Source organism: Gigantopelta aegis, chromosome 14 (genome assembly GCF_016097555.1).
Source record: "Gigantopelta aegis isolate Gae_Host chromosome 14, Gae_host_genome, whole genome shotgun sequence".
Lineage (NCBI taxonomy): Eukaryota > Metazoa > Mollusca > Gastropoda > Neomphalida > Peltospiridae > Gigantopelta > Gigantopelta aegis.
The window spans coordinates 11,285,685-11,357,773 of NC_054712.1; the positions used below are offsets into that span (position 1 = coordinate 11,285,685).

At 38.0% G+C, this 72,089-nt stretch overlaps 3 protein-coding genes across 4 annotated transcripts in view; 1 reads left to right on the forward strand and 2 right to left on the reverse strand.

Moving 5' to 3' along the window:
• Window positions 1–9,983: 9,983 nt before the first annotated feature.
• On the reverse strand, window positions 9,984–11,433 carry LOC121389068 (galectin-8-like). The gene has a single exon (XM_041520684.1). It carries the CDS (start codon window positions 11,367–11,369, stop codon window positions 9,984–9,986), a length of 1,386 nt encoding a protein of 461 aa, XP_041376618.1. The 5' UTR covers window positions 11,370–11,433.
• Window positions 11,434–16,019: 4,586 nt separating this feature from the next.
• On the forward strand, window positions 16,020–42,313 carry LOC121388497. 2 transcript variants are annotated; one of them, XM_041519852.1, is made up of 5 exons: window positions 16,020–16,234; window positions 22,295–26,700; window positions 30,487–30,627; window positions 37,340–37,512; window positions 39,523–42,313. In XM_041519852.1, exons 1-5 carry the CDS (start codon window positions 16,100–16,102, stop codon window positions 40,563–40,565), a joined length of 5,898 nt encoding a protein of 1,965 aa, XP_041375786.1. In that variant the 5' UTR covers window positions 16,020–16,099; the 3' UTR covers window positions 40,566–42,313. The 2 variants fall into 2 exon arrangements, with proteins under 2 accessions (XP_041375786.1, XP_041375788.1); XM_041519854.1 differs by having other exon boundaries at window positions 39,662–39,818.
• Window positions 42,314–44,988: 2,675 nt separating this feature from the next.
• Window positions 44,989–72,089, reverse strand: part of LOC121388622 — a 74,009-nt gene continuing 46,908 nt past the window's right edge. Inside the window, exons 16-22 of the mRNA XM_041520040.1 lie at window positions 66,698–66,851; window positions 61,975–62,110; window positions 58,727–59,201; window positions 57,187–57,316; window positions 53,692–53,816; window positions 50,696–50,880; window positions 44,989–45,981 (exon numbers count right to left, since the gene is read on the reverse strand). Of these exons, the coding sequence (XP_041375974.1) occupies window positions 45,695–45,981; window positions 50,696–50,880; window positions 53,692–53,816; window positions 57,187–57,316; window positions 58,727–59,201; window positions 61,975–62,110; window positions 66,698–66,851 (1,492 nt within the window). The 3' untranslated portion in view covers window positions 44,989–45,694. The remainder of the gene's footprint in view (window positions 45,982–50,695; window positions 50,881–53,691; window positions 53,817–57,186; window positions 57,317–58,726; window positions 59,202–61,974; window positions 62,111–66,697; window positions 66,852–72,089) is intronic.

A 72,089-nucleotide genomic window follows, 5' to 3' on the forward strand; every position in this document is an offset into this window, starting at 1 on the left:
CATATCAAAATATATTAATTTATTAAGTTTTAAAACCCAGGCCATCTCAAATGACTTTAGTTTTGGGGAAAACAGTTTAGGGTAAATTAGAAAAACCCAACTCTTTACAAATTATCCTCAAACTGCATAGGTTAAATCTTCTTTCTGATACAGGTTTATAAATATGGAGTTTCGGGTGGTGCAAAAACAAAATAGAAAAAGGTCCACTTGGTTCATATTCGAACCGCGCCCCCCCCCCCCCCCCCCCCCCCCCCCCCCCCCACCCCCAGGTCCAGATCACGCTACTCCCCTGAATATCCAAGGTAATAAGAAAGACAAAACCGTAATATTTAATCAGAGCCATATCTCTTCACAATGCAGTGTCGAATTGGCATTTGGCAAAATAGTAGGACAGCCACTCTCGAAGAAATTATTCACTGGAGATTTCACCCCTCTTGCATCACCACAAAGAGGACTGCCACTAGCAGACTAAAGCACGCATATTTCTACCTTTAGTCTCTTTGTACTGTATTATATTTTATTTCATAAACAATGCAAGTAAAGTTGCATACCTTGGCCGATCTAGCATTTTGTCCCTCAACCTGTATTAAAAAGGATATTTAATCTGTATAATTTAATGGTAATGTGTAAAGAAATATACTCAAAGGCAAAAGTTATTGTGACATGGATTGTTTGGAGTAATAAATTTGTGAATGGATTTATGGATGTAAACAAGAAACAAATGCAACCAAGCAGCTGTTGCAGCGATTGCATGCTTTGTGCAACAAGCATGGAATATTCGGAAGAAATGCTGTCCAGTGTTCACCATAAAAGGCCAGACATTCAGTCCGAAAATCATTCCCACTCTATGCAGCCTTCAGAAGTCCATAAATCAGAAAAACACCATTAGTGAACTGTTTGATGCAATTTCGTCATGCCACACCTCAGAGAAAATGATAGGTAGCGAGTCATGGGGATGCTTGAATCTGGGACCTCGCAGCGTGACGTCGCACGTCAATTCAACGTCCACAGAAACACTGTATGGCACTTATGGCAACGATATCAACAAAACAACCAGGTCAGGGACCGTCCCCGTAGCGGCCGACCACGCGTGACAACCCCTCGCCAAGACACATGGATCCGAACCAGGCATATGCGAAACAGGTTCCAGCCAGCAACCCTCACAGCCCGTACCATCCCTTTCTCCATCATTTAGTGGCCTCAGTGAGACGACGGTGCCATGCCTGTATCAATGCTCAAGGTGGGCACACTCGCTACTGACTGTGTGAACTTCGCTCTGGACCCCCTTTAGTGATGTGGCTCATTTGCATATGGCAGGTGCGCCCTTTTTATGGGATATTGCTTGTTTCCATATATATTTATACTGGATTTCTGTTTTTTAAATGTTAATTGAGTTGGTATGGGTTTAAAACTTGATAACATGTTTTTATATGTATTTTAACTTTATTCATTACGAAGTTACATGCCAATTTATCGATTTTCTGTTGAAGCAAACGGATTATATACGGTAAGCACATTGTTATTATTCAACAAAGAACATTCTAGTTTTTATTTTTGCTGTGCAGTTAAATTTCAATATAATACTTTGAAGGCGTAATAGTCCATGAGCCCGATCTCAACATTTGAGTTTGAGTGTCAAATTGGTGAACAGATCCAACATTTTTAGTTAGTCTGGTGGACATTCGGGATAGTTAGCTAAAAGCTATTTTGGCAGCCATTTTTAAAAATGAATGACGCATTTTGGTCAAGATCTCACAAGTCGGCAACATTGTCATAACTCACTACAAAAACGAACAAGCAATCTGACTTATGTTCTTCGGCTTGCATTTCTGAATTAGCTGATATGTAGCTTTTGATATGTGTTGCTGTTGTCTTTACCACAATCATGGAAATGTATAGGAAAAAGTAAAACAAATAAAAATCCTCTACTTTTTCATGATGCATCTTCAAAAAGTTATTTACTATTTTAAAGTGTAGCATGTTCAGACCACGTTTATTTCTAGGTCATCTAGCGTAATTTATAATCCATCCATAGAACAAAAAGTTTAATCAAGTGCTTGAACATTTTGCAACTTCTTAGACGCGTTTTATTTACAGATGTCTATGTTTCAGCGTTCGCCTTTCATTTGGAAATATGCAATTAAATCCAGTGTAAACAGAATGCAAAACTGCATCTGTTTGTATTTTGTTTCACATTTATATGATTATAGTCTTTCTCGAACTAAATCAAACACAAACAGAACTAAATTTATACAGTTTCTTATTAAAGGTAGGATCAATTAAGTCATTTGGCATATTCGTCGATATATAATGCACATTATTGCTTAATATTATCAAGTATAATCGTATAGTTAATTAATAAAACGGTTAAATGTGACGGCTATTATATGTAACGGGCGCAGCCATTTTGTACCATTCCAGTGAATATGCCCTCTATGGTTATGTAATACTTGACATGTCACGTCAGGAATTAGTCTTAGAACTGAAGAAACACAACATACCTGATTTTTGAGGATGCATCGCAATGTTCTGTAATAATATTCATCCCATTAAGCCAGGAATATGTATATACTATTTTTCAATACAAATAAACCACAAGTGTCGAAATAGTCCAGTCAAATTAGCTGAAAAAAGTGGTCAACCCACAATTAATTGCAACAGAATAAATTTTAATGGTTTTTCAATCTGAAATACCTTGTCTACAACATATTAAAAATATCACGGTGTACAAGTTAAAGTTTGTTTTGTTTAACAACACTACTAGAGCACATTAATTTATTAATCATCGGCTATTGGATGTCAAACATTTGGTACTTTTTACATATAGTCTTAGAGAGGAAACCAGCTACATTTTTCCATTAGTAGCAAGGGATCTTTTATATGCACCATCCCACAGACAAGATAGCACATACCACGGCTTTTGATATACCAGTCGAGGTGCACTGGCTGGATCGAGAAATTGCCCAATGGGCCCACCGACGGGGATCGATCCCAAACCGACCGCGCTACCACTGGGCTACGTACACACGCTCAACCTTGTAGGTCACAGCATTCACTTATACAATTTTTACATGAATCTACAAATAAAATTATTTTCAAACTTTTATTGTCATGAAATGAAACTATTTTATTACTGCCTTACAAAATTATGATTAAAATCGTTACAGGACATAATATAATGTTTAGCGCACGCCTGTCATGGACGCAGGTGTCGGCTCTTGCTGGTTTCTTCGGGGGTGGGGACCGTTGACATTTTTGTATTTGTAAACAGCTGTTCGTATTTGTGCAGATTTATTCCACATCATAGAACAACGATGGCATTGTAGGCGAAGTTGACGATCGAGGGGAGATTATTTTTAAAAACTGCTGTGCAGAAAGTAATACAGAGTTATCCACCATGGTCACCCTTTTTAAAATTTAAAAATTACTTTGAGACGGAATGTACAGATGAAGATCTGCGGCAGAGTGCTCAACTGGTGTACAGACGGTTGTGGGATCGACCGCTCTTATTAGACTCTGTTTTATCTTATAGTAATAGCGCTCAGGCCGTGGAATGTACTGCCCTGTCGATGGGAAAGTGCATATAAAATACCCGTTTTTGTTTCCTTTATGTTAATTGTAAGTAATTGATTTATTTATATTAGAAATATCCTGTGCACTAAGTCTAGGTTCCCTCCCCCCCCCCCCCCCCCCCCCCCCCCCGATCTCTCGATCTCTCGCTCTCTCTCTCTCTATTGTTGTGCCGTAACGTTTATCGTTTATTTAGTATTTCCTTTAGTATTTTTTTAAATATTATTATTACAGGCCATGTGTTTCAAAGGTTTTTCTCTCCTTTTTTTTCCTTTAAAAAAATATTTGTTTAATTATCATTGCAGGTCATTAGTTATTTTAGGGTTTTATTTATTTATTTATTTATTATTCATTTTGCTCTTCTTTTTTGTTTTAATTTTTTTTTCAGTTATAATTATATATATTATTTTTTATTTTTTTTATTAACCTGCACAACCCACAACCTAAAAAATCTTTGTTTACAATAGTTTTATTAATCTTTCATAATATTTCTATTAATCTTTTATAGCAAGTTCTGGGGAAAGGTGAATAGACACACAAGAGATGGGGAAACATAGACAATTTGAAAGTTAAACTGGCCATTGAAAATATTTTATACATGTAAATCTAAAATGTTATCATGATTGTCAGCTCCATCTAATTTATTCCTTGAAACATATTCATATAACTACTTTCAAAATTTGTACTATAATTCATATGTAGTTACATTACAAATCTGCACAGCAATGTACATAAATAAAGTACTGAAAAAGTATGTTCAACTACATAATTATGAAGCATTAATTCTCAAATGTTAACCATAACATTTAGAAATTAACACAAGTGTATGAACATGTTACGTGTAAACTTACCTAAAGTAATCCTGGTACCAACAAAAGAACAGAAATGATACACATCCATCTCACTACTTGTATGTTAAGTGCACACCAATCCTCAACAACACAGTTAATGTTCAAACGGTTAAGTAGTAATCAAAGTACACATCGGTTTAGCCAAGGTGCAGACAGGTACAAGGCAGTTATCACAATCAGCAGTTGTACCTGTCTGCACATTGGCTAAACTGATTCGTACTTAACCAATTTAACATTAAGTATGTTGTTGAAAGTAATCAATTCATAGCTGTGACTTGGTGACAACTGCTGCTTGAGACAACTGCCTCGTACCAATGTGCACATTGGCTACTAGGTGTTAAACACAGTTAAGCACACTAAATTACGATTAATACACATTAATAAAAATTTTAAAATCTCTTGTCACCCAGTTCCATCCATCTATGTCTGCCTTGCCCCAGCCTCCCCTCCCCCCCACCTGGGGCGGATCTAGAGGGGGGTCCAAGGTGTCGGGACCCCCCCCCTCCCCTCAAATTTAAGAAGTGCCCCTTTTATTTAGGATTTTTAGGTTTTTTATAAATTTATTTATTCTGTCAATGTATAGAACACTGTAGAATACGTCTGCCAGCGTCCCTGTTGTAGCACTATTATATTATGGTCCATGTGAACCGTGTGTAATTTTTCAATAGTGCCTTTTCATGTTATGGTGCCCTTTTTGTCTTTGACCCCCCTCCCCCCCCCCCCCCCCCCCCCCCATCAGAAAAGCTGGATTTTGTTCGTAACTGAAAACTGGATTAATGCAGGATTACTATTTAGAGAAACTGTCTATTTATAGGTAAAACGCAACTCGAAAGGTTTTCTTTATATAGTAAGTGTTTATATTTGTTAGTACATCTCATATTTCGCTATGAAATAATTAGTTCCATGATTTTATCGGTTCCGCCTGAAATCTGAGCGGAATCTGCACGCTTGTTTTGGCCATTAGACTTGTAAACATCGGAGGTCCAATAAATGTCAAAATTATAAAAAAACCCGGACCGTAGATGTTTACCTTTTATATAAAGGCACAACTGTCTGGCATTATTGTTATGCATCACATATTTTGAAAGGGTTAATTTGTCTCGTAGATTATTATGAAAGAGAAAAACATGTACATTTCATTTATTAATAAGGTTTTTTATGATTTTGTGTTATTTCAACTATTTTAAGAATGACATTTCATTAATGAACTACACATGGATGATGGAAATATAACTATAATATATCACATTTTCAAACTGAAATTACCTTCTACTATATAATAATGATATGCATATTTAGTTCATATGCAGTTTATGCATGCTATACTATAACACAGCGTTATGTGTAGTTATCAAACTGAAATTACCTTCGAGTAATAATGATATGCATCTTTAGTCAATATGCAGTTGCATGCATTGCATGCTATAGCCTCTATTATAAATTAGCGAGAAAAATTAGGCAGAGTTACGTCCCCTAACCGCTTTCTAGTTCCGGCGCGTTCCGGTAACAGCAAGCATGGCCGATTACCAGTTATTTGTGAATCTTTAGCTGAGATTTATGGATGCCAGCCCCTGGCATCATAAATGTCCCCACCTATGCTTTAAAAATAAAGAATGATACAGGTAAAAAATTAAGTAGCTGAAATTGCGTTTTGTTATATACTCTTCAAAAAAAGTAGGGGAATCTGAAATATTAATGTTAATATCAACTATTAGACCGAACATACGTTTTGACCACAGGCATCCTAGTACAGAACGTTCAGTTCTGTTTATCAACTCACCGAAACACATGCCATAGTTTGGACATGCATCACGCACTTGCCCCGCACACGTGCGTGGGGTGTCATTCTCGATTTTTGACAATTTCCAGGAAGGCCCATTAATCACTGTGAAACATTATTTCTGTCAATCTTTTTCATCTGTTGATCATACAGTTGTTATTGTTTTGTTTTTAGTCATTTTTATTGTTTGAATTTGCGATTTACTGATAAAAAAACCCCGTCAACTTTCAAATTTCACTTCTGACCCCAATCGTCTTTCAAGATCTTTGGTGGTCATAAAACCTACTGTAATACTGAACTACCGGTTGTAATGTTTGCCCAATTAATTTAATATTATCATATAACCATTCCCTACAGCTAATAATTATACCTTACAATTTTGGCAATTGTAAATTCTTATTAGAGTTCCCCTACTTTTTTTGAAGAGTATAATTGACCATGTTTTAAATATAGGAGATGAATCTAGCGAGCTGTCACCCACCCTAATTGTTTTGGTTTTCTTGCATGGCAATTTTGGATTTTGTTTAAAGCTGCAATCTCGCCTCACATTAATTATCATAATTTCATGTAAACATACAAACACACCTGCAGTTTTAATGAATTGTGTGTGACAGTAAGACAGTTGTAATAGTTAGATAATAGAAACATAATATGTTTATAGTGCTTCCTATGGGGAAAGCATTTTTTTTATATACTATGGAATTTACTCCGAGTTATTTATTTCTGAGTCGATTGTTTTCTAAATTACACCAAAACTATTATATTTTTCTTATTTCCAAAACACATTTATTGTTATTTTTTACGCCAAACCAAACTGAAATTATTTACCAAAAAAAAAATAAGAAGAAACATTTTTGTATGATGGGACGGACTATATGTAATATTCCGATCAGAACAGTCCCCTTCCCCACGTGCTATATTATAGTTATTGTATTTTTAAAATTTATTTCCGGGGACGCATGACCCGACCCCTCCCCTAAAAACACAACTAGCCAGTCTTAGACTTCCTCTACACAATTTCCTGCACACGCGCCTATTTGACTTAATATTTCCTTTGCTGCAAATTAATTAAGAAACCCTTTTCTTGAAGACCCATCTCTAAGAAACATAGAAACAGGAGTAGTGGCAACGAAAAATTTGAATTTTGACAAAGCACAGCATGTCGGGTCAAACGTCATAAATTTATGACTGGAAAGAAGATCTTAGAATACACTTTCAAAAAGTCAAACCAAGTAGTCATCGTGAGCTCAAGGACCAGTGTCAAAGTTGATGGAGACACGATTCAAATTGATCCCCAACTTCTTTTCCAGTGCCTAACTATAGCAGCACACAGCGAGACTGATGCCATGTCAGAAGTATTCAAATATGAATTATGCAGCTTTCCATCATCCATTTTTGATGCATGTGGTTTTCTTAGAGAGGCGAGCAAGCCACCAATCGCAGAAACCATTTGGGGTATGGGTGATTGTGAAGGTGTTGAAATGAAGGATTCAAATCACAAATACATTTTAGATGGAGGTTCCCTCATACAACGTATCCCTTGCACTAAAGGTGAATCTTTTCTGAAAATCTGTGAATCATAATATGTTGATTACGTCAAATGCAAATATGGAGATGCGGTTGTTGTTTTTGATAGCTATGCTAAGGACCGTCAACAAAGAATGTAACACACATACGGCGATCAAACGGATTAGTCCCTGCGCGAGTCAACTTTACAGAAGACATGCCATGTAAAACCAACAAGGAACTCTTTCTAGCAAACACTGATAAGAAACAGAATTTCGTAAATCTGCTGAGCTGAAAGCTTCGTTACAACCAATGTTCAACAATCCAAGCTACAGGCGATGCAGATAAGCTGATTGTGAAAACAGCTGTTGCTTGTGCATCGACGAGGGATGTTGTACTTATTGATGAAGACACAGACCTTCTTGTTCCCTTGTGCTACTATGCTAATATCAAATCAAACAAACTATACTTTCAATCTAACAATACCTTGCGACAAACAAAAGTATGGGATATCCAAAAAAACAAAGATAGTGCTTGGGCAGGAAATGCGTCACTTACTACCTGTATACTACACCTTTTGAAACAACAATCCTGGTATGACAATAGAAACTGAATATAGTTGTCAGCATTCAAACCACTGCTGGCCCACACACCTCTACTCTAATTGAGATACGGGTTGTTTGTGTGTTTGGTTTTGTTTGTTTGTGTGATCTAACAGCAGCCCGTTGGAGCTCATGTCCAGTTGACCTTTCATTCGACCAATCAAAACCTTACTTGCAAAATCATGCCAGTGATTTGAAAAGAATTTGAAAACATTCGGGATTATACCAAGGGTATACGAAATCAATCTAATTAAAATTAGCTCCACTATTACATGTGGATCTAAAGACAGCCAGTTGGAGCTCATGTCCACCAATCAAAACCTTACTTGCAGAATCCTGCCAGTGATTTAAAAATAACAACACTGCGTAGTCCCAATGTTCAGGTAACATTTCGTCTGTAAATAATAATTTAAATATTGACCAATCACACTTCGCCTTTTATAACGTTATTTGGGAGCATACAAATTCTAAAAATATCGGGCGAGTCTATTTTAGTGGCCGCAGTACAGCGAACCATACCAATACGTACAGGGTGGGTTATCAGTCTTCAATTTTACATTAAAAATTATTTATTTTATAAAATAAAACATGTTTTAAGGCATGTCGTATACCCTCAGGATAATTCGGAATGTTTTCAAATTATTTTTAAATCACCGTTAGGATTCTGCAAGTAAGGTTTTGATTGGTGGACATGAGCTCCAACTGGCTGTCTTTAGATCCACATGTAATAGTGGAGCTAATTTTAATTAGATTGATACGAAATGATTCGGGTGAATTACGAAGTATGCCAGAAAATAATTGCAATATAAAAATTCATATAAAATTCGTTTTAAGACCAAAAAAAACCGTGATGGTATAGCCATAAAATCTGTTTATACTAGTATACAATCCATAGTTTATTACTGCACTTTTCCCCGTTTTTTTCAATGTTATAATAGACCAACAAGTTCGCCTATTGCATAAATAGTCTCGCCCGATATTTTTTTAATTTGTATGCTCCCGAATAACGCTATAAAAGGCGAAGTGTAATTGGTCGATATTTAAATTGTTATTTATAGATGAAATGTCACCTGGACATGGGAGTCCACACAATGCTGTTAGATCTACTGGTGAGACTGCTATTTTATGTCATCTTGTAAGTGACGTTTATGTTTCTATACCAAAATATTTTAAATAACTTTGGTTGGACAACATATTTCAAATGTTAAATATATTTTCAGTAGTTTTTCACTTCTTCATACAAGAAGGGAAATAACTCTGTATATCGTATTCCGTTGTACTCTGTTACATATGTACTTGATTAATTTAGCAAGTGAGCAATGCACGATTAACTCGATTAATCGTAACATTTAATATCACTAATTTAACACAATTTCAAGTGTCAAACTTAATAATTGGTTTTACCTACAGGCATTGATAGCACATGGCTGTGGTTTCTAATAACAAAATTCCCTTTGATTCTACCCTGGGCAGAGATGCGATATTAACTGCAATAATTGCTTTGTCCTTCGGATATACTGTATGTTGAATTTATTTTACCTTGAGGTACGTCGTTCTATAGACAAGGCATTAGGTAGAGAATCAACCACTATTTTGCCAAATGACCATTCGACTCTGCATTGTGCAGAGATACAGTCCTACCTAGTATTATGGGTTTTGTCGTTGAGCTTTCTCCTACCCAGTGACGTAAGAAATTTCAACATAATTAAATTTAACATCACGCCAAACGTCAATTTTGGTAACTGTTTGAGGGCGGCTGCGGTGTTTGAATGTCGTAAAAGGTTTCTCGTCAACGAGCACAACATACTGCTTCTTCTGCACGACGATTGTCAAGTTGAACTTCTTCCACAGTTTGAAAGGAAACGTGTCGGCGTACTCCTCTAACCCCCATCTGCCAGTGTTGACGCGATTGTTGAAAACAACAGGGTTCCCGTCTTTAAGATTGAAACGAGCCATCATATGGAAAACAGTGTTTTTTAACACGTCGTACAAACTGACAACAAACCCAGATTCACCATTTGGGAATCCGCTAATTTCAATTATGGATCCAGTGTTTAAAGGACATGGTAAATTTACAGGAATTGTAGAGAATTTGTTTTGAGAACAGCCAGTTTTTGGTGGTTCCCAAGATACATTCCCCAAAAACGTCTCCTCTTTTTGAATGGATATAGGAAACGAAAATATAACATAATTAACTTGAACACCACGTTCAACGTTAATTTTAGAAACTGTTTCAGGGGCTCTGCGGTGATTGAATTTCATGAAAGGTTTCTCGTCTACAAGCAAAGCATACTGTTCCTTTTCCACGATGATTGTTAAGTTGAACTGCTTCCACAGTTTGAAAGGAAACGTGTCGGCATACTCCTCAAACCCTGATTTCCCCATCTTGTCATGATTGTTGAAAACAACACTGTTCTTTCCAATAACATTGAAACGCACCATCATATAAAAAACTATATTTTCCGACACGTCATAGAATCTGACAAAAAACGTAGAGTTATCATTTGGGAATCCGTTGATTTCAATGATGGATCCATTGGTTAAAGGACATGGTAGATCTACAGGGACTGCAAAGAATTTGTTTTGAGAACATCCAGTGTTTAGTTGTTCCCACGATCCATTCCCCAAACACGTCACCTCTTTCTGAATGTATCCGCAGAACGAAAAGCCATCGTTACAGATGTACTTTGCAGTTGACCCCGGAACATGAGTGTCATACTCAACACCAGCATTAGGCAACGAGGGAGGACTGTCACATGATGCTGTTGTCGTCGTCATGAACTCCATTTCTGTTGCATCTACCAGTTTATACGTAGAACTTCTCTTGTTTCTCTCAAAATGCATGTCAGTGTACAACCTTTTGTAGATGGACAGGCTATCATTATTCTGAACCTCTTTTTTGCGTATATGGTTGTAGTCCATGGTGTCATGAGTAGAGCATTGGTGGGAGTTCCCATCGAGCATAATCCAGCCGCATGTCGAGGATTTCAAACAGTCCAGAGCACATGGCAGCAGCACATCTACATGCTGTTCCATCTGGGTTGACGGATAATCATTCATAGTGCTCTGGTTTGTTGGAAGGAAACAAACACAGAACAAACAGAGAGTAAGGAAAACTATTTCATGTCGGGCCATCTTGACAACGATTATGAAATATATATATATATATATATATATATATATATATATATATATATATTAGTCATTAAGAAAAACAAATATATAATTCATATGTTAATTAGAGACAGGAATGTAAATTATATATCTGTGACATACTGACATATAATGGTCAAATGTATCGTTACCGGTGTTCAGTTAGGATGCGGCAACTGAAATCAATGCTTTCTAAAAATAATCGCTCGCATCGTTCGCGTCCGGTTAGGATACAGCTTTACCGATCATGTTTAAGTATCATGACAATTTGACCATTTCTGGCACAGTTATGGTCATTGAACTTAGGAGATATGTTACCCAACACAACATCACAGTCTTTATGACTTTTTGTTGCAAACCTTCAAATCATTCACTTACAAATGTGTGTACAGCTTTGTCTCATAGATCTACATACCATGCACTTGTGTTTCATGGGGTTTGGCTTTTTTTCTTCTTTTTTTTTCCTTTTTTTTTTGATAGTATGACTGGTTGTGCACTATAACTTGATGGCGATGTAATCCGTATACTCAGTATATATATATATATATATATATATATATGTATGTATGTATGTATGTATGTATGTGTGTGTGTGTGTGTGTGTGTGTGTGCGCGCGCGCGCGCAATATATATATATATATATATATATATATATATATATATATATATATATATATATATATATATATATAATCTGTCCCTGACCTGACTTCTGTTCCACTGAGAGGGTGTCCCAAGGCTATAGCCGCTTCTTTGAAAGAAAGAAATGTTTTATTTAACGACGCACTCAACACATTTTATTTACGGTTATATGGCGTCAGACATATGGTTAAGGTCCATACAGATTTTGAGAGGAAACCCGCTGTCGCCACTACATGGGCTACTCTTCCGATTAGCAGCAAGGGATCTTTTATTTTCACTTCCCACAGGCAGGATGGCACAAACCATGGCTTTTGTTGAACCAGTTATGGATCACTGGTCGGTGCAAGTGGTTTACACCTACCCATTGAGCCTTGCGGAGCACTCACTCAGGGTTTGGAGTCGGTATCTGGATTAAAAATCCCATGCCTCGACTGGGATCCGAACCCAGTACCTACCAGCCTGTAGACCGATGGCCTACCACGACGCCACCGAGGCCGGTCCCGCTTCTTTGAGTCATACAGGCACGAGTACCGTAGCTAATCCTGTGTTTTACATAACCATGCTATTCATTGTACTTCTGGTAAGGTACATGAACATCCAAAGGAGAGATGGGTCGAGGCGTAGCCCAGTGGTACAACGCTCGCTTGATGCGCGGTCGGTTTGGGATCGATCCCCGTCAGTAAGCCCATTGCGCTATTTCTCGCTCCAGCCAGTGCACTACGACCGGTACGTCAAATGCCGTGGTATGTGCTATCCCGTATGGGATGGTGCATATAAAAGACACCTTGCTGCTAATCGAAAAGAGTAACCCATGAAGTGGCGACAGCGGGTTTCCTCTCTCAATATCTGTGTGGTCATTAACCAATTGTCTGACGCTATACAACCGTAAATAAAATGTGTTGAGTGCGTCGTTAAATAAAACATTTCCTTCCTTCCTTCCAAAGGAGAAATAACCTACCCCAATGTCAAAGCTTTGGCGGCACACTGGCTTTCAGTGTGACAACTGGAATGACTATATCCAGTCATTGGTGGGACGTCCCATGTTTCAGATATTCTAGAAAATGCAATATCATTTTTATGGCAAGTTTGGGGTCACCAGATGTAAATATGGATAAGATGATTGATTTTATTCTGCATGTAGTCTACAATTGGCTCACATGGGTAAAAACACCCAGTTAGAGTCAGGTCAGGTCATGTCAGGTCATAGGGCTTAATGTGCACATTTAGAGCAAGTTGTTGTAGCGCACGCTTGTCATGGGCGCAGATGTCGACTTAAGACGGCTCCCCCGTCCAGGACAGGAAAGGAATTGGGGTAGGTTGGAGGGGGCATTTGTAGTGCTATTGAATTTTGAATGTCCAGTAGGAGTAAGTCCTAAATATAAAAAAAATGCGCATTTTTCATGAGGTAATTTGGTGTATAATTTGGAGCGTTTCATCGAAAAGGAATGGATATATTTGAGTAATTTTGACTTAAGTTTGTTGAGTTCATAGAGTCAATATGTAATGCTAATTCTTTGAAAAGGGAAACAGGGGCAAGATCGAACCACCTCGATGGATCCATTCAACTGGTTGGGGTTTTGTTTTCGTTCCAACCAGTACACCACTACTGGACAAAGGCCATGGTATGTACTTTCCTGTCTGTGGGAAAGTGCATACAAAAGATCCCTTGCTGCATATGGGGAAATGTAGTGGGTTTCCTCTGATGACTACGTGTCAGAATTACCAAATATTTGACATCCAACAGCCGATGATTAATTAACCAATGTGCTCCAGTGTCACACCTGATATGGTTAGCTGTTTAAACCCAATACACGCCTAGTTAGATCCCCGAACCCAGGAATGAAAACTGAAGACCGTGTCCATTTGGTATGATAGTACAGCGCTTCCTGAAAAAAAAATGAAGGTTTTTAGAATACCAAGTTGTTACGTGATTTGCAAGACACCATCATCACTGGCCATGATATGTCGTATTAGCTAAGAGATATAATAGAAATGTTTTATTTAACGACGCACTCAACACATTTTAATTACGGTTATATGGCGTCAGACATATGGTTATGGACCACACAGATATTGAGAGGAAACCCGCTGTCGCCACTTCATGGGCTACTCTTTCCGATTAGCAGCAAGGGATCTTTTATATGCACCATCCCACAGACAGGATAGCACATACCACGGCCTTTGATATACCAGTCGTGGTGCACTGGCTTAGCTAAGAGAATTCTTGTTTGACAATTTAGGTACGTTTTTTTTACCAAAACACCATACCGAAACTATCTTCACATTCATAAGCGTACGAGACGGGGGGGGGGGGGGGGGGGGGGGGGGGGCAGGGGCGGCAACTGCCCGCTAGCGCTGGAGCAAAACCTCAAATTCGAGTAAAATTATACTGATATTCGGGCAAAATGTGCTAACCTGAGACCTTTTCCCCCATGTATTTCCATCATTTTACCCTCACAATTAGTTGTAATACATGTAAAAATGTATAGTGAATCATTTGCAACCCTATATATAGCTGTTTGGTAATAATAGTATGCTAATATGAATAAATGTTGTTATCCAGATTCGGGCATTTTTGTTTAATTCGGGCAAAAGCCAGGATACTCTTTCCCTCCCCCCCCCCCCCCCCCCATCTTTACAAAAATAGGAGCCATACGCCTATGTTCCCCTTGTCACCTTTTGTAGAAAGATTTGAAGCTTATTTTTGGTTACCCTCGTCTCGTTTTTGTAACGCTGTAACGAATTCTTACCCATTTATGAAAAGTGAACCTTAAGTAGGCCTAACATATTTCTAAAAAAGACAACCTCCCCCCCCCCCCCCCCCCCCCAAAGATATGAAAAATGTAAAAACCTAATTATTCATACTTTATGATCAAAATTATCTTAAATTACCCCAAAAATTATCTTTGATGGTCAATTTCGCGTGGATATCTACCTTTGCCATAAACCGTAGGCCTACCTACCCTCGCCATAACCCATACACTGTATAGACCTTAATAAGCATGGTTACCCATTTCCAACAAACCAAACTACACAAACTGTTTTTTTTTTTTTTAAACTAATTTCAGTTTGGTCTGACTTAAGAAGAAAAGTTAAAATGTTTTGGAAATAACAAAACAAAAACAACAACTCTTTTTTGTGTGTGTGCAATTTAAGAAACAATCGGCTCAGAAATAAAATTCCATAGTATGAAAAACGACGTTCCCTCTGGTAAGGACTATAAAATTATTATCTTCTTTGGTTAAATTCTGAATCTGTCCCTGAAATTTTAATCATGAAACACCCTTACTAGAATTGTAATGGACATATCTATAAACCAGAGTAATAATGATTCTGACCAATATTGATAAGTATCGATTGAAAGAATTAAAAGAACAAATGATCTGTGTAATTTACAGTATATTATATTATATTCAGAAACAATGACCTTATTTGACCTTGAAAATGTAGGCCTGTCAAAATAATAAAATAATAATAATATATCCAGTTAACGTATAGGTTTAGGAAAGTAAGAGTTGCAAATCTTAAATCTACACATATTTTTACATAAGAATTAATGTTAAAACTTCCTGACTCTTCGATATAGAGAAATTGACCTGGCTCCTGTACTATAGTCCGTCCCATCTTTCTGCAAAAAATATTTTTGGTAAATAATTTCAGTTTGGTTTGACGTAAGAAGAACATTAAAAATGTTTTGGAAATAACAAAACAAACCAACTATTTTTGTGTCCAGTTTAGAAAGCAATCGGCTCAGATATAAATAACTTTTAATAAATTCCATAGTTGTATGAAAAAAGGCATTCCATGTGGGAGGGAGTATAGTACTATTCAGTAGCTCCAATGATGTCATTCACACCTGCTTGTGACGTCATCGACACCTGCCCATGACGTCATTTGAAATATCGTTAGTTTCAATGTTATGGTTGATTTAGAATTAGTGGCAGTCTTTTCGTGGAAAAAAAGACTAATACACTATACTTAGCCTTCATTAAATTATGGAAACTCGTCAAAAACAAATCGGACCCATTGATGATGTTAGTCTGACACCAACACGGAGGACTACGAGATCCAACAGGGCTGACCAAGATGGTGGTGATATGAATGCTTGTGCAAAACACACAATAAAACAGGTCTGTACATTTTAACCATTAAAATCAATAGGCACAGACTATTATCTGATATGCTTTATCCTTAAAACGTATTTTTTGTCTAGTAGATTTATAGCACGTAAAGCTTTTTAATATCATTAACACTAACATCACTGGAAATTCAAGATGGCCACCAATATTGTCACAAATGTATGTTTCTGGGCTCAAAATAGCGGCCTGCTAAACGCGAAAAGCAGTCCATTTTTAGACCTAGCTGGTGAAATAAAAATTTACTTGCTAAAACCATAATAATAATAATAATAATCGTAGATAATTTTTCAAGAGACAGATTTACATACGATAATGACATCTGCTATTTAGCTCAGGGTTCTGTTCTATTTTAATATGCTCTAAAATACATCTCGGATGTCCTAATTTTTCACGCACTGTTCCAAAACACATGCTGTCTTATTTCCAGCAGGCCATATTTTTCTTAGCACACGTAGGCTGCTATAGTTCTGCTAGCCTGCTATCAGAAATTTCAAGATGGCCACCAATATTCCCCTAATTTATGTTTTGAATTTACATAACATGCTTCACAGCTGATAACACGTTTTGTGTTTAAGGTTATGTAATCTGTTTAAACAATCTGCTAAAGTTCGAAACACATCGTTAACAACGACAATAAATTATTATCCTACCTTTAATTAATTTTAGATTCCCCCCCCCCACATTTTGTCGAAACAGAAATCGTAAAATAAAATAATAATAATAAAATATAAAAAAACCCACCCACACACACACACACCATTACAATGACACTGATTCCACATACCGATAGTATAGTTCTTCCCACAGGGAATGCCTTTATTCTTACAATGGAATTTACAATAAATTACTTATTTCAGAGCCGATTGTTTTCTAAATTGCACACGAAAATAGGGGGGGGGGGGGGGGGGGGGGAGGGGGATTGTGGTGGGTTTTATTTTTATTTATTTCCAAAACACTTTTGCTTTTTTTTCTTACACGCAACTAAACTGAATTATTTACAGACATAAAAAAACAAAAACAAACAAAAAACAAACAGTTGCCATTTTGCTTTTTTTTAATGGAATATTCTCCAAGAGGGGTGGAAGGATGTAACGTAATCTAACAATGACATGCGTTATCATGGTATAAAGGTGGGTTTATACTTTTTACGCCGTCACACGGCGTTAAACGCTAGCACACGCCTGTAAACGCTACGCCGTTTGACGGCGTGAGCTGGCGAGTGACGGCAGACGTTAAGCGCCATTGTCCAAGTATAAACACACGGACGTACACGCTCGCAGATGCCGACCTTGTTTCAAGACTCCGCGGTAAAATTGAACTTTGAACAAATGTTAAGATGGTGGACATAAGCGACGAGGTGGCACTTCACCTCGTACAGTTGCAAACAGCAGCCGTCTTGTGTTATTTAGAGAGCCATGGGGACACTGCTCGACTTTTGTATTAAGATCCTTGAAGCCAATCAAAACCAAGGCGATTTAATGTTATACTTTGAACAGGGTCCGGGGGTCTTAATATACATGCCATTTCCAAATCATGAAGTGCTGCAATTGGCATTTAAAATAAGTTGACAAACAGGTAATATAGTGAACTTGCAGGTTTTGGAGCAAACTTGGGGAGTCAGACATATGGAGGAAAACTGATCAACTAGGGGTAGAACTGGCTGGAAGCGAACTGGTTGGGAACAAAACTCCCAATACGTCCACAAAGAAACACACAAACATACAAACACACACACACACACATACACACACACACACATCATATATATATATATATATATATATATATATATATATATATATATATTCAGTAAAAACAAGCCAAATGACAATAGACCGGTTTTATGGGATAGCCTGGTTTTTACAAGAATTATTAATCATAGAACGCATAAACATCCATGCTTACAATCTCGGCCTAACGATTCGCCAATGGCTCGCCAGGCATTGTCCTTCTTAGTCTGGTCCTTGAAATCTGACCAAGTCGGTACATATAAACACTTATATCCCTGTATTTCGTTTATTAAAAGTTCGTCAGTGTTCTCCATTCTGCAGTACAGTGACCCAGTGCTGTGTTGTGAAATGACGTAACTACTTCTGATTGGCTAAATAGCTGACGTCTTCCAGCGCTTACCTTGAAAGTTCAACACGGTTGAACTTTGAAAAATGCACGCCGTTAAGCGCCGTTACACGCCGACTCTCGCCGGCGTGAAAGTATAAACCGATGCGCTGGCTTTCGCCGGTAGTCGCCGTTTACCGGCCTGTGCTAGCGTTTAACGGCGTGTGACGGCGTAAAAAGTATAAACCCACCTTAATGCTATCGTTATGACGTCATATTAATTCCAGCCCTTATAGAGTATTCTATTAAAAAAAAAGTAAAATGGCAGATGGTGAGAAACTAGTCTGAACTACGATACATTACTCTCCTGTACCATGTATTACCGTTAGATTTCTCCCACATTTTGTCCAGACAGAAATCGTGAAAACATATTGCAATGATACATAATTATAAATACTAACGTCGACGACAGTCACTTTTCGCACCCCTGTTTTGGCTTTGTACACGGTAATTAATATACCTCACCGTAATTTCACTTGAAATCCATATTTCGTGAAAGGTACAACTTTTTAATCACAAGATTTTCTTCAAACACATTCTGGTGCATTAAAGTCCGAACCAAATTGTTAACAACTACAATAAATTACTCTCCTACCTTTAATTACCGTTACATTCCCCCTAAATGTTGTCCAGACACAATTTGTGAAAAAACAATTACAGTGACACAGAGTCCACATATGAGACTGTAACGATGTCGCCAGTATCGACTTCACTGAGATAGCATAGGGCAAAATACATGCAGTTTTTTGCCGTCTGTCATTTTTGTTTTTTATGGAATACTCTTCAAGAGGGGTGAACATGTGACATAATTAATATAAAATTGATGATCTCTAGTGGTATCATTAAAAATAATAATAATAAATTAATATGACGTCATCACGTTTGCTTTTATATCATAACATGTTATGACGTTATTGGATTAAGTCATATCCTTTCACCCCTCTTGGAGAATATTCCATAAAAAGTCAAAATGGCAGCAGGCACAAAATTACATGCTTTTTGCCCTATGCGATCTCAGCGAAGTCGATATAGGTCACATGGTCATCATCTAGTATGTGGAATCTGTGTCATTGTAATGGGTTTTTCAAGATTTCTGTCTGAACAAAATGTGGGTAAAATCTAACGAAAAATAAAGGTAGGAGAGCAATATTTCGTAGTTGTTAACATTTTGGTTCGGACTTTAATAATGTTCAAAGAAAAAAAAATTAATAGCAATTTTGCATTAGAATGTTTTTCCACCATTCTTAAAACGGAAACGTCATGTACCCAGTTTATGGTCATTGTAAGGTCTCACTACACAGATCACTTCCGGGTGAGAGTTGATTGATCACGTCCACTATAGTTCCTAATTGTGACACATGTTATGGTTCACATATTCACTTCTAGGAAATGGTGAAGAATTGAAACAGTATGTATGTTTAATGGTAAGCCTTCTGGCTGTATTTTACCCATGTTATTTTGTAATATTGTGCATCGACTTTTTGGGACATGGGTGCACAGCGCAAGAGACAGCCGGAGTGAATCGGTTAATGAACCACCTGTTCGGACCGGTACTACAGTCAGATGCGGTCATATGGCAAAACACTGAGACGGAAATATTCTCAATTTTGGAGTGAAAATAAATGCTTATATAATGTATGTTCGCAATGGTGTATGTTTTTAGTGCCAACGAGTACCCGTTCTATTGGCAATCTTCATTTAAAATTGGGCAATTTAACATGGGTTTCAATGGCAGATGACATCTGTGTAGTGAGACCTAAGATAACATATCTGACGTCTGCTATAAACTAGTGAAAACTAAGAAAACTATTACATGTATGATGTCTGCTATAAACTAGTGAACTAAGATAACTATTACATGTGCGATGTCTGCTATAAACTACCGTATTGAAAACTAAGTGAACTATTACATGACATCTGTGTAGTGAGACCTAAGGAGATGCAAAGTGACGTCATTGGGATACTGACGTCATTCAAATTCAAAATTAGCTATATTATTACAATGCTTCGCCACATTAAAATAAAAACTGGTCTACTAACCTTGCCCCCTGTAAACATTTCTATAACAAGCAGAAAACGCTGTTTGCAGAGCGGTATTTTATATATATATATTAATATTAATTTTAAGTTTTAAAAGATGAAAGAAATAAAAAGTATATTTTGTCAAATATATCATATAAAAAAATTACCATTGAAATGTTTTATTTATTATGTACAAAGACAAAACAAGGGTCCAAAAATTTACTGTCGTAGACCTTAGATGGTAACCTTGTCACCTATATTAGACTTCGCTGAAATTTCTTGGGACAAAAGCATGTAGGCTGTCATTTTGACTATTATTATTATTATTATTATTATTATTATTATTAAATATGGAATACGCTCCAAGAGGAGTGGAAGGATTAACTTAATCTAACGTCATGACACGTGTTATAGTATAGGCGATCATCATGACGTCATATTAATTACGTCACTTCGAAGGCTTTCACCCCTCTTGAAGAGTATTTCTTTTTAAAAAAAGCAAAATGGTAGACGTAAAAAAACACAAAAAAAAACGTTTTTTATCCTAGGAGATCTCAGCAAAGTTTATATAGGTAATATGGTTACATTCTAAAGTCCGAACCAAATTGTTAACAACTAGGCCTACGATAAATTGCTCTCCTACCTTTACTTACCGTTCGATTCCCCCCAAATTTGGTCCAGACACAAATCGTGAAAAAACCACATTCGGCACATAGGCTATTCCACATACGAGACTGTAACAAAGTCACCGATATCGACTTCGCTGAGATCGCACAGGGTAAAATACATGTAGTTTTCTGCCGTCTGCCATTTTGCCTGTTTGCTTTAAATGCTAGTTGGAGATCAGTTATAGGGCCTATATGAATGAATGAATGTATGAATGAATGAATGTTTAACAACACCCTAACACAAAAAATACAGATTGGCTTTTGGGTGTCAGACTTCACCACTAGAGCACATTGATTAATTACTAACAAACATTTGGTAATTCTGACACATAGTCATCAGAGCAAACCCACTACATTTTTCCTAATTCAGCAAGGGATCTTTTATTTATATGCACTTTCCCACAGACAGGAAAGCACATACCATGGCCTTTGACCAGTTGTGGGCGCACTGGTTGGAATGAGAAAAAACCCAGTCACTTGAACGGATCTACTGAGGTGGTTCGATTCTGCCATGCAAAAACACCTCAAGTGAGCACTCAACCGAGCTAGGCCTTCTAGAGCTATAGAACGAGTTTGTGTTTCATAGGATTTGGCCCATTTGTGACAGCACAATTAATGCAATCAGTATAATAACATTTCTAAGAGAGTAAAAGTGAAAATGAACTATCAACTCTCAGAAATTTTATATATTCATATATTACATCACCATCAAAATTTGTTGGTGCCCTGTAGGTGACATGTAATGCTTTAGCTATACTCTTCTTCTTCTTCTTCTTCTTCTTCTTCTTCTTCTTCTTCTTATTATTATTATAGATGTATCCACATCATCAACCCTGGATTTATTGTTGTTGGGTGGCGGAGATACCTGTGGTCAGTATGGTCATCAAACACTGTGTTCTTCAAATTCTCTTCTGCTTTACAGTCTCATGTCTCAATAATATAAAGTTTTAGAGATAGCTGGTTATGCTGATCACTGCTTGATTTTGTAAGCTATTCTTGCCTAGCTTGCTCTTATAGTTTTAAAAAAAATCATGATTTAATTAATATATAAATTATTTGACAGTATATACTACATGTACTTTCATTTCCATTTATATAGTACCTACATGTTTCTTTTCATATATGATAATTATTGTGGTAATTGTAGATATATCATCAGACTTTATCGACCATGGATTTTTATTGTTCTTTTTTTAAATAATTTTCTTTTCATTTTATTGTTCAAATGACTTTTGTTGCATTTCAGAAAACTAGTACACCAAAGAGATGCACTAAGATGTGTGTGGACAAAGTCTCGCATCCACAAGACACTACCCCATCTGACAGCATCAATGATGCTGCTTCCACATCTCGGATGACAAGAAGCAGAGGAAAGCTAGACACAAGGAAACAAGGCAAACGAGATGCTGAGGTAAGATGTCAGATACACGATGACACGCCGCCGAAAAAACCAAGACAAAGTGCACGTAAAAAGGTGGGGCCTGATGAACCAGTGAGAAAAATGTCAAGTTGTGGCTCTGATTTGAAGACAGAAAGCAGAAACATGTCTCCTTTGAAATCAGTCAGTGATAGTTCAAACAGAGATGCTGAAGCTAGTAATTGTACTCCTTACAGACGAACAAGAGGACGTCCGCCAAGTAAAGTCAAGTCTAATCCTGTGTATCCAAAGGAAAAAAATATAAATGCCTATTCAGAAGCAGAATCATGTGGGGATTGTGCGACTAACACGAACAGAAATCCAAATATGGGCACGCCAAATTCAAGTCTGAACCAGAAATCTTTTATTGACATAAAATCCAGTAACAATTCTGAAGAAAAAATATTGAAATGTGACTCACAGAGACATAATCGGCTAAAAACAAATGAAAAAGACGAATATATGAACGTATGTCCTAAGCACACTGGAAGTAGTTTGCATAATCTGGAAGGTACAACTGAGCCACAGCCAAAACAAAAATGTCCACACTGGAATACAGAGAAAAGTCTCAATATTTCACAGGTGACTCAAAGTGTTGGTGAACTACGTATAGAAAAAGTACAGGGTTCCTCGAGGCAGACAAAGCGGTGCATTATTTTCACTGACACGCATGAGTCGAATGTACAAGAAGATAACAAATGCACTAGTAATTCAGCAGCCATCTCATCATCCTCTACTTCACAACTACCATTCAAACATCATTTCACTAAAACTGATGGACGTGATTCAGACGGCTTGATTGCTTGTGATACACCAACAACTGCCATAAGACAATCCAAACAGGTTCTCTCCAAAAATGCTACCCATGATTTAGACGATGAACCAGTTAGTGATCCCACATCAAAGTTGCATAAAAATGTAATCACAACACGCAAAAGTCCACGCCTATTGCGTAAATATAGTGACGGGTTAGAAAAGGAATCTGATAGTAAGCATTTAGGAAATACACAGGAATCAAGAAATGGTAATCTGGTAACAAAGAGGTCTTCAAAATGTTCATCTAATAGTGAATATCTATTGGGAAGGACTAACGTTTTAGTTGATCCTCTTCAGCATTTGCCAAAGCATCATTCAATAGGTAAGAATGATGTGGATGTGCACTCCCGTTCCCAAACCAGTGTGCTCAGCCAGTCCCCAGTATCATTACTGAAGCATGATGCACATTTACTTCCACACAAATCGGGTCCAGTTGTAACAGAGTCATCTGAAACTACCAGACTTATCACAACTGATTGTAGCATCATGAAAGATGGCAAGGTTGATCCAAAGTCAACTTTGCCTGATGTGCTGCGGACCACACTACCAGGCCAAAGTGCAGCAGTTATATCAGAGGTGGTCAAGTTTAAAAATCAGAGTATCTCGAACATGACAGAAAGTTCAAAAGACAAAGACAATAGGACTTATGAATCAAACATAATTTCTAGCAATACATTGAAAGGAGACAAAAGAATCAACAACAGAAGCATCACTGGTCTAACTAATTACCCAAAAGTGACGAACGAACAAGTACCTGGTGTACCTGTATCTGAAGTTAAAACAGGTAGTAAGTCTATCGTACAGTATTCTTTGCCCCTGGCATGTTCAAGTTTAACAGAAGCTCAAGGGGCATCGGATGATGTTACTTCTAAAGAATCAAATGATGTTTTACGGTCTTGTACTATTGTCAACACAGATGATTTTCAATCCCACATTTCACACAAAGTAGAGGACAATAAAGGAATCAATGTGCACAACGGTTCTTGTGATATTTCTCTTGTATCTTTAGATGAGATGTTTTGTCCACAAAACCATATGTCCAGTCAATGGAATTGTGATATGTCTGAAGAACAAGCCAGTATGTCGTCCAGTGAATCAGATGGCGAGATGCGATACAACGTTGATGACTTTGTTTCGCGACGTCGCCGATTGAGAAGTGAATCTCAAGACAGTGAGCTCTGGGAAGGTTTGCCCTCAAGTGTCAGATATCGTAAATCAGTGTCGAAATTACCACAGATAAAATCCACGGATGCACAGAATGATTTCATTCTGGAAGAAGGGGAAACCTGTGTTGCACCCCACTTGTTCACCGACAGTGTTGATGACATGGGGCTGGGAATATGTAGACAATCTACCTCCACTGTGATAAATTCTGATACTGACTCACAGTTGGTACCTAGATGTCATGAAAAACCTGCAGACAATGAAATAGGATGTAACAAAGTGAATACCAATTGTTCATCAGAAACTAAGCACCACAGTGCTAATATTACAGAGGATTGTGAAATTAAGATGGTCACAGCTCCTACAAAATCAACAGAAATTCATACACCTATTGCAGATAGTTTGAAAAGATTAGATCCCATATTACCAAATAAGGAATCATGCAGGTCATTGGGTGATAACAGAACTCTGGTACGAGAAAAAACACCTAAAAAAACTGGGACTGATAACTCACAGACATGTGACCAACCATCCACCTCTCAAAATCACAGAAATGACTGTAAAGAAATGGAAACAGATGCATCAAGTACAAAGAAAGTATTACCACCAACAATAAAAGAGGATCAAGTTCAAACTAATGCTTCAAGTAATTTTAAACATACTATGAATTACAACAACAAAAAAGACAGTCCAGGTAGCCTACAAATGGAGAAAAATTTACAAGAAACCCATGCTCTGAACACAATCACTTTTAGTGAAGACCAAACCAAAGTTCAAGGCTCATGTGATTCAGAATTAAAAATGACAAGGTTAGGAGTCAATAGTTTGTGTCCTAGAATTAAAAACGAAACTTCCAGTGCAACCAGAAGTACAGCTGATAAACCACGTACAAGGAATGGGACAGCAAAAGCTGAATCTAATCATAACAAATCCTCAGACACATTTGTAAAAGAAAGCATGCCTAGTGACAGTCATGATTGCAGTCTGGAAAACAAATGTGAAATATTTCTGGCACCTCTTAACAAGCGTCTTCCATCCAGTCAACGTAGAGATCGCACCTCAACAGATAAAGTGGAACCGAAGAATACATCATCAAATTCACTGCCTCGCTACACACTGAAAAATACACCAAGACCAACGAGTTCGCATTCAATTCCATGGATGTACAACATACAAAGACTTAACAGTGACTGCCAAGCTTCTCCAGCCTTGAACTGTAGATCCAAAGCAAAGACAACAGACAATGTTTCAGCTTCCTCAACCATTAACTGTAGTTCTAAAGGGATGTCAACAGATAGCGCCCTGTCATCACCAATGTTACGTTATAGCTCCCAAATAAAGTCTACTGATCCCGGACTGGCTTCCCCAGCCTCAGATGTTCAACCCTCAACAAAGACAACAGAATCAAACACCATCTGTTCCACATCATATGCAAATAATTCAGTGACAAGGTCAAATCAGAGTACTAAACCAACTGCCTCTTTAATGTCCACTCACTGTTCTAGTAATTTAGAAGGAAAGAAACCAGCGGAAGACAGTAATCTAAGTAACATAAGTTCTGTGAAAATTGTCAAAGAAATCAAAACTGAACTAAATAGTGACAAAACAGATGTGGATAACAATAAAGGTTCTTCAACTGCAAATAAGCAAAGTGAAGATGAAATGGGGTCTTCATCCTGTGTCAGAAAACAAAACATGACAGCAAATGAAACTTCGCGTTTCTCATATGAGAAAATAGTATTGACTGAAACTGCAAATGAAACAATAGTAAACGACATTAAGTTGAATTATCAGAAATCCAAATTCCCCAAGGTAGTTTTAACACCACTGAAACGAAGTCAGCGCTTGATACAAAAATATGGCATCGACACTCCCTTTAAGGAAGTCAGAATTAAGCAGAAGAGAAAAAAGCATGATGGTACTGGTACTTTGTCTGCAGAAATATCACAGTGTGAGACTCCCGATGGTAGCAAGGCCACCAAAGAGACATCACTGGACTGTGTTAAGCCAGCATCAGATGGCAGTCAGGGTGGCAATGACAAAGAGAGAAAGCTTGCTGTGAGGAGGCATCGGCGTAAACAAGACCTACTCGGATACCAACTCATTGATACAGATGATGCACTCGAGGATAGGCCATTGTCCAAAAGCAGAAAAAAGGCTCATATTCGCAGTAACAGTTTGCCACACGTTTACAAGGATCAAACTGACAAAGTGCAAAAGACGAAAGATCCCGAAAAACGAAAGAACAAAAAAGGGTAATAATTATAATTGCTTAAACGTTAACATCTATTTTAATCTATCAGGGAGGGGGGTGGGGGGGGGGGGGGGGGGGGGGGGTGGAAGAATGAAACAGTATTGGTGATGATGATCACGATGACGGTTATGATTGTGATTATTATCAATCATTTGAAACCAGTAAACGGTATTATTTTATAATATAAACAAGGCTATTTATAAGGCTCACTTATGGTATATATAAAAACATTATTGGTATGTCAAAGGCACTGTATCGTTATTTTATGCATGTGTTCATGAAATGTCGTTAAATGCCCTTTTATTTAAAACAACAATTTACTTCAGTAGTTGTGGAAGTCTGCACAACTATCACTACCATTGCAACTTTTCTTCATATAATATTAGGTCAAAGTGTTTAGTAAAGTGAGACATTAAAGTAATGGCAATGATACTCTATATTTCATATACCAATCAATAATTGAAATCAAATTATCTGTACATTTGCTAATCCAAAGGGTTTAAATTAAAAGAATATATTATTTATATGTTAAAAGTGTTATAAGAAATTGAGCTAAGTGAAAAGATTAATTTAAGTGGTCATTCTCAATTATTAATATTTTCTCAAGTATATACATGTATGATACATGTACAAACCATACTCCATTTTGGTACCTTTTCAAAAAAGGTGAAAAGAATTAAGTTTTTCATCGGCATGTTTTAAAAACATATGCTGGTATTAGCCGAACCTCTCATGAAACTGTTGATAATTATAAACAGTCTGCAAGTATATCTTATGATGATATGTAGATGCAAATGTTTATTATTGTAACATTATCCAGGCCTGGGTGCAGGGAGGGGTTTGATGGGGGGGGGGGGTCCACCCCCCATGTAACCAGGGTCCACATTTTTTCTATCAAAGTTAGATATTGTTACGTAAAAGTTTTTTTAGTTTTTTTTTAGCCATTGTTGATTTCATGAGGAATTCGCACCCCTCCATTAAAAATCCTGCATACAAGCATGTTATCTATAGAAAAAATATTTACCTCTGCAACTTTCTGGCTCCATAAGTAGAGCATTCGCTTGAGGTGCTTGTGTCATAGGATCAAATCACCTCGGTGGACCCATTTTCCAATTGTTTTTCCCCCCCCCCCCCATCCCAACCAGTGCTCTACAGATGGTATATCAAAGACTGTGCAGGCCTTGACCTTCAGTTTTTTCAGTGGTAGCCCACCGGGTTACCAGGTTATAAAATATAGTAGTCCTCTGTAAAAATTGGTAGCCCCATAACTTTAATAAAAAAAATATTAATAATAAAAAGAGAGAAAAATAATTTATTTGTATTTAAACATTGTTTTAGGGTGGTTGTTTTTAAAATCATGAGCAATATACTTATGAAAACTACATTATATCCCTTAATGAACACTTTTTTTTTAAATCATTAAACAGAATCCGGGGGTATTGCCAATTTATCATTAAATAGCAATTTTAGATGTATTTGTCTCTTTGACAAGTGAAAAATTCTACTTTTTTCTATCACTGATTAATAATGTTTGGGTAGAGTTAAAACCTGATTTAAAAAAAAAGAAAGATATGCAGTGTGGGAAGAGCATCCCTTGCTGCTATGTTTGGCATTCAATAGCTAATGATTAAAAAATCAATATACTCTAGTGGTGTCATTAAACAAAGCAAACTTTAAATTTAACAACATGTTCTTAACACTGTGAAGATATCATTTCGCCAAATAGGATTAAGTATATCACTGTTTTTAATTATCAAGTCCTTCTCTAACAAAACAATTAAAGCACCAAGTAATAAGGGGCAAGATGTAGCCCAGTGGTAATGCGCTCGCTTGATGCACGGTCAGTTTAGGATCGATCCCCGTCGGTGGGACCACTGGGCTATTTCTCATTCCAGCCAGTGCACCACAACTGGTATATAAAAGATCCTTTGCTATTAATGGAAAAATGTAGCGGGTTTCCTGTCTAAGACTATATGTCAAAATTATCATATGTTTGACATCCAATAGCCGATGAATAAATCAATGTGCTCTATTGGTATCTTTAAAGTTACATTCTCTGGTTACCATATTATAACATCATGTACAAATGTGAAATACAAGCTCAAATGCACTTTTAAAAAAGTTGTGTGTGTTCGCTATGAACGGAGATCGTCAAAAGTATACGCTTGATTCGTTGCCTGTGCCGCCATAGCTTGGCAAGGCACAAACAACAGCCTGTTGTCAGTTTCAGTTAACATGTGCGTTTGCCGATTTCAAATTGTAGGGTTCGTCTCAAAATATTAAAAGAGAAATCTTGCGCTGTACGAAGAACATTTGGTTGAGGATACGGTACTAGAGTCTTTAGTTAAAACAGGTTTGATCTTGACAACGTATTATCGACAGTCGTACCTTCCTATTTCAGAATTGATATTTTATGAAGTGTTAGTAGAACTTTCAAAGTTTAGTTTGTGTACTAGTAACACATTAATCATGTATATATTTTTTAAATAATAAATACCAAAGTAGACAATGAAAGTTTTTTCACTTCTTAATTTTACGTGTTAAAATCGACAAATTCAAATAAATATTATTTCATTTGGAAAGGGTAAATTTGGGGGTGGGGGGGTTGTTTAACGACATCAAAGATAAAGCATATTGATTTAATAATCATCCGACCCCATACAACCTTAAATAAAATGTGTTGAGTGCATCGTTAAATAAAACATATCCTATCCTTCCTTCCATCTGCTGTTGGATGTCTAACATTTGGTAATTTTGACATATAATCTTAGAGAGGAATCGGGTGCATGTGCAGGGGGAGGGTATTGGAGGTCGAAATGCTTACTTGCCCAAGCTTAAGAAAAATTGAAATGTATTTTTTGGGGGAGCATGGCCCCATATAAACTTCGCTCAACACAGTCTATAACCCCAACCCCGCTGAAATCCCTGCACACGTGCTTTGGAAACCCGCTACATTTTTTTTTAGCAAGGGCTTGTTTATATGTACCATCCCACAGACAGGATATCACATACCATGGTCTTTTTTTTTCGTCTTTTTTTCTTTCTTTTTTTTCTGGTCTTTTTATATACCCGTCGATGGGGATCGATCCTAGACTGACCGCACATTTCTAAAAAAAACACCTTTTTAGGTCTAAGTAATGAATAAAAATAACATATAGTCTTAAAAAATGTTACGTAAATCGAACACAGTACCCTCTTCCTCTACCCCTAGAGCGTTATGTAATTAGTAACACCCCCTTACATGTAACACCTCATACAGCAGCTGGCCACTGTCAAAATTTCAAGGCAAATCCCCCACTCACCGACCCCTGGAAAGGCATTGTACCATATCTCTATGGATATAAATATGTTTTGGAGATATGAGACGACCCCTCAATCAAGACAGTTAAATTTGTTAAAAAATTGCAAAATCTCACGTGATCTCTTGTTGGGGAATTCTATACTTGTGATAAGCCAATGAAAACTGAGATCGGTACGAGCCTGTCAAAAGTGTTCCACTTTCAAAATCATGGCTTTGTTTTTGACCTGGATAAGCCAGCGTAGTGAAACCAATGCGGAGTGTGGCATCATATATGCACCAAACGTAATTGGATTTTCTGTTCTATATGCTTAAATAATAAAAATATTCCAGGGAATGTAGTTTTAACCAAAACAAACTTCTTCAAGTAATTTTTTTTTTTATCAAAATACCACAGCTTTAGACATAGTTTAGACCCTTCTACCCACACATAAATTAATGTTATTCTAAGGTTGTCAGATTGATTCTCATGATAGATGTTTTGTGCAGGAAAAACAAACCGAAAGCCAGTTTGAGTGTCTCCACACCATCCAATATTTTCGGCTTGAGGAGGAAGCGCGGACCAGTGGTGGATGAGGAACTGTTGGCCAACCCCTTGTACAACAAACATGCCTGTGTCTTGTGGTCCAGGTACAGTCAGATCGACAAGATTTCCCCCCCCCCCCCCCTCCCCTACAACAAACATGCCTGTGTCTTGTGGTCCAGGTAAAGTCATATACATAAGATTCCCCCCACCTTGTACAACAAACATGCTTGTGGTCCAGGTAGTCATATTGATACCCCCCCCCCCCCCCCCTCCATTGTACAAACATGCCTATGTCTTGTGGTCCAGGTACAGTCATCGATAAGCCCCCCCCCCCCCCCCCCCCTTGAACAACAAACATGCCCATCTTGTGGTCCAGGTAGTCATATCGATAAGCCTTCCCTCCCCCCACTGAACAACAAAGATGCCTGTCTTGTGGTCCAGGTAGTCATATTGATAAGCCACCCCCCCCCCCCCCCCCTTTGAACAACAAACATGCCTGTCTTGTGGTCCAAGCAGTCATATATCACTAGTAATAAGGCTTAAATTACATATGTATTTGTTGATTCAGATGTTTGTTCATGTAATTAATGTATATTTATGTTATTGTTACTGCAGATAAATGTATATTATATTGTTATTTTTGCTCTGCCCATATTCATTCGGGTGTTATGCAAATAAATTATTCTTATTCTTATTCTATAGATGAGCCCCCACCCCCTCAGAACAACAAACATGCCTGTCTTGTGGTCCAGGTAGTCATATCGATAAGTCCCCCCCCTGAACAACAAACATGCATGTCTTGTGGTCCAGGCAGTCATATAGATAGGATACCCCCCTTGTACAACAAACATGCCTGTGTCTTGTGGTCCAGGTACAGTCATATCAATAATCCTCGCCCCCACCCCACCTACAACAAACATGCCTGTGTTTTGTTGTCCAGGTACAGTCATATCGATACGGCCCCTCCCCGCATTGATCAACAAACATGCCTGTGTTTTGTGGTCCAGGTACAGTCATATCAATACCCCCCCCCCCCCCCACAACAAACATGCCTGTGTTTTGTTGTCCAGGTACAGTCATATCGATAGGCGCCCCCCCCCCCCATACAACAAACATGCCTGTGTTTTGTTGTCCAGGTACAGTCATATCGATAATGCCCCTCCCCCCCATACAACAAACATGCCTGTGTTTTGTTGTCCAGGTACAGTCATATCGATAGGCCCCCCCCCCCATACAACAAACATGCCTGTGTTTTGTGGTCCAGGTACAGTCATATCGATAAGGCCCCTCCCCCCATACAACAAACATGCCTGTGTTTTGTGGTCCAGGTACAGTCATATCGATAAGGCCCCTCCCCCCATACAACAAACATGCCTGTGTTTTGTTGTCCAGGTACAGTCATATCGATAAGGCCCCTCCCCCCATACAACAAACATGCCTGTGTTTTGTTGTCCAGGTACAGTCATATCGATAAGGCCCCTCACCCCATACAACAAACATGCCTGTGTTTTGTTATCCAGGTACAGTCGTATCGATAAGGCCCCTCCCCCCCTACAACAAACATGCCTGTGTTTTGTTGTCCAGGTACAGTCATATCGATAAGGCCCCTCCCCCTACAACAAACATGCCTGTGTTTTGTTGTCCAGGTACAGTCGTATCGATAAGGCCCCTCCCCCCCTACAACAAACATGCCTGTGTTTTGTTGTCCAGGTACAGTCATATCGATAAGGCCCCTCACCCCATACAACAAACATGCCTGTGTTTTGTTGTCCAGGTACAGTCGTATCGATAAGGCCCCTCCCCCCCTACAACAAACATGCCTGTGTTTTGTCCAGGTACAGTCATATCGATAAGGCCCCTCCCCGCATTGTTCAACAAACATGCCTGTGTTTTGTGGTGCAGGTACAGTCATATCGATAGCCCCCCCACCCCCACCCCATACAACAAACATGCCTGTGTTTTGTTGTCCAGGTACAGTCATATCGATAAGGCCCCTCCCCCATACAACAAACATGCCTGTGTTTTGTGGTCCAGGTACAGTCATATCGATAAGGCCCCTCCCCCCATACAACAAACATGCCTGTGTTTTGTTGTCCAGGTACAGTCATATCGATAAGGCTCCTCCCCCCTACAACAAACATGCCTGTGTTTTGTCCAGGTACAGTCATATCGATAAGGCCCCTCCCCGCATTGTTCAACAAACATGCCTGTGTTTTGTGGTCCAGGTACAGTCATATCGATAAGGCCCCTCCCCCCATACAACAAACATGCCTGTGTTTTGTTGTCCAGGTACAGTCATATCGATAAGCCCCCCCCCCCCATAAACAAACATGCCTGTGTTTTGTCCAGGTACAGTCATATCGATAAGGCCCTCCCCCCCCCCATACAACAAACATGCCTGTGTTTTGTGGTCCAGGTAGTCATATCGATAAGGCCCCTCCCCCCCCCATACAACAAACATGCCTGTGTTTTGTGGTGCAGGTACAGTCATATCGATAGCCCCCCCCCCCCCCCCCCCCATACAACAAACATGCCTGTGTTTTGTTGTCCAGGTACAGTCATATCGATAAGGCCCCTCCCCCCATACAACAAACATGCCTGTGTTTTGTGGTCCAGGTACAGTCATATCGATAAGGCCCCTCCCCCCATACAACAAACATGCCTGTGTTTTGTTGTCCAGGTACAGTCATATCGATAAGGCCCCTCCCCCCTACAACAAACATGCCTGTGTTTTGTCCAGGTACAGTCATATCGATAAGGCCCCTCCCCGCATTGTTCAAACATGCCTGTATTTTGTTGTTCAGGTACAGTCATATCGATAAGGCCCCTCCCCCCCATACAACAAACATGCCTGTGTTTTGTTGTCCAGGTACAGTCATATCGATAAGGCCCCTCACCCCATACAACAAACATGCCTGTGTTTTGTTGTCCAGGTACAGTCATATCGATAAGGCCCCTCCCCCCTACAACAAACATGCCTGTGTTTTGTTGTCCAGGTACAGTCATATCGATAAGGCCCCTCACCCCATACAACAAACATGCCTGTGTTTTGTTGTCCAGGTACAGTCATATCGATAAGGCCCGTCCCCCCATACAACAAACATGCCTGTGTTTTGTTGTCCAGGTACAGTCATATCGATAAGGCCCCTCCCCGCATTGTTCAACAAACATGCCTGTGTTTTGTGGTCCAGGTACAGTCAAATCAATAAGCCCCTGCCCCCCCCCCCCCCTTGTACAACAAACATGATTGTGTCTTGTGGTCCAGGTAGTCCTATAGATAGGATCTCCTCTCCCCCCCCCCCCCCCCCACCTTATACAACAAACATGATTGTGTCTTGTGGTCCAGGTAATCATATCGATAAGTCACACACACTCACCCTTGTATAACAAACATGATTGTGTCTTGTGGTCCAGGTAATCGTATCGATAAGTCACACACACTCACCCTTGTATAACAAACATGCTTGTGTCTTGTGGTCCAGGTAATCGTATCGATAAGTCACACACACTCACCCTTGTATAACAAACATGCTTGTGTCTTGTGGTCCAGGTAGTCGTATCGATAAGTCACACACACTCACCCTTGTATAACAAACGTGCTTGTGTCTTGTGGTCCAGGTAGTCGTATCGATAAGTCACACACACTCACCCTTGTATAACAAACGTGCTTGTGTCTTGTGGTCCAGGTAGTCGTATCGATAAGTCACACACACTCACCCTTGTATAACAAACGTGCTTGTGTCTTGTGGTCCAGGTAGTCGTATCGATAAGTCACACACACTCACCCTTGTATAACAAACGTGCTTGTGTCTTGTGGTCCAGGTAGTCGTATCGATAAGTCACACACACTCACCCTTGTATAACAAACGTGATTGTGTCTTGTGGTCCAGGTAGTCGTATCGATAAGTCACACACACTCACCCTTGTATAACAAACGTGATTGTGTCTTGTGGTCCAGGTAGTCGTATCGATAAGTCACACACACTCACCCTTGTATAACAAACCTGCTTGTGTCTTGTGGTCCAGGTAGTCGTATCGATAAGTCACACATACTCACCCTTGTATAACAAACATGCTTGTGTCTTGTGGTCCAGGTAGTCGTATCGATAAGTCACACACACTCACCCTTGTATAACAAACATGCTTGTGTCTTGTGGTCCAGGTAATCGTATCGATAAGTCACACACACTCACCCTTGTATAACAAACATGATTGTGTCTTGTGGTCCAGGTAATCGTATCGATAAGTCACACACACTCACCCTTGTATAACAAACATGATTGTGTCTTGTGGTCCAGGTAATCGTATCGATAAGTCACACACACTCACCCTTGTATAACAAACATGATTGTGTCTTGTGGTCCAGGTAGTTGTATCGATAAGTCACACACACTCACCCTTGTATAACAAACGTGATTGTGTCTTGTGGTCCAGGTAGTCGTATCGATAAGTCACACACACTCACCCTTGTATAACAAACGTGATTGTGTCTTGTGGTCCAGGTAATCATATCGATAAGTCACACACACTCACCGTTGTATAACAAACATGATTGTGTCTTGTGGTGCAGGTAGTCGTATCGATAAGTCACACACACTCACCGTTGTATAACAAACATGATTGTGTCTTGTGGTCCAGGTAATCATATCGATAAGTCACACACACTCACCGTTGTATAACAAACATGATTGTGTCTTGTGGTGCAGGTAATCATATCGATAAGTCACACACACTCACCCTTGTATAACAAACATGATTGTGTCTTGTGGTCCAGGTAATCGTATCGATAAGTCACACACACTCACCCTTGTATAACAAACATGATTGTGTCTTGTGGTCCAGGTAGTCGTATCGATAAGTCACACACACTCACCCTTGTATAACAAACATTATTGTGTCTTGTGGTCCAGGTAGTCGTATCGATAAGTCACACACACTCACCCTTGTATAACAAACGTGATTGTGTCTTGTGGTCCAGGTAGTCATATCGATAAGTCACACACACTCACCCTTGTATAACAAACGTGATTGTGTCTTGTGGTCCAGGTAATCATATCGATAAGTCACACACACTCACCGTTGTATAACAAACATGATTGTGTCTTGTGGTGCAGGTAATCATATCGATAAGTCACACACACTCACCGTTGTATAACAAACATGATTGTGTCTTGTGGTGCAGGTAATCGTATCGATAAGTCACACACACTCACCGTTGTATAACAAACATGATTGTGTCTTGTGGTGCAGGTAGTCGTATCGATAAGTCACACACACTCACCCTTGTATAACAAACATGATTGTGTCTTGTGGTGCAGGTAATCGTATCGATAAGTCACACACACTCACCGTTGTATAACAAACATGATTGTGTCTTGTGGTGCAGGTAATCATATCGATAAGTCACACACACTCACCGTTGTATAACAAACATGATTGTGTCTTGTGGTGCAGGTAGTCGTATCGATAAGTCACACACACTCACCGTTGTATAACAAACATGATTGTGTCTTGTGGTCCAGGTAATCGTATCGATAAGTCACACACACTCACCCTTGTATAACAAACATGATTGTGTCTTGTGGTCCAGGTAGTCGTATCGATAAGTCACACACACTCACCCTTGTATAACAAACATGATTGTGTCTTGTGGTGCAGGTAGTCGTATCGATAAGTCACACACACTCACCGTTGTATAACAAACATGATTGTGTCTTGTGGTGCAGGTAGTCGTATCGATAAGTCACACACACTCACCGTTGTATAACAAACATGATTGTGTCTTGTGGTCCAGGTAGTCATATCGATAAGTCACACACACTCACCGTTGTATAACAAACATGATTGTGTCTTGTGGTCCAGGTAGTCGTATCGATAAGTCACACACACTCACCGTTGTATAACAAACATGATTGTGTCTTGTGGTCCAGGTAGTCGTATCGATAAGTCACACACACTCACCGTTGTATAACAAACATGATTGTGTCTTGTGGTGCAGGTAGTCGTATTGATAAGTCACACACACTCACCGTTGTATAACAAACATGATTGTGTCTTGTGGTCCAGGTAGTCGTATCGATACCCTCCCCTTTACATGTAGATAGGGCTAGAACATACCAACAGATACTTGGTGTTGAAAACTGTCAATATCTTATTTCCAATCATGGTTGTCAAGCACTGTGCAGTGTTCAAGATTAACGGTATCCCGATATCCCGGGGATACCAGAATTTAATTTTGGATACCAGACTCCAATGATCCAGTATCCCACCAGGATACCACATAATGCTGTTGGGTTTCTTTAATCCTGCGTTTTTATTTTTCGCTGAAACAATAAAAGTAGTAATTTACTGGTGAAGTTGAGTAACAGTGTCGTCCAAGTTTGTTACGATGTTATTTATGAATTTCATTTAAGTGGGATACTAAATTCTCAGGTAGGATACCAGATTTTGAAATGTTAGTATCCAACAGGGATACTGCCCAACATTTTTAATCTCGAACACTGCTGTGTTTAAAATCCTAAATCTGATGAAACAGACATTTAACCATTTCTGAGTTTACTAAAAACAATTCCAAGAGACATCCCTACCTGAAACCCATCAACTATCAGTCTGTGTTTTGGATAAGGGTATCAGATTTCTTTTTGTAGCATTTGTACTAGTCATATTATAGAACACTGTACTTATTTTCCCAAGAAATAATTTCTAAGAAACAAGAGAACTTACCATGGTATCTGACCGAATGTGGGAAGTTCTCAAGTTTCGTAAGAATGATATCTAGCCAAAACAAGTATTCTATTTTATTTATTATTTTTGTAGTGAACATCGACGTCATTATCATCTTATTCATCCGGAAGCCGATTTCAGTCAGCTGGACAACATTCTTCGCAAACACTGGGAGGAGCTGCTGCCCACAGAAAAAATGAAATACTTCAACAGAGCAAGAGACGCGGTCCTAGACGAGTTCAAGCACTCGAAAAAACCTAGCAATGGTAAACAACAAGCAGTATTCATTACTAATAGCTGGGCTTAATTAACGGTTTAGCTTTGGTATCGGTATCAGTATTTTACAGTATTTTTACAAAAACCAAATAGCTACATTTTTATTTTCAATTTTTTTTTGGGGGGGTGGGGGGGAAGGTATTCCAGGTTCGAAAATCATGTTTGCATATTATTACATAATCCAATATCTCCATGTTGTTATGCAGTGTATCAATGGACATATACACCATGGATATCAATACTACTACCCCTCACCCTTAATAGGGGTGACTATTGCGGTCAGTTTTACTATTGTAATAATACTGCGATAGTTAAAATACTATTGTAATAGTATTGCGATAATGATACTACTATTAGTATCATGAATTCCAAAATCACTTGATAACAGTAATGTGAATAGATATTTCGCAAAATTATTTACCTCAGTCTTCCAGTATGTATGTATGTATGTATGTATGTATTGATGTATGAATATCTATATATTGTATGTGTGTTGAGGATGACTGTTACATACATATATATTAATGCACTGCATTAGGGGATAATTAAATCCTTTCTGGCCTCACAAATTGTCCCATGCCATTGCTGGGACTCGAACCTATGGCACCGAATCACCCGCAAATTGCAGACTTGCCATGATGCCTTCTGAGCTATTGAGGCATTCATAAAAAGGATGCTCTTTAACTATGTATGGGGCCTACAAGTTATGCAGTCGATCCCGCTTATGTGTATGAAGTATGTATGTATACAAGGGGCGGCATGTAGCCCAGTGGTAAAGCGCTCGCTTGATGCACATTCATTTTGGGATCGATCCTCGTTGTTCATGTTCTTAACATTTTAATTTTAATTTTTTTTTTTAATGCCAAGATCTAAGGTTAACAAGTATATATGACATTATATAGTATTCATATAACTTATTTTAATAATGTTTTTTTTTAAATCTTGCGATTTTGGGTTAAATTGTGTGAATAAAATCTCCTGCTTTTTGACAAAATCTCCTGCTTTTTCAACACTCACCTCCTGCTTTCTCTTGACTAAAGGTTGACAGGTCTGGTTGGTGGGCCCATTAAGCTATTTCTCGTTCCAGCCAGTGCACCATGACTGGTATACCAAAGGTCGTGGTATATGCTATCCTGTCTGTGGGATGGTGGTGCATATGGGGGATCCCTTGCTGCATTGGGAAAATGTGGTGGGTTTCCTCTGTGTGTCGGAGTTGCCAAATGTTTGACATCAATAGCTGATGATTAATTAATCAATGTGCTCCAGTGGTGTCGTTAAAAAAAAAAAGAAGTATGTATGTATGTATGCATGCATGTATTTAGATAGGTAGTTAGGTGTTTGTCTGTGTGAGTATGTTTGCAAATGTACGTATGTTTATGTTTGTATGTGTGTCTGTGTGTCTGTGTTTGTACCTAGTTATTTGTAATAATGTTACTAGGTAGTGAAATTATGTGTTGGTCGTAGACCATATTTCACTATGCATACTATCGAAACTATCGATAGTTGAGCAAACAATTGCAATAGTTATTGATAGTTGAATTCACTATCGATGCATTGCTATCGAGGCACTGACTATCACAACATATTGATATATTGATGTATTGTTACACCACTAACCCTTAAAGTATTTCAGAAAAATTGGGGTTAAGCTATTCATTTCAGAGATAATGGGGTAGCGTCTATATCTACCCTAGTTCTGCACAAAAATTGTCATGCTACTTTTAGTAGGACCCCGCACATATTTCAAGCACAAGGTTACTTGACACAGTGCTACTAGATTAAATAAAATTGCATTACATTTTTTGCCCAGATGAAACGAATTGTTTTTTAACAACAAATAGTTACATTTATCATCAATGGTAGGACTTGTGGTATTAACTGTTCCATCAAAAGTTAGGTGCACCTTAAACTTTGACCCGGCCTAATGTTATTTGGTTTAGTACTACCAATAATCCCCTCCAGTACATTTAAAATAATTATAGATTTTGGGTATTTTACAGCTTTGAAACAAAAGGCTCGATCCAAGGAAAGTGATGTAAATATATCGCCCATGGAAAAATTCTGTCAGCTGAATGCCAAGAGGCAAAAGGAACTGTTGTCAAAATGGTTATACTTTTACCAGAAGGTGTTATCTTGTAGAGACTACAAGTGGTTCATAGCTGACGTGCAGAGGACCCTGAAGAGCATCCAGTCCTCGCAGAAAGGAGAGCATAAACCTTTGACGAGCAGAAAACTGGAGCACAGGAAACTTCTGTTTGAGAAAATAAACAAGGTGAAGCCCAGGGTAATCAGTCAGTACATGGACCGCTGCAAAAAGAACAGCAAGAGCAATGACCTCAATCAAAAGAGAGTGATACAGAATCTCATCAAGGGACTGCCACAAAACTTTCCTAAAGGTTACCGTGCCAAGTGTCTGACAACCATTCTGGAAGACCTCCGGGAGCTGGAGTCGAGGTCCTTACTAAATGTGATTGGAATACCAAAATGTACACCAAGTTACACAAATGTGTTTAAGGGTCTCGCCGAGACAAATCGACCATCTGACGAATGTTGCTCCAGTGGCAGTAGATTCCATTACGATGGAAATAAAGCTGAGAGTAAGAACAGGAATGGTGATAATCAGAAGACTTCAGACACTGAAACAGCAGGAAGCACTGTTCCAAACCCATTACAGGACATATCAGACAACGACTATGTGAACAAACTTCTTGGGGAGTTGCACACAATGAAAGAACTTCCCATTTTAGAAGCAAGAGTAATCGATAGCGTGTTTATTGATCTGGCATCATCAAACACAGAACAGCCAGTCTGTGCAGAATCTTCATCATCATCGTCGTCTTCATCAGCAGCAGCAGCAGACCCTGGATCAGCCAGCTGCTCCGTGGTTGCAGCATTACACAAAAATGCAACAGAAGCCTTTCAGAGATCTCAGTCAGGAAACGGGGAAACATGTTGTGAGTTTGACTCACCTTCGTGTATCCTGTCCACGTGGCTTGTTGCTGATCGAGTAGACACTGAAACTGAACATACACACAACACTTGACTGGGAACTTGGTCTTTAGTTAGAAACATGAGTATACATTACAGTCATTATGGTGCATTTTATTACCAATGACAAATCCAGAGGGGGGGGTTCGAGAGGGATCATGGGCCTATATTTTCGAAGGTGTCTTAGGGCTACGATATCATAAAACTTGTCAGGTCAAGTCGGGGGCTACGACATGTGTCACAGTGATGTCATAGCCTCTGATGGTTTTTACGAAATCATAGCGCTAAGATAGCCTCGAAAATATGGGGCCAGGTTCTCACTTACAAAGCTTTCAAGTGTCTGGACTCTGGTTCAGACAGTGTGCAGTTTGTATGATGTTCAAATCTAAAATGTCTGATAACATCAAACAAGATGTTTCTTGTTAAGTTTTTTTGAAAGGCATACACCAAGTCAGCACTACATTTCAGAATTATCAAATGTTTGACATTCAGTAGTCAATGATTAATAAATCAGTGTGCTCTAGTGGTGTCGTTAAACAAAACAAACTTTCTGAGACAGCAGTTCTGTTCTTCCCCATCCTCCATCTGACCCTCCTCCTTCCTTAGGTAAGTTGTGCCACCCGATCTTCCATCAAGTGTTGTTCTTTGTAAAATGTAGCTTCTCAGTCTTGGCTCTGCATTTTCTCATGGACAAAGATGTTCATGCTAATATTACCCAAGGTACGTAATATATTTAAAGTATTTGATTAATGGCTGGCTGTGACCTTAAGAATCGACTTTTAGAATTTAGTATAAAACTACTACCATACAAAGCGAATGCATGGCTGGGTGTTGCCGTACAATTATCTGGACTGAAATAATTGTACTGCAATATTTTATTACATGTATTTTGAAATTCTGAAGATCTTTATGAAAAAATATTCAGTACTTTTGATGACACGAACCCTCTAAAACAACCACCTGGTTTGCTATGTAGATGACATTTTTAAGTGGTTTCTTTAGGGGGTGGGGATGGAATTTTATTTAATTGCCAGTAACTCTTAATCCAGAAGCTAAAGAGCTCTCATCATTTGTTCTTACAGGCTGCTGCCGACAAATGTCAGGTACATGACACAAAATTAAAGACTTCACTAAATATGTTGTGACCAACATTTGGCCACTAGCTAGGCATATTTCATGAATTTATAATCCCTTTGTTGTCCTCTCTATCACTCTATGTACCAGAGTGAATTTCTGATTGCATCTCCATGATTGGTAAAATAATAATTTAAAAAAATCAATTTCATATTTCAGTACCAAGGATAGGTTGAAATATTACGTGCAATATCTTTTAAATGGAATTTTTTTTTTTTAAATTGTTCTTTTATTCTAACCGCAAACATATCCTGTATTCTACTGACAATACGATATTTTTATCGTTTGTGACATACAGACTGTTTGTACCCATTAAAATTTAATTGTTTAATGACCATGCAGGATCTGTGTATGGGCTAAAATATATATTTTTTAGATATTTGCAGTGTGCAGATTGCTTCTATACAACCACTGCATGATTGACTGACTTAAAAAGTTTAATGTTTGGTTGGTTGGGTTGTATGAATGGCCATTTCTATTCACGAGCCAAATTACACATACATTATACGATCTAACAAGATTTACCGGAACATTTTTACTCTTGTTTCATAAACATGAAATGGTGTATTTTCACAAGCAGTGGATTAAACACACTGGCGTAGGAAGCAGGGGGGATGGGGGGGGGGGGGGGGGGCAGTTTTAGAAGCAGCAGTGATGGTTTATATATATGGAATAACTGGTTACTGTCTTAAGATATCGGCTTTATTCTGCGAGGGTTAGAATGGTGAATGCAGCGAGGCTCTGCAGAGCTGCATTTGCCATTCGACCTGAGCAGGATACAGCCGATATCTTAAGACAGTATCCAGTTATTTCTTTTATCCTGCAATCCTACAGGGATATTCGGAAAATCATTATTTATTTTTAAAAATTGTGTAAGTAAATCGAGTATCATCAACCTAGTAAGGCATTTGCCATATGACGTCATACTTGAAAGATACATGACGTCGTTCTTTGTAAGATGCTAGCTACATTCTGCAACATTCAAAAAGTGTTTCTAAACTCTAATTCATAAATAAATATACAAATTTTGTATTGTTATTGCAAAACTAAAAGTTATTTGTATTTACTGTACTTCAATAAATGATTTAAAGAGTATGTTTATTGAAAATCTACTCTGAAATACTTGAGTTGAGTCGAGTCTGGCTTATGTCACGTGACCTATATTTTCTAGTCATCATATCTTGCCAATGTATACAGTGATTGCTGGATAAATATATATATATATATATATATATATATATATATATATATATATATATAGACACACACACACACACACACACACACACACACACAATGTATCTGTGTGTGTGTCTGTGCCCCCACCCCCTTTTTTGGCACCTTCCTACACCAATGCAACAGTATATAAAATTTAATTACTTTCTAAAGCAGTGATAGTTGTATTTTGTATTGTAAATATTTAGCTGTACAAGAAAGGTTGTTATACCATGACGTCACTTGTATTACATCATGTAATGTGTGTAGGATTATGTGACATAATGGTCGATAGAATTGCTTTTGATGGCCAAGGGATTTTTATATTAAACAACAGTTAAAAGTGCAATAGATAACAAAAAGAATAACCAACTTACTATTTATAATGTATAATATATAATGATCTGTCCCTTGTTAATGAATGTTGGAAAACCCTTGTTAATTAAGGCTTGGGTTTACACCATTCAGTCAGTCAGGAGAGATACTCTATAATTCCTTGCAGCTCACTAGTTTTTGTCTGATTACATAATAAAACTGAATATCTTTCTGTATGATAAAAATAAGAACACATTATTACAGACTTGTTTTATTTTGTTCTTACTATATATTTAAATGTTTCTGTATTTGGTTAAAATACTTGTGACATATATGACTGATACTGTACAATATTAATCAGCCGTCACTCAGGGGATTCAAATCAGGAACTGTGTATAATAGATCAATGCATGTTACCAAAATTAACTCAGCTAACATAGCTTTAGCTGCCATTTTGAATTTCAAAATGGCCACCATTTTGTTTTATTTTCCCAATTTTAAATCATTTTACGAATGCTCGGAACCATTTTTTTTTTTTTTTTCATAAATTTTGATGTAATGGTTTGTTTTTGTTTAACGACACCACTAGAGCACACTGATTTATTAATCATGGGCTGTTGGATGTCAAATATATGGTCATTTTGACAGTCATAGAGAGGAAGACTTGCTACATTTTTCGATTAGTAGCAAGGGATTTTTTATATGCACCATCCTACAGACAGGATAGCACATACCACAACCTTTGATATACCAGTCATGGTGCACTGGCTAAAATGAGAAATAGCTCAATGGGCCACCAACGAGGATTGATCCTAGACCAACCGCACATCTGGTGTGCACTTTACTACTTGACTATGTCCTACCCCCTTGATGTCAAGGAGCATCAACATTAATGAATGACATACTATAGGTACTATAACTTACTTTTAATTTAAAGCATCAAATAAAGTTAAGCCCTTATATATGTTGCTCACTAGATAAATACACTGCATGAGGGTACTTAAAGGGATATGATATACCTCTCTGCAACTTTGTTTTGAGACATTGTCTTGCATATATAAGATGGGGAAAATGCACCCTGCTTTTTGTCCCTAAAATGTATTTCTAAAGATACTTATGAAAACGTAATATCAAAAAAATTCTACCATGCAACAGACTGTCATATCAAGAGCATCTAGAGATGTTACAACAGCTAAGAACACACTGAATATAAAGATGTACATGTATATTCAAGACAACTACCATATAATGATTTATAGGACTATGTACCATTAACCATGCAATGGACAATTTACGGAATTTATGTCAAGCACATGCTATTTAAAGATCACTGAAACTGAACGAGGTATAAATTAATTATGAATCATAAATGCTTTCAAAACGAAGCTCATTATTTATTAAAAATGGCCCCCTAATTATTCATATTAAATAATTAAGAATAATTATTTGTATCATGTTTCTCCCTCGTTAACACTAAAATAAAGCCATTTCCAGAATAAAACTGTTCTCAGTAAAAAAGTAAGTTAAAACATTTGTAACAAAAACAAAAAAAGGTTTAAAAATGACATCCATTTTGAAATCCTAAATTTTGGCACCAGAATCCAGCTAGCCCCAAATATTGGACATATATCATACTGTACTGCAGGACAGACTGCCAGGGCAGAATATGCTAGGAAAGATTGCATTAATGTAACAAATTTGCTTCTGTCCTTGCCATTGATGATCCCCAATTGTTCAAGACCATACAAAGTTTTCTGGATTTTTTTTTCTAATAGTATCATCCATTAACAAAATAAGGCTGTTCAAACTCTTGGTTTTCAAAATATTGTTTATTGAATATTAGTACTAAACTTGAACAATTACATTTATCAACAGTACATGTCAATGTACTATATTTCTTTTGTCTACTACATTCCTATCGATGAATTTTTACTACCTGTATTTATGTTTTTCAAGATTGACAATTAAGACTGCATGATTTTTTTTTTAAACTTATGAACTATGCTCGAAAATGACAGCTGATCAATGGCATGGGCTGTACTCACACCTATGGGGCTTGGGAAGCATGTGCCCCACCCCACCAGGTCAACCCCCTCCCCTAATGTTTTTGGGTTTTTTTATGTTTTTAAAAATCTACATGGTTTACGTTTTTCTTTCTTTTATACAGAAATAACTTCGAAAACTCCACATCAGATATCATTTCTGTTGGCCTGGTAAAAAGAAAACCCATGTAATGAAGCGAATCACCAAGAATATGCTGTAGTATAATAACTTTATAATACTGTCCTCACGATATTCACTGTAATGAATTAAGGCGATTCGCCCACTTGAGTCGTACTGCTATAACTTTCACTGTTCATGTTAGCTCAGCCGATTTTCACACAAGTTGATGATACATTTTTTTAAAAATAGGCTTCAGATTATTTTTCGGTGGAAAAAAAAAAAGAGACAAAAACCTATTTCATATAGATGTAAAATGTGTTCCACTTGTAGCTGGTTTTTTGTGGGTTTTTTGTTTTTTTACACTGGTTCATTCTGTGCTGTACAGTTCCAGAAGGTGGTGAATGATGTCGTGGGCATTGGAATCTGAACGAGGCTTGCATTGACGTCTTTCAATGGCACTGTCAGGCTCGGCCCCATTTTCAGATGGGACAGTGTTCCTTTGCGTGGTTTCGCTGCTGCTGCTGCTGCTGCTGCTGCTGCTGCTGCTGCTGCTGCTGCTTGTGGTGTTGATGTCGTCGTCGACATCATTGCACGGATCCCATGACTTAAGTTGAAGGAGATCCGGTCTACATCATCCTCTTTACCTATTGAAAGTAATAACAAATATAGTTGAAATTGTATTAATACCTACTCTGTGTGTTTCTTTTAGGAGATAACCATATGGATTTTTAGAATTGCGGGTGTTATTGTCTATCTGATCCCGCAAATGTAATTTTTTACCAAAGGCCTGAGGTTAAAAATTAAACGTCTGTAGGCATCATACTACTCCACATTTTGCACGTCATTCTACATCAAACCACCACTTCACACTTTGCATCATACCAATCCACATTTTGCACATTACTCCACATCACACTTTGCATCATGCCACTCCACATTTTGCACATCACTCCACATCACACTGCATCATACCAATCCACATTTTGCACATCACTCCACATCACACTTTGCATCACTCCACATCACACTTTGCATCATACCACTCCACATTTTCCACATCACTCCACATCACACAGCACTTCACACTTTGCTATAGCCATAATGTCCACAGTCCGGTGTCAATATATTCTTAATAAATTGTGTTATAGTGGTGCATCGTCAAATAAACCATTTCTTCTCCTGTCTTCAGAATCGTAATGCTTAATGAACAAATGACACACTCAGAATCTGATGCTCCTATAGTGCCAAGAAACACAATATTCAGCACGGTGGATTCTGTTGGGGTTTTCTTTGTTTTATATGTAGTTGTTTTTGTTAAACTTTGTTATTTTTGTGGGGGGTTTTGTTATTGTTTTTTTTACCAAACCAATAAGGTAAATTGCTGTATTTAAAGCCTCTGAGTGTTTAATTTGACCAGTGCATTATAGTGATCAAGTACACTATCCAGGGGTGCAGAAATGGAAAATATTTCACTAGCCCGCTGGACCAGAACCAACTAAAATTGACTAGCCTGCCACAATTTGTACAAGTCCACCAGCCTATAGAACAATACAGGCCAGTTTTTATTTTTAAATTTAAAATGTCTTATAATGCTAATACGAAAACCTGACGATAGAACAACCATAAAAATAAGGCCCCCCCCCCACTTTGAAAATCTGTCCTACAGGCCTGCAATATATTACTGTTTAACAAAAATGACAAAAAACACTTGGTAAGTGATCAGCATCAAGTGGCAAATGAACAAAATCACACCCTAAACCTTGATTGATTGATAAATCAAAATAAAAATTTTAATATTCTTTTTCACATTTCTTCCATATAGATTTACAAATTTCAAGTGGAATCCCAAAAATATTTAACAGAAGAATAGGCTTATATATTCAAAACACACCGGCAGCATAGTTTGAACATAAACAAATACTTTTTAGGAACTATTGATCGTTGAACGTCTCTGTTTCTGGGGAATGAGGCTATTTAAATTGGAACAAATACCAGAATGGAACCATTTTCATTGGCCAAAACGGAACCCATTTGGCTATAATGGTACCTAAATGTACTGGTGAAAATGATACCTTTTTACTTTTATTTGTTTTTAGCTATAATGTAATTCTGTATATAATATATATCTGTTGTTTTATTGAAGATATCGTTCACAACTTGCAATGCCATTTTAGCCATACATTTTATCAGTTTTGTTTCGGTATAAGTAATATAGCCATATATTTTGGTTTTGTTATGTTTGGACTTGATTTGACACAGTTCCATTTTCGCTATAATCAGTTTCCGGAATGTTGCGCCTGCGCAGTTCAGAACTCCGAAGTCAGCAATGTGGTACATTCTGAACCATTTGTTTGCATGGTTTGGAATTCTGGCATGGCTGATGCAGATTCACAGATTCAGTGTAAAAAAAGTTTTTTACTAAATTTAAAAAATACATAAATAAATTTACAGTCAGTCAAAAAAAGATGGATTGCCCGTTGGACTGGTAGCTTTATTTTTTAACTCGTCTGTCAGAATTTTTACCCGCATTTGGTGAGCGGGTGAGTACTTTCTGCATCCCTGCTATCCCTGTTGAAAAATGACCATTTGCACATATAGCTGATGACACGAGTTGATCAACAACTCCACTTGATAATACACAATAATATAAAAGTATTTCAATGAGGTGTGTTACAGCTGTCCAAACTGTGAGGAGCAAAGTTTAGGTTGGGGGGGAAGAGTCAACACCTCCCTTGGAAAATGTATTGAAACCCCCCAGTATGAATATATAACCTAAAAATCCAAACAATGAAATAATTATCAATAAAACATTTTAAATATTTACAACCGAAAAAAACACCTGTGTTTGTTTTTTCCGTCAGTATAGTTTTTAAAAAAGGCTAATTTTGTGAATTAGATGGCAAGAAATTGCGTTTAAAAGCCATACAATTAAAAAAAAATCATGGGGGAGCATCCCCATGGACCCTTCTAGATTTCTCTGATTGTGTACATTCTCATGCTTACTAGTTAACGACCCTGATTTTTACCCCCCACCCCCAACTTAAAACACTCTCCGACAATAGCATCATACCACACCACTCCAAATGGCACAACATTTCGTATCATACCACTCCACATTTGGCACATCGCATCAGCTCTCTGCACACCACTTCATATACCAATCTACATTTTGTACATTACACCATCACCACTACTTCACAATTTGGGTAATACCACTGCACATTTTGCACACAACAACCATCACTCCACACCACTCCACATTTTGCATCATACCACTCCACATTTTGCACATCATATCATCATTTCACATTTTGCATCATACCACTCTACATTTTGCATATCACACCATCAGTCTACATTTTGCACATCACATCACCATCACTTCCAGGATTTCTGCCAGAGGGTACAAAAGATACAATTACGAATCCTAAAATCTTCGAAATTAACGGATACATTTTTACTAATTTTAGAGAGCTTAATTTGTCAAAACACAGTACAAATGCAGCATCCAGTTTTCAAAGATTTAAAACATAACCACCTACATGTAGTAGGGGCACTTATGGGTGCAGGTTTTTGTTTTGTATTTTGTACCCTCAAACTATTTTTGGCAGAAAGGCTGACTTCCAACTTAGCATCACATGATCACACCACTCCACATTTGGCATATCACACCACCACCACTACTACACTTCATCACACCACTCCGTATTTTGTTTATAATACTATCACTCTGCACCACACCACCACCACCATTTTACACTTTGTACCATACCACGTCACATTTTGCACATCCTGGTAGCTCTCCGCACCACATCAATACCACTTTACACTTTGCATCATACCACTTCACATTTTACACTTCACTCCATACCACTGTATCATACCACCACTTCACAACATACCATACTGCATCATACCTCACTCTACACACCACTTTGCATCATACCACCATTCTAAACACCACACCACTCTGCATCATACCACCATACCACTGCATCATACCACCACTCCACACCACACCATTCTGCATCGTACCAACACTCCACCGTTCTACACACCACACTGCATCATACCACCACACCACACTGCATCAACCCACTACACCACTGCATCATACCACCACTCCACACCACACCATGCTGCATTGTACCAAAACTCCACCATTCTACACACCACACCACTCTGTATCATACCACCACACCACCCTGCATCATACAACCATTCTACATACCACACCACTCTGTATCATACCACCACACCACTCTGCATCATACAACCATTCTACATACCACACCACTCTGTATCATACCACCACACCACCCTGCATCATACAACCATTCTACATACCACACCACTCTGCATCATACAACCATTCTACATACCACACCACTCTGTATCATACCACCACACCACCCTGCATCATACAACCATTCTACATACCACACCACTCTGTATCATACCACCACACCACTCTGCATCATACAACCATTCTACATACCACACCACTCTGTATCATACCACCACACCACCCTGCATCATACAACCACAGCACACCACTCTGCATTATACCATCATTCTACATACCACACCACGCTGTATCATACCAACACTTAACACCACTCTGCATCATACTACCGTGGTGTGGTGTGTAGTGGTGATATGATGTAGTGGTGTGGTGTGTAGAGTGCTGGTATGATGCAAAGTGGTGTGGTGTGTAAAATGGTGTGATGTGTGATATTGTGATACAGAGTGGTGTGCCATTATGATGCAGACGATGTGGTGTGTAAAATGGTGGTATGATACAGTGGTGTGGTGAGTAAAGTGGTGGTATGATACAGAGTGGTGAGGTGTGGTGTTATGATGCAGATGGTGTGGTGTGTAAATTGATGGTACGATACAGTGGTGTGGTATGATAGAGTGGTGAGGTGTGGTGTTATGATACAGTGGTGAGGTATGGTGTTATGATGCAGATGGTGTGGTGTGTATAGTGGTGGTATAATACAGAGTGGTGAGGTGTGTAAAGTGGTGGTATGATGCAGAGTGGTGAGGTGTGTAAAGTGGTGGTATGATGCAGAGTGGTGAGGTGTGTAAAGTGGTGGTATGATGCAGAGTGGTGAGGTGTGGTATTATGATACAGATGGTATGATGTGGAAATTGATGGTATGATACAGTGGGTTGGTGTGTAAAGTGGTGGTATGCTACAGGTGAGGTGTGGTGTTATTATGCAGAGTGGTGAGGTGTGTAGAATGGTGTAAAGTTGTTATGCACTTAAGGTGATCTGACCGCTAAGATTGTTTCGTCGAACAGGGCTCTGCAGACCTCTACACTATACAAGACCACACCAAAACCACGACTAACCTACAATAGGAGAATGAAAACGTAAACTTGTCTTCCTGTGTCTAGAAGCTACTGGTCCTCCTTTTTCAACTCCGGAACCCTCTGAACTCTCGTGTTTGGCTTGCTTCCATGCTTTGTTTTTGTTCATCTTCATCAACTTATAATATTCATCACCTGTGATGCCCTCTGGCCATTCATTTTGGAATCTGCATGAACAAGATTCACATGCACTATAGTTGGGCAGATTCAGAGGGATGCATTAATATTAGCTAGTCATGCAAATTCAGAGGGGTTTACCAGTCTGATAGATTCAGAGGGGTCTACCAGTCTGACAGATTCAGAGGGGTCTACCGGTCTGACAGATTCAGAGGGGTCTACCGGTCTGACAGATTCAGAGGGGTCTACAGGTCTGACAGATCCAGAAGGTGTTACTGATGAAGTCAATTCAGAGAGGTTTACTAGCTGTATAGATTCAGAGGGGTCTACCGGTCTTGACAGATTCAGAGGGGTCTACCGGTCTTGACAGATTCAGAGGGGTCTACCGGTCTGACATATCCAGAGAGGTTTACTAGCTGTATAGATTCAGAGTTCGTGTAGCAGTTGGACAGTTAAAAGTTTGTTTTCTTTATCAACACCACTAGGGCACATTTATTAATTATTGGCGATTGGATGTCAAACATTTGGTAATTTTGACATATAGTCTAAGAGAGGAAACCTGCTACATGTTTCCATTAGTAGCAAGGGATAGATTTTTCTATGCACCATCTCACAGACAGAATAGCACAAAACACAGCCTTGGATTTACCAGTTGTGGTGCACTGGCTGGAATGAAAAATTGCCCAATAGGGATCGGTCCTAGACCAACCACACATCAGGCGAATGTTTTACCATTGGACTATGTCTCGCCACAAGTTGGACAGATTCAAGCTACATGTACTACAGTGAAACCCCTCTAAACCAGACACCCTTGGACTATGTCTCGCCACAAGTTGGACAGATTCAAGCTACATGTACTACAGTGAAACCCCTCTAAACCAGACACCCTTGGACTATGTCTCGCCACAAGTTGGACAGATTCAAGCTACATGTACTACAGTGAAACCCCTCTAAACCAGACACCCTTGGACTATGTCTCGCCACAAGTTGGACAGATTCAAGCTACATGTACTACAGTGAAACCCCTCTAAACCAGACACCCTTGGACTATGTCTCGCCACAAGTTGGACAGATTCAAGCTACATGTACTACAGTGAAACCCCTCTAAACCAGACACCCTTGGACTATGTCTCACCACAAGTTGGACAGATTCAAGCTACATGTACTACAGTGAAACCCCTCTAAACCAGACACCCTTGGACTATGTCTCGCCACAAGTTGGACAGATTCAAGCTACATGTACTACAGTGAAACCCCTCTAAACCAGACACCCTTGGACTATGTCTCACCACAAGTTGGACAGATTCAAGCTACATGTACTACAGTGAAACCCCTCTAAACCAGACACCCTTGGACTATGTCTCGCCACAAGTTGGACAGATTCAAGCTACATGTACTACAGTGAAACCCCTCTAAACCAGACACCCTTGGACTATGTCTCGCCACAAGTTGGACAGATTCAAGCTACATGTACTACAGTGAAACCCCTCTAAACCAGACACCCTTGGACTATGTCTCGCCACAAGTTGGACAGATTCAAGCTACATGTACTACAGTGAAACCCCTCTAAACCAGACACCCTTGGACTATGTCTCGCCACAAGTTGGACAGATTCAAGCTACATGTACTACAGTGAAACCCCTCTAAACCAGACACCCTTGGACTATGTCTCGCCACAAGTTGGACAGATTCAAGCTACATGTACTACAGTGAAACCCCTCTAAACCAGACACCCTTGGACTATGTCTCGCCACAAGTTGGACAGATTCAAGCTACATGTACTACAGTGAAACCCCTCTAAACCAGACACCCTTGGGACCAAGTAAAATGTTTGGTTTTCAGGGGTCTGCGTTTACGTAACTACCTTCCATTCTCCATTAAAATAGGGAAAGTGATAAAGTGTTTAAAAACAACAATAAATTGTTGAAAAAATTCAGCATTTTTGTGGCATTTAGAAAAATAATTACTACACTTTTCACTCAAAGATGTTAACATTGGTTTAGGTATACTTTCGAAACTTTTAATTATTTTAAGTTTATTATCAAGTGATAGTTCAACATGGCGACGTTTAGCTGGACATCCGTCATGTTGAAAATCGATATGAAAATAAAAGCAAAGCCAACGTCACTTTTGCTTACTCTTTATTTCGCTAAATAAACATTTTTAAACTTACACAATAGGAAGCCAGTGAATTAAATTCATTGTTATTTTTGTCGATCTTTGAAGCAAATCATGAGACACATTTGTGAAGGAACATATAGACCGTAAATCACATTCATAACTTAATAAAAACACCTAACCCAAACCCAAACCCAAACTTAATCTCTCTCAACCAAAATTACAACACAATGCATGTGTTAATTAAATATCAAAGCTGGCGATGAATTGTTTATTGCCATGTTGCCTACTTAGCGGCATGTAACGGTGATTACACTGATAACAGCGAACCCGAGCTTGTGAATATTACGTGTTCACAGACAGATAATCCGGGATTGTGGAAAACGTCCGGTTTTGAGGGGATTCCAGTTTAGAGGGGTTCCGGTGATGTTGGGTTTTACTGTAGTTGGACAGATTCAGAGTAAGCATAGAAAAAACATATAGCACATGTCATTAGATGATAATATGCTCTTTTCATTGGAAAAGACAGTTTTCAAAGGAAAAGTTAAAAAATGGATGAATGGACAGACGGACAGATGAACAGTGGAAAAAGTTGGTAAAAAAAGAATACTTTTGAACTAAAAGGACACTTTTCACTTGAAAGGGCACTTCTTCATACCTTTATTTGGTGCAATTCACCCACCCACTCTACTCTGTTCTTTGTCCCCCATGCTAGGTACGGTTGGATTTAGAGTTTTATTTACCTTTTCCAGAAACGAAACAGTATCGGCAACATTTTAATATATGGCTCATGGAAGATATCAAAATCAATCTGGCCAGATTTGGCTTTCTTCACAATGCTATTCACCATCTCATCTGGAACATTTACCTGTTAAAAGGTTCAAAATGAGATTCATGTTAGGGGCCATCCATAACATACATAGAGGATTCGTCACGAGTATTTCTGAATATGGAAAATATCAACCGAGTCTATGTTAATCGGTATTTGTCGAGGCTCTGCCGAGGTTGATATTTTACATATTAAAAAACACGAGTAGTGAATTCTCTATGTATAACATTTTAATTATTTTTTTTAGTAAATCACATAACTAAAGTCGCCACCATTGATAATATGACGTCATAACGATTAGCACAGATTAGTTTGAAATCACGCATTTTAAACAAATCTTTGAAAACGTTACGCTCAGGTACACGGGTTTTGTTGGCTTGTAAGCAAATGACCCATCACCAGCAACACATTACCTAGAGACCTTGCAAATTTGCATACCATTATTACATGGGTTTATGACATGGATATCATGGGTAAGTTATAGGATAAATACATGTATGCACAAAATTAAGATTGTTTTTTTTTTTTAGTTCCTCCCGCCCTATCCCCCATGAACACTTTTTTCTTCCCAGGCACATTGTATTCATCTATCTTCCATGCTGAAAAGTATATTGGATACAATTTTATTAACCAAGTGGGGAAAGACAAAAACACATTTCTTCCCATATATACATTTTGACGTCATAATCAGTGCTTTGACGTCTTAGTTTCCATGGTGACAGTCATGTCAACAACTAACTTAAGTCCATCAGCAACACATATGTCACAGCTTGTTTTCAATAACAGTTACTGTATCATTTGAAAATCTTCCATAAAATTATCAAGATTGATAATCGCTACTCGGCAATACCGTTTATATTGCATAGGTGAATTGATAACATCAATTCACTCGTGCAAAATAAACGGTATTGCCACGAAGCTTGTTGAGCATTGTCAAAAGGGTCTTAGATTGCATACATTTTACACCCATAATTTCTTGAAATAATAACAGGTTTATTTAAACATTTTAAACAAACGATATTAAATTTGGATTTAAATGTTTCAGATTTGCGCTGTTATACTAGCATCAAGAGAGATGCCAATGCTAAGATGATGTTATGATGATGATCATCATAAGAATAATAATGATTTTATATGTCCAAAATAATTGATTTCACAATATAAAACATTAGTTTAAAATTTTTGACAAAATTTCACAACTACAAAATGAATATAAGATTTAACAAATAATAATAATAATTGAAAAAAAGTATAGTATATAGTATATAGTATTTATTATTATTATAATCATATGAAAAGATAAAGATTGTTTTATTTAATGACAACACTAGAGCACATTTATTAATCATCGGCTTTTGGATATCAAACATTTGATAATTCTAACATATAGTCACATAGAGGAAACCTGCCACATGTTTTCCATTAGTAGCAAGGGATCTTTTATATGAACCATCCCACAGACCCAATGGGCCCACTGACAGGGATCAATCCCACACTGACCGCGCATCAGGTAAGCACTTTACCACTGGGCTACGTCCCGCCCATACATATAATCATAGGAAGGAAGAAAGGAATGTTTTATTTAACGACGCACTCAACACATTTTATTTACGGATATATGGCGTCGGACATATGGTTAAGGACCACACAGATATTGAGAGAAGAAGGAAGGAAATGTTTTATTTAACGACGCACTCAACACATTTTATTTACGGATATATGGCGTCGGACATATGGTTAAGGACCACACAGATATTGAGAGAAGAAGGAAGGAAATGTTTTATTTAACGATGCACTCAACACATTTTATTTACGGATATATGGCGTCGGACATATGGTTAAGGACCACACAGATATGGAGAGAGGAAACCCGCTGTTGCCACTTCATGGGCTTCTTTTTTTGATTAGCAGCAAGGGATCTTTTATATGCACTGTGGAGCACTGGCTGGAACGAGCATAATCATATATTGATAGAGGAAACCCCCTGTCACCACTTCATGGGCTACTCTTTTCGATTAGCAGTAAAAGGGATCTTTTATATGCACCATTCCACAGACAAGATAGTACATACCACAGCCTTTGTTACACCAGTTCTGGAGCACTGGCTGGAACGAGCATAATCATATATTGAGAGAGGAAACCTGCTGTTGCCACTTCATGGGCTACTCTTTTCGATTAGCAGCAAGGGATCTTTTATATGCACCATCCCACAGACAGGATAGTACATACCACTGGATGTCAAACATTTGGTAATTTTGACATTAGTAGCAAGGGATCTTTTATATATACCATACAGACAGGACAGCACATACCACAGCCTTTGATATACATGTACTAGTTGTTGTGCAGTGGACCCGACAGGGATTGATCCCAGACTGACCATGCATTAGGCTAGTGCTTAACAATTGGGCTATGCCCCACCCTAGTGACTTCATCAAATTCATGGCAGCAACATGAAAATGAATGAATGTTTTAATGACACTCCAGCACAGAAATAAATATGTGGGCTAATGGTGAGCATTGTCAGCACATCTCCCTCTTCCCCTATACACTCTTCTTATTTTATGGATGACCCACTGAATATTATTATTACCATATATACACATCCTACATGACTTCCGATTGGATAACGTTATGTCAAGTGTGATTCCATTTAATATCATACTGTACTGATCTATGGTTTTGTGAACCGGTAATTCGGTGTCTCTGTCTCCCTGCCTCTGTATTTGTCTGTCTGTCTCTCTGTCTGTCTGTTTCTCTTTCTTTGTGTCTCTCTGTCTGTATATATGTCTGTCTCTCTTGTATCTGTGTTTGTCTGCCTCTGTGTTTATGTTTGTATATTTCTCTGTCTCTGTCTGTCTCTCTGTTTCTGTGTTTGTATGTCTCTGTATGTCTGTCTCTGTGTTTGTCTGCCTCTGTCTCTGTTTGTCTCTCCATCTCCGTGTTTGTCTGTCTGTCTGCATCTGTCTGTCTGTCTCTGCATCTGTCTGTCTGTCTCTGTCTTCTCTCTCTCTCTTTCTCTCTCTCTCTCCCTCTCCCTCTCTCTCTCTGTGTGTGTGTGTCTCTCTCTCTCTGTATCTCTCTGTGTGTGTCTCTCTCTCTGTCTCTGTCTCTCTTTTCTGTCTCTCTCTCTCTCTCTCTCTCTGTCTCTCTCTCTGTCTTTCTCTCTCTCTCTCACTCTCTCTCTCTCTCTGTCTTTTTCTGTCTCTGTGTTTATCGGTCTCTGTCTGCCTGAATGTACATGTCTTTCATAGAGTATCAGCCATGTTTTGTATAAAGGTCTCTTTAGGGAGAGGTCTTAACATGTACATGTAGTCATTGCCTGTTGATCGATCTATGCAAAACCTTCACAATTATTGCTTAAAACAACAACAATAGAAAAACCAAAACCGATTAAGGGTTACTATACCCGGACTCTTTGACCACCATCCGAGGCAAAGAAGTATTTAATGATAACCCGTGCTTTTTTCACTAGTGTCTTTGAATCTACTTGTGTAATCTCCTCCAAGTACTTCAAACTATCCACCATACGTTTGTACCTGAAAAAGAAAAAACAAGGGAACCATTACAGGGCAGGGTTCAAGCAAAATGGAATTCAACTGTACTTATTTACTTTCATCTAATATTGCAAAACATATACAGATTTATATTCGCAAACCACATACTTATTCATTTCCAGCCAAAATTGCAACATATGTACAGATTTATATTAAAAAAACATACTTATTTACTTCCATATAACACTGCAACATATGTACAGATTTATATAAAAAAAACATACTTAGTTACTTCCATCCAACACTGCAACATATGTACAGATTTATATAAAAAAAAAACATACTTATTTACTTCCATGTAACACTGCAACATATGTACAGATTTATATTAAAAAAAACACATACTTATTTACTTCCATCCAACACTGCAACATATGTACAGATTTATATCAAAAAACCATATACTTATTTACTTCCATGTAACACTGCAACATATGTACAGATTTATATTAAAAAACCACATACTTATTTACTTCCATGTAACACTGCAACATACGTACAGATTTATATAAAAAAAACACACACTATTTACTGACATGCAACACTGCAACATATGTACAGATTTATATAAAAAACCACATACTTATTTACTTCCATGTAACACTGCAACATACATACAGATTTATATTTAAAAAAAACATACTTATTTACTGACATGCAACACTGCAACATATGTACAGATTTATATAAAAAACCACATACGTATTTACTTCCATGTAACACTGCAACATATGTACAGATTTATATAATAAAAAAACATACTTATTTACTTCCATCCATCACTGCAACATATGTACAGATTTATATAGAAAAAAACACATACTTATTTACACAGGAGAAAGGAGATTTGATCAAATATCGGGAGACTCCCGCGGAATCCGGGAGGGTTGACAGGTCTGTTTATTTCCATCCAACAGTGCAACATATATACTTATTTATAAAAAAAAACCCATATACAGTCGAACTTGCATATAACAACCACGCAAGGGACCAAAAGAAAGTGGCCGTTATGGACAGGTGGCCTTTATATAGAGGTCACAAAATATTCAACCGAGACCCTGACATATTTCACTATTTTTACTGGGAAGTAAATCGCTGTATGATCATATGTGGTGGGAAGAATTCGATTTTTTTTTTTAAATAATATTTTGGCCACTAATTCAGGTTCTGACCTTATTTTTGCTGACAAATAGAGGCAGCTGGCCACGTTGAACAGGTGGCCATTCTATAGATGTCAAATAAAGAAAGAAATGTGTTGGGGGATTTCAGGGTGGCTGTTATGGGCAGATGGCCGTTATATAGAGGTGGCCGTTAGACCAAGTTCGACTGTACTTATTTACTTCCATTCAATACTGCAACATATGTACAAATTTATATTAAAAAACCACATACTTATTCATTTCCAGCCAAAAGTGCAGATCACGTGGCAGTTTTCTGATGTAGATGTTTCCCATGTGCTTATCTTTATACGCCGAGTCTTGATGAATGCAACTGGAAGGCGAATCTTTCAACCTGTGCTGTGACTTGGCCTTCACTGGCAGTCTGGATCCCGGGCTGAGGGTTCCACCGGTCTCCTGCAGGTGTTGTCTCTCCTCCTGGCCATGTATTTGCTTCACTCCAGATGATTTACGTTCAGACATTACAGGTAGGTCTCTGGTGTCCATGTCTTCCTTCTTGCTTCCCGCCTCAGAGTCATTCAGCAAGGACGGGGCTTTATCTGAGTCTTTTTCTTCCGAATCTTCGCTGATGACAGAGTTGTCTTTCGGCACCCCATCCTCGGAGTTGTCTTTTGGCACCCCGTCCTCTTCCTTGGAGCTCAATAATGACACTGCACTAGTATTCATGCATACATTTTTCGACCACACTTCTACAAAAAAAATAAATGAAGGAAGATTTGTTTTATGACACCTTAGCATATTTTAAAATACGGCTATTTGAAAAAGGAAAAGAAAGGAATGTTTGTTTAATGACACCTCAGCACATTTTAAACTACAGCTGTTTGAAAAAGAAAGGAAGGTTTGTTTAATGACACCTCAGCACATTTTAAACTACGGCTGTTTGAAAAAGAAAGGAATGTTTGTTTAATGACACCTCAGCACATTTTAAACTACGGCTATTTGAAAAAGGAAAAGAAAGGAACGTTTGTTTAATGACACCTCAGCACATTTTAAACTACGGCTGTTTGAAAAAGAAAGGAAGGTTTGTTTAATGACACCTCAGCACATTTTAAACTACGGCTGTTTGAAAAAGAAAGGAATGTTTGTTTAATGACACCTCAGCACATTTTAAAATACCGCCATTTGAAAAGGAAAAGAAAGGAATGTTTGTTTAATGACACCAAATCACTTTAAAATATGGCTGTTTGAAAAAGGAAAAGAAAGGAATGTTTGTTTAAAGACACCTCAGCACATTTTAAACTACGGCTATTTGAAAAAGGAAAAGAAAGGAATGTTTGTTTAAAGACACCTCAGCACATTTTAAACTACGGCTGTTTGAAAAAGAAAGGAAGGTTTGTTTAATGACACCTCAGCACATTTTAAACTACGGCTGTTTGAAAAAGAAAGGAATGTTTGTTTAATGACACCTCAGCACATTTTAAACTACGGCTATTTGAAAAAGGAAAAGAAAGGAACGTTTGTTTAATGACACCTCAGCACATTTTAAACTACGGCTGTTTGAAAAAGAAAGGAAGGTTTGTTTAATGACACCTCAGCACATTTTAAACTACGGCTGTTTGAAAAAGAAAGGAATGTTTGTTTAATGACACCTCAGCACATTTTAAAATACCGCCATTTGAAAAGGAAAAGAAAGGAATGTTTGTTTAATGACACCAAATCACTTTAAAATATGGCTGTTTGAAAAAGGAAAAGAAAGGAATGTTTGTTTAAAGACACCTCAGCACATTTTAAACTACGGCTATTTGAAAAAGGAAAAGAAAGGAATGTTTGTTTAAAGACACCTCAGCACATTTTAAACTACGGCTATTTGAAAATGAAAAAGAAAGGAAGGTTTGTTTCATGACACCACAGCACATTTTAAACTATGGCGTTGGAGTTATTTGTAATGGCATTGAATAACCCTTCCATCAAAATTGGAGTCCTTTTTAAATATCAGTACAGAACATAACCTCACTAAAAAAGATACTCCTTAAAACCGGACTAATTACTTGGTCCCATGGATGTCCGGTTTAGAGGGGTTTTACTGTATAAGAAATGATAAATTATGGAATGCCCAGTGGTAGAGTGCCTGCCTGATGCACGGTCAGTCTAGGATCGATCCCCGTTGGTGGACCCATTGGGCTATTTCTCGCTCCAGCTAGTGCACCACAACTGGTATATCAAAGGCTGTGGTATGTGCTATCCTGTCTGTGGGATTGTGCATATACATGTAAATGATCTCTTGCTACTAATGGAAAATGAAGCGGGTTTCCTCTTCAAGACTATATGTCAAAATTACCAAATGTCTGACATCCAACAGCCGATGATTAACAAATCAATGTGCTCTAGTAGTGTTGTTAAACAAAACAAAAGACTTCTTAGGTATGGAATAACCCTTCCATAAAAAGGACATAACTTTTCTGAAAATGATACTACTTAAAACTGGACTTTGGTTTACATGGGTTTCACTGTATAAGAAATGATAAATTCTGTATAAGAAACGATAAATTCTGTATAAGAAACGATAAATTCTGTATAAGAAACGAAGAAATTATAAATTCTGTAACGGCATGGAATAACGTTTCCATCAAAATTGGATGTTTTATATATCAGTACAGGACATAACTTTTCTGAAAACCAGATTTAATTTTTTCTAGTCCCATGCATGTCCGGTTTAACAGGGTTTTACTGTATATAGAGAATACTCCACAAATGTCTTGTGATATCATAATTTAGCATTCATTGATAAAAGTATGAAATCTGAGGCTTGCCGAGGATTTTTATACTTTTATCAACGAGTGCTGATAAATTATGATATCATAAGACACGAGTGGGGGGTATTCTTTTAATCATTCATTATCATTCTTTTCATTTGCGACAGTTGTATATTTGGCAGCAGTAGACTTGTTAACTAGCAGAACAACAATGGTATGACATCACTAATGATAGGTTTAGCACTGAAACATACACAGTGACGTAACCAAAGAAGCGATATCTCTGCAGGAGATATCGCAGGAGATATCGCAAGTTATAGTGCCAGTGATATCTTCTATAAAAGCCTTTAAAGGGACATTCCTGAGTTTGCGAAATTGTAAGATGTTTCCGACTGATAAAATATTTCTACGATTAAACTTACATATTAAATATATTTTCTTGTTTAGAATATCAGTTTCTGTATATTCAATGTGTTTCTGGTTGTCTTAATATTTGTAAGAAGCCCAAACTGGATTTTGTCTTCAAATAATTTTGTACGTACGAAAAAAACATATTTTAGGAAATAAAATGAAATTTAACCTAGTACAAATATTAGAGCGATCAGAAACATGTTTAATATACAGCCACTAATATTTTATGCAGAAAAATATATTTGATATGTAATTACAATCATTAAAAAATCTCTGTTAGTCGATAATATCTTAAAAAATTGTAGTAAACTCAGGAATGTCCCTTTAATGAATGATAAAAAAAGTTACAAATCCTTACTCTGTAATTCCAGTCCATCCTCTAGCGACAGTGGTAACTGTTTGAGGTACATCTTAAAGATCCGTGTTTCTTCACTTCGACTCAAGCAGTGAATAAAGGCAAGAAACAGACCAACAGCTTGATTCCATCGATACAGCTATACAACGAAAAAGAAAGAGAAGGAAAGCAATATTTCATTGAGTAATACACGGCAAACAAAACACAAAGACCCCCTTACCGTGTGCATTTCCTGTCACAATTTCAACCAACAATGCACATCATTTTTTAAAATTATTATTATTAATTTGTTTTATATACCGTAATTTCAAATTTATAGCCCATGGGCTATATGCTTTAAAACATTGAAAACTGCCCCCTGCGGGTTATATGATCTTTGTTTTTTTACTCAGTAATCATTTATTGCCAAATGCAGTGTTGAGACAAATTAAAAAACAAAAACATGGTATGTCAACATTTAATTGAATTGTTTATATTGACGAACACGTAAACTGCAGTAAACTGCACTAATTTGCCAATGTAAGCTAATACTAAAAAGCAAAATAACAATGCAAGCTACACACGAATATCAGTAATAACTGCAATCTGATAATCTTTTTTGCACAATAACCATTTATTACCTAATGTGGCTTATCCGGTGCAGCGGGCTATATGCATGAAATCACGATATATATTTTTATTTTTATACATATATATATATATATATATATATATATATATACCACTGCCCCCTTTTCCTTTCTCTCCTTTAAATTCCATCTCATTTTTTCCTGATCTGGCAGCTCCTCCTATCAACTTCTTTCGCTGTCCACCTCCACATCCCAGTCCTTGTCTCTCCAACCACAACAGGTGCTTCTACATGTAAATACTTAGCAGGGGTTGAAACTGGTTTAAATTCCTGTCGGATATTCGGTCTGGTAAACTACAAATTGTGCTGGCCCGAATCAAGACCTGCCGGACCAAACATGATTGACTAAGATTAATGACTGGGCGAGACATAGCCCAGTGGTACAGCGCTCGCTTGATGCACGGTCGGTATGCAACTGGTATAACAAAGGCTGTGATATGTGCTAGCCTGTCTATGGGATGGTGCATATAAAAGATCCTTTGCTACTAATCAAAAAGAGTAGCCCATGAAGTGGCAACAGTGGGTTTCCTCCCTCAATATCTGTGTGGTCCTTAACCATATGTCTGATGCCATATAATCATAAATAAAATGTGTTGAGTGCGTTGTTAAATACAAACATTTCCTTCCTTCAAACTAATGACATGTGTAAAGAGAAACATAAAATAATTGCCGGTTCTACAAGATTACAGGTTAAAAAACAAATCCCGGCCCATGGCAATGTTGACAAGTAAAAAATGGTTGTGATGGCAGTAATACTGCTGCCATTCTGCATTTTCAAAAAAAAGTATCAAAATGGTCTTATAAAAAAGTATTAAAAAAGTATAATTTTTCATCAACTGACCACGATAGGTAACCATATGACATTCGTTACGTTTGTCCTACTAATGTTTGCTGCTTATGGCCAACCTCAAGGAATGGTGTGCATCATGTTGTGAGGATTTGTGATTGTTGAACACTCTGTTCTGCATATTTCAGTACCCTATCACTTGGTCACTGAGAGCAGCAGGATCAGAGAGCTCTACAAACACTCCACTCAACAAAGAACAAACCACTCCTGAAAAATAAAGACTAGCAAAGGATAAATCTTACCATGGTCAAATTTGAAATTGGATTTTCTTAAGTTATATTTAGCAGAAAAAAAGTATTAAAAAAGTATTTTCATGTGACAAAAGTATTAAAAAAGTATAAAAAGTAGTATATTTCCCAGAAAAGAGTATAATACTTTTCAAAAAAGTATAAAGTTGCAGCACTGCAGTATTTCGACCCCTGTTTAGTGCATTTTTCATGTAAGCATTTCCACGCAAATACGTTCTGTGCACAGAAAAAAGTCGACCAATGAGTGATTTTTCCATGTGCGTTAAGAAGAATGCATCTTTCTCAGTATGACTGCTAGTGTACACATTTCACATGTTAATCATATTCCACTTATAACATTTTGATTCAACAACTTTTAAATGTCTAATATACTATGTTACCATAAAGAACAATCGATTGTTTTTTAGATACACAACATTACGTTTCGAATCTACACCCAAAAAGTCAATGCACAATATTACAAAATATCATGGGTAAAATGCAGCCAGAGGGCTTAACATTGAAAAATACAAATTGTTTTAATCCTTCACCAAATACTAGAAATGAACATATGAACTAACAACATACAGCGAAACCTCTCAAGACCGGACCCTCTGTAAACCGGAATTCCCTCAAAACCGGATGTTTCACAGAGTACCTTTTTAAAAACCAGGACAGAATTTAACCTCTTAAACCAGATCCCTCTTAAAACCAGACATTTGTCTTGGTCCCGGGGTGTCCAGTTTAGAGGGGTTTGACTGTATGTCACAATAAGGAACTACATGGACATGTATATAGTGCACCGTGAAGTGAACTGTGTCGTGAGACCTAAATATATACCAATATACTTGTTGATATAAGCAATAATATGCATTAAATATCATTAAATATGAATACCAGTCCACAAACCTTGCCTGATACTTCCTTTGAAGGTACAAAAAGTTCAAGTTTGTTTTGTTTAACGACACCACTAGAGCACATGGATTTATTCATCATTGGCTATTGGATGTCAAACATTTGGTAATTCTGACATATAGTCTTAGAGGGAAAACCCACTAAATTTTTACATTAACAGCAATGGATCTTTATAGTTACTACCACAGACAGGATAACACATACCACAACCTTTGATATACTAGTCGTGGTGTACTGGCCGAACGAGATATAGCTCAATGGGCCCATCGACAAGGATTGATCCCAGACCGACTGCATCAGGCGAGCCTACCCCCTTTATTTCTGAGTGTATTAATAAAATAATCCAGCATTCTCTCTGAACAAACCGTTCGCTTGATGCGCGGTCAGTCTGGGATCAATCCCCGTCAGTGGGCCCATTGGGCTATTTCTCGCTCCAGCCAGTGCACCTCGACTGGTATATCAAAGGTTGTGGTATGTGCTATCCTGTCTGTGGGATGGTGCATATAAAAGATCTCTTGCTGCTAATTGAAAAGAGTAGCCCATGAAGTTGGGACAGCTGGTTTCCTCTCTCAATATCCGTGTGGTCCTTAAGCATATGTCCGACGCCATATAACCGTAAATAACGTGTTGAGTGCGTCGTTAAATAATAACACTTCCTTCCTTTTCTTTGAACAAGGGCAAGAAATCTAGCTCAGTTGGTAGAGCACTTGCTTATGGTGCTTGCATCGTAGGATCAAACCCCTTCAGTTGACTAATTCTCTGATTGCTTCCAACCCACCCCCCACAACCAGTGAACCATGACTGGTATACCAAAGGTCGTGGCATGTGCTGTCCTGTCTGTGGGAAAGTACATATAAAAGATCCCTTAAATTGTTGTTAATGGATAAAAGTAGCAGGTTTTCTAAAAAAAAATTACCAAATGTTTGACATCTAATAGCCAATGATTAATAAACCAGTGTGCTCTAGTGGTGTTGTTAAACAAAACAAACATTTTAATTGTGTTACCAAACCAGACATTTTAAATCTTCTCTGGCCACATGTTTGTAAACCTTTAAGAGTCTAGACTCAAGACTAATAGTCTGAGACTTTAGCATCATGGCAACACCATGCAAATTGTTTGGGTGTGATGTCAATAGAGACTGGAAGGAAGGAAATGTTTTATTTAACAACACACTCAACACATTTTATTTACGGTTATATGGTGTCGGATCAATAGAGATTGGATTCTAGACTCTAAAACAAAGATGCGCATAGTTTTGCTGAACCGGCTGAAGTTTTCTGATCTGTCACACATACAGGCTATTCTGTAGGATTGTTTTCTAAAACATACCCGTAAAAACCCAGTACGTATGTTCAACAAGTTCACATACTGTAACTTTTAGACATTAAAAAAAAAAAAATTAAAAAAAAAAATTATTTTATGAAGCAAGCAACACATGTTATTTATGGTTATATGGTGTCAGATATATATGGTTAAGGACCACATAGATATTGAGAGAGGAAATTAACCCACTGTCGTCACTTCATGGGCTATGCACTCTTTTTGATTAGGGACGGGACGTAGCTCAATGGTACAGCACTCACCTGATACGCAATTGATCTAGGATCGACCCCCGTCAGCGGGCCCATTGAGCTATTTCTTGTTACAGCCAGTGCTCCACAACTGGTGTAAGAAAGACCGTGGTATGTACTATCCTGTCTGTGGGATGGTGCATATAAAAGATCCCTTGCTGCTAATCGAAAAGAGTAGCCCATGAAGTGGCGACAACGGGTTTCCTCTCTCAATATCTATGTGGTCCTCAACCATAAGTTCGATGCCATATAACCGTAAGTAAAATGTGTTGAGTGCGTCATTAAATCAAACATTTCCTTCCTTCTTTTCGATTAGCAGCAAGGGATATTTTATATTCACCATCCCACAGACAGGGTATTACATACCACGGCATTTGATATACCAGTCATGGTGCACTGGCTGGAACAAGAAATAGTCCAATGGACCCACTGACAGGGATCGATCCCAGACTGACTGCGCATCGAGCAAGCACTTCACCACTGGGCTGCGTCCCCCCCACAGACATTCAAGAACAGTGAGAAGGCTGTAAAACTAACCAAGGTTTTCTTGGCTGGGCTAAGTTTAACTACGGTTGCGATTGTCGCAAAGTTAAACCTGCGGAATCTGCGACCTCCATGAGTCTGATTCTTTTCTTCTTCCGGCTCTGAATCGAATATGTCATCTCGGAACAGTGCCAAGTAACGACCAAACCTTCAATGGGAAAGAAAATCATATTTTTGACAACACATATACCATACATATTGTGATCAGCAGCTATTAGGAAAGAAATATGGGGCCAAATTTATGAAGGCTGGGGTTTTTTTTTTAAATGCAGGTGTTTAAGCATTGTAAATTTAAATACCCGGTAGTTACATGTGTGTAAGACATAAACAGACTTTGTAAATTCAGCCCTTAGACAGGGCTTCTGCCAGAGGGTAAAATGGGTATGGTGCCATACCCAAATATTTTGGCAGATGTTATTTTTTTAAGTTAACTTTTTGACAAAATTAATTACTCTTATCATTACTGTATAATTTTCTTAACCCTAAGTCTAAACTTAACCCATTTTCTTTATGGGGGAGACCCCCCCCTTACCACCTGTTGACTGTGGTTGCATTCAATTGTATAGCGCCATACCCAAAAGTTTCTCTCTGGCAGAAACACTGGGGCCCCAGAATGTTTAACACCGCCAAAGCACAGTCTAGTCAGCATCTATTAAAGGTTAACTTCATAATAAAGTTATCAACTGGGAGCTGTACAGTTTAAATCTATTTTACTGGGTAATCTGTATTCCCAATAATGAATAAAGAGTGTTATTTTTACTCCATCTTTTACATAAGCACTGCATGCAGAGTCTTAAAACATCTTATCCGAAAACAGGCATGCCGTATACATGTCTGCATGCATAGTCTTAAAACATCCTATCCGAAAACAGGGATGCCTTATACATGTCTGCATGCATTGTCTTAAAACATCCTATCCAAAAACAGGGATGCCTTATACATGTCTGCATGCAGAGTCTTAAAACATCTTATCCGAAAACAGGGATGCCTTATACATGTCTGCATGCAGTCTTAAAACATCCTATCCGAAAACAGGGATGCCTTATACATGTCTGCATGCAGAGTCTTAAACATCCTATCCGAAAACAGGGATGCCTTATACATGTCTGCATGCAGAGTCTTAAAACATCCTATCCGAAAACAGGGATGCCTTATACATGTCTGCATGCAGAGTCTTAAAACATCCTATCCGAAAACAGGGATGCCTTATACATGTCTGCATGCAGAGTCTTAAAACATCCTATCCGAAAACAGGGATGCCTTATACATGTCTGCATGCAGAGTCTTAAAACATCCTATCCGAAAACAGGGATGCCTTATACATGTCTGCATGCAGAGTCTTAAAACATCTTATCCAAAAACAGGGATGCCTTATATATGTACATGTATGTTATTGTAAAGTTTTCAGTACGTACACTATACAGCAAATCAAACACATTACATTATCATTCAAGAGAAAATCATACAAACAACATGACTATTCAACAGAGTTAACTCTATAGTCCATCACACAGGGAACGCCTTTTTTCATATTATGAAATTTACAAGTTATTTATTTCTGAGCCAATTGATTTGTAAGTTACACACAAAAATAGTATTGTAGTATAGTACTTTTTTCTGACGTGAAACCAAACTGAAATTATTTACAAAAAATATTTTCACAGAATGACGGGACAGACTATAGGTTCTTTTTCGTTTTAGCCAAAAAGAAATTTTAATTCAGAATTAAAAAATATTTTTATAAAATTGAAATTATAGCCTTTACTGGAAATCAAAACCTACAAAATGTATGTAATGTCATCTCCTGCTATTCGACAACATTTTGAGTAATGTTTAAAGACACCCCAACACACTGTTTAAAGGAAGGAAGGAAGGAAATGTTTTATTTAACGACGCACTCAACATACTTCATTTATGGTTATGTGGCGTCGGACATATGGTCGGACCACACAGATATTGAGAGGGGAAACCCGCTGTCGCCACTTCGTGGGCTACTCTTTTTGATTAGCAGCAAGGGTTCTTTTATATACACCATCCCTCAGACAGGACAGCACATACCATGGCCTTTGATATACCAGTCATGGTGCACTGGCTGGGACGAGAAATAGCTCAATGGGCCCACTGATGGGGATCGATCCCAAACCGACCGTGCATCAAGCGAGTGCTTTACCACTGCGCTACGTCCCACCAGTACACTGTTTAATCAGTGGTTATTAGGATAGGATAGGATAACAATATCCCTGTACATGGTTTTAAAGGGGCAATCAGGTCAAATATGAACCGTATGTACTGAAAAGATGCATGCTCATACCACCAACAAATACTGACAGCTTAACAAATTAAAAATGAATTATTTTATAATTATTATTTTAAAAAACATGATTATTCCTGCTAACTGGGGGCAGCCATCTTGTGTCTTTTTGGTGGCATCACATTCTGTATTGTGTAAACTAAGTGACATCACGCTCTGTATTGTGTAAACTAAGTGACATCACATTCTGTATTGTGTAAACTAAGTGACATCACGTTCTGTATTGTGTGACATGACACTGTACTTCTGTTTGCATAGAATAGCCAAACGAAATAATTTAAGATAAAGCGCTTCACTTTCATCAGCCTGACTTGCAAAACAAAATAAAGGCCCAGTGAATTTACTAAATGTAACCAAACATATTTCAATGTGTATTACAGAACAAAATGGGGTTTAGTAGTTTTTCTTTGTTAAAATCCAAAGAAAAAAATGCTTACCGACACTAGTAAGTTTGAGCAAAAATGACCAAGAGTATCAAATGAGGTCATAGTGGTAATTTTCCTTTCTTTCTAACTATGTGATATGAAAATTGTTCTAAGGTGACATTAAATTGTATAGGTAGAAAGATTATCATTCTAGGAATCGACCATAATAGGTTTTGTGGTGTAAATGTTGTTTTTCATTTTACCATTGTCAATTTTAGTGAGCGGGGGTCTGTGTTTGATTACTTTCTATTGCCGAACCTTAGTCAATATATACGACAATACATCGTATGGGCATTACATTTATGACTCATTCGAACTATAAACATACATAAACTCCAACCAGGATCCGATCGAACACCCATGGAGAAAATGTAGGTACTTGTCATATGGAACATTTCGTTCCGTATCGCATCACGATTCGCTACGCAAGTTTCAGACATCCCTACACAATTTTAAAACATTAAACAGTAGTTGCTAATCAATTTTCAGTTAACTAGAAAAATCGCTAATCAATATTTTGAAAACAAAATGTTCCCTGTTTGTGTTATTAACATGTAGTGGATCATGACACGTCACCACAAAACATTCTCAAACAAATAACCCTGATGCCATATAACTGTAAATAAAATGAGTTGAGTGCATCGTTAAATAAAACATTTCCTTCCTTCCAACAAATAACCTGTAAACTGTAAAATGTCAATAGAAATTATCAACGGACAGGGTTTACTACTGTAAATAATTCTGTAATAATATCAGTTAGGCAGATTGTCCCATCACAGAACTTACTAGTCATATTCATCGAAAACTTGGGCAATTGTGTCTCAAAAATGCCATGTTCCACTATGTGTGAGCTATGACGTTTTGCTCTATAAGACTATAAGAGAATTACCAAACGCTTGACATCCAATAATTGATGATGAATAAATCAATGCGCTCTAAAGTGGTGTTAAGTAAACGTTTATTAAACTTTTATAAGATATATAAAGTGGGTGTATGTATAGGCAGGTTATTCAGTCAGCCCATAAGGTGGTGCTTGTTGCTTGCCTAATGTATAAAGTTTAATCAAATGTTTCACATTCGCCAATCCCCACCTTATGTAGGCCTTAGACACAGTGCCTCATGTAATGTACCTAATAGATAATATGGTACATATATCACAAGTCACGAGAGGAGTATCCTCTATATATATCACAAGACATGAGGGGAGAATCCTCTATATATCACAAGACATTAGGGGAGTATCCTCTATATATCACAAGACATTAGGGGAGTATCCTCTATATATCACAAGACATGAGGGGAGAATCCTCTATATATCACAAGACATGAGGGGAGAATCCTCGATATATCACAAGACATTAGGGGAGTATCCTCTATATATCACAAGACATTAGGGGAGAATCCTCTATATATCACAAGACATGAGGGGAGTATCCTCTATATATCACAAGACATTAGGGGAGTATCATCTATATATCACAAGACATGAGCGGAGTATCCTCTATATATCACAAGACATGAGGGGAGTATCCTCTATATATCACAAGTCATTAGGGGAGAATCCTCTATATATCACAAGACATGAGGGGAGAATCCTCTATATATCACAAGACATTAGGGGAGTATCCTCTATATACAACAAGACATTAGGGTAGTATCCTCTATATATCACAAGACATTAGGGGAGTATCCTCTATATACAACAAGACATTAGGGGAGTATCCTCTATATATCACAAGACATTAGGGGAGTATCCTCTATATATCACAAGACATTAGGGGAGTATCCTCTATATAATCACAAGACATTAGGGGAGTATCCTCTATATACAACAAGACATTAGGGGAGTATCCTCTATATATCACAAGACATTAGGGGAGTATCCTCTATATATCACAAGACATTAGGGGAGTATCCTCTATATATCACAAGACATTAGGGGAATATCCTCTATATACAACAAGACATTAGGGGAGTATCATCTATATATCACAAGACATGAGGGGAGTATCCTCTATATATCACAAGACATTAGGGGAGTATCCTCTATATATCACAAGACATGAGGGGAGTATCCTCTATATATCACAAGACATGAGGGGAATATCCTCTATATATCACAAGACATTAGGGGAATATCATCTATATATCACAAGACATGAGCGGAGTATCCTCTATATATCACAAGACATGAGGGGAGTATCCTCTATATATCACAAGACATGAGGGGAGTATCCTCTATATATCACAAGACATTAGGGGAATATTCTCTATATAACACAAGACACGAGGGGAGTATCCTCTATATATCACAAGACATTAGGGGAGTATCCTCTATATATCACAAGACATGAGGGGAGTATCCTCTATATATCAAAAGACATTAGGGGAGTATCCTCTATATATCACAAGACATGAGGGGAGTATCCCCTATTTATTACCCACCTGGTGAATGTTTGGGTGTGTCATACAAATTTTGTATGCAACATCAGGTTGCTAAATAATGTCATTTCAGCAAGTAACATCATCTTCCCTGGTCCTAGCTCTGTACATTCCCATGTCTCTTTGGGTTAGGTTGGAAGTAATCATCAGATTTTACATTATTAAAATAATGGTAATAAATAAAACACTTGTTTTCACTAGATATAAT

Coding starts and splice junctions, on each gene's coding strand:
- LOC121389068 (XM_041520684.1), bottom strand. CDS start 11,369: ATGAATGATTATCCGTCAACCCAGATGGAACAGCATGTAGATGTGCTG.
- LOC121388497 (XM_041519852.1), top strand. CDS start 16,100: ATGGAAACTCGTCAAAAACAAATCGGACCCATTGATGATGTTAGTCTG. Junction 16,235..22,294: donor CAAAACACACAATAAAACAG/GTCTGTACATTT, acceptor GTTGCATTTCAG/AAAACTAGTACACCAAAGAG. Junction 37,513..39,522: donor CTCGAAAAAACCTAGCAATG/GTAAACAACAAG, acceptor GGTATTTTACAG/CTTTGAAACAAAAGGCTCGA.